The following is a 72089-nucleotide window of genomic DNA, read 5'->3' on the forward strand; positions in this document are numbered from 1 at the left end:
TGAGGTGTGGGTACACCCACAGTGCTGTTAGTGGGGGAATTCCATGATGTTTGACCCAGTGACAATGAAGGAACTGCAATATGTTTCCAAGTCATGATGGTGAGTGACGGAGGGGGATTTCCAAGTGGTGGTGTTCCCAGGTATCTGCTGTTCTCATCCTTCTAGATGGTTGTGGTCGTGGGTCTGGATGGTGCTGCCTTAGGAACTTTGGTGTCTTGTCGCAGTGCATCTTGTAGATAGTACACACTGCTGCAACTGTTCATCGATGGAGGGATTGGATGCTTGTGGATGGGGTACCAATCAAGTGGGCTGCCTTGTACTGGACGGTGTCAAGCTTCTTGAGTGTTGATGGAGCTGCACTCATCCAGGCGAGCGGCAAGTATTCCATTACACTCCTGACCTGAGCCTTGTAGATGGTGGACAGGCTTTGGGGAGTCAGGAGGTGAGTTACATGCCACAGGATTTCAAGCATTTGACCTCTCTGGTAGCCACATAATATGGCTTGACCAGTTCAGTTTGCTGTCAATGGAAACTCCCCAGGCTGTTAGGGGATTCAGTGATGGTGATGCTACTGAATGTTAAGGGACAATGGTTAGAACTTCTCTTGTTGGAGGTGGTCATTGCCTGGCACTTGCATGGTTCGAATGTTACTTGCCATTTGTCAGCCCAAGGCTGGATATTGTCCAGGTCCTGCTGCATTTGGGTATGAACTTCTTCACTATCTGAGGAGTCACGAATGGTGCAGAACATGATGCAACATCTGTGAACATCCCCACTTCTGACCTTATGACGGAAGGAAGGATATTGATAAGCAGCTGAAGATGGTTGGTCCTAGGACACTTCCTTGAGGATGAGATGATTGACCACCAACCAGTGGAGGGTTTTCCCTTTGACCCCATTTTAGCTCGGGCGCCTTGATGCCATACTCGTTCAAATGCTGCCTTGATGTCAAGGGTTATCACTCTCACCTCACCTCTGGTATTTAGCTCTTTGGTCCATGTTTGGACAAAGGAAGTGATATATAAATCAAATTATGCACCAGCCAGTGTGTAATTTTTTTTCCATTTCACCAAACAAATAAATATGCAATATTTCAACTGATGTCTATCTTGTGGTTGGTTGATTGGATCCGACTGAAGAATTTCTTTTGCCATTACTTTCATTACTAAATATCTTTGTTTATGCTTGGTTGCAACTGCAGCAATTTCTGATATTTCTAGGTCAGCTATGCTCCAGTAGAGGTTACACTAAATAAACAGACAAAAAGCAGCCAGGAAGGAGTGGGTTACTGATGCTTAAGGTTTAATTTTCCTTGATTAATCACCATTACAATTCAAAATGACTTCCTGTGTATATATTCAGAGCTCAGGCAGCCCTAAACCTGATTGAACCATGCCAGCCATGACAGGGCCTCTAGCCTTTATGCCACTGCCTCTGACTTTCTGTTTATATTGGGCTTATTAATGCTTGATCTGCTGCCACATTAAGTGTCTCAGATACCTTAATATACGCAAGAATTTTGCTTGTGGTCAAATCAAACCAGTCAAGTGCATAATTCACAGATGCACATCATGCAGCTGTATTTTGGAGGGGTGTGTGTGTGTGTGTGTGTGTGTGTGTGTGTGTGTGTGTGTGTGTGTGTGTGTGTGTGTGTGTGTGTGTGTGTGTGTGTGTGTGTGTGTGTGTGTGTGTGTGTGTGTGTGTGCGTGTGCGTGTGCGTGTGCGTGTGAGAGACAGACCAAGAAAATGAAAAAGTGCAGCAAAAACAATGTTAACCTCTTTCTGGTTGAACTTAACGAATGGCATAGTTATATCATTGAATGTTTTCCAACACACACTCACTGAACAAACAGTCTAAGCTTCTCAGCCCCCCTCATAAAAACAAGCTATCCGAAATGAGGAACGTTTAGAATATCTGGTCACTTTTGAAGGCCCTGTAAGGTATGAAGGTATTTGCCATAAAACAAAGTATATTGTTGCTTTGATCAGTGTATGCTTTTTGCTTATTGTTCAGAAAATTGAATCCTCTACAGTAAACAACAAATGAAATAAAATATGAAAATTTTAAAATACCCTGAGTAATGCAAACATTTGCCTATTACTCGAATTATTTTGGCTAATTTAACATCAGGAATGTTTTAAACAAAAAAAAAATGTAATCCAGACATCTGAAGAGAATGTTATTTTTCCTGCATTTTGGATTGATCTGAGAACTGGAAGGTCACACTGTGTGTTCTGGGATCTTGCCCAGAGCGTCAGGGTCTAAGTCTAAGCAGTTACTGGGCCCTGGGAACTCTTTTCAGGTACACTTTAACTGCATCTTTTCATCTACAAGGCTGCTTGGCTAAATTTCTGCAGTAAATTGCAGAACTGCCAATAGAAATGCATACGCTCATCTGTCTATTACAGTCACAGATATCTGTATCTTGTGTGAATGTCTCATTGGATGGATGAAGTTGTTGTTCACGATTTTTATGACGGTGACCTAGAATGGGTCGGAGGTGGTTGCCACACTGACAGATTGTATCAATGTTAATGAAACACTTCTGTTACCTTGGTAACAGGCATGGCACGTTGTGTAGTAAAGTGACAATGTATAATGTATCACACAAAAAAACCCAGCTAACACTGCAAGATAATGTCCAACACCAATTGCCTGGGGTCACCCTCTTACCCGGCCAAGTAAAAATCTAAAATCCAAATTGCAGTTTCAGCTTGGGTGGGGAATTATTCAGATAATTGGGAGAAGAGCTCAGGAGAAAATCCACGGCTGTGTTACACCCATCTATCTGACTCTGAGGCTTCTGTTGTCATAGAGTGGAACCTGTGAACAATCTGAACTGGACAGATGTGTTTGCTGACTGTGAACCAGATGAAATAAATGTCAAAAGAAGAGGCAAAGTAGCGGCAACCAAAGATCAAGTTCTCTTTCAGGAGCAAGGTTAAAGAAGATTGGTTTGAATCAAAGATTTGTGGGTGCCGCAGAAAGAAGAGTTCAAGATTTAAGGGGGCACTGGATAAATGGGTAAAGAACAAAGAAGCAAAAGGAACCATTGATAACACCTTTCCTTGACAGTCCCTCAGAGAGGATATTTTTTCAAGGAAACATTGACAATATCCTGGAAGCACTTTCTCTGCTCTCCTGGGTATTGCTTGCCATGACTGAATATGAGAGTCAAGTGTCAGCACATGCAGTTTCGTCCACCCACTGATTGAGAAGCTCAGTGTTAAGGTTGGCCTGTGCGCTGACGCAAGCAAGGGTTTGCCTTAACACTGCATCTACAAAATCCTCCTTCCAACAACAGGATGGCAGTACATCTCTGGGGCTTTGATGTGGAAAGGTAGGTTTTCTACATTTCCAACACTTTCAAGAATTTGGCAATGTATGCTGACCATGAGCTTGGTGCTGGGTTTGAAGTCTTGATCTTCAAACGCTCTCTCCCTCTTGTGGCTGAAGGTTGTGAAGTCTCACTGGAGGCTATGGTGAATTCCACCATTGATACCTGCCTTGTCTGGGAAATGGTTAATGAGAAGGAGAAAGGAATCCATTTAGTCCAGAGTCTGGTAACGGATTTTGGTAATCAAAGGTTGGTGCTGAGTGGTACATGTAGGTTTGTGAAGGGTCTTTGTCTTCCAGATTATGTTGTCATGGTTGACGGTACAGAAGCCATCTTTAAGTCAAAGAAAGCAATGCACAGTTGTTGTTACTGCTCCTTGAATTTTGCTGAGGTTTATTGCCCAATGCAGATCATCTCCCTTGTACCTCTTGACTCATGGACGAATCCTTTGGTCACAGGAAAAGTAGAGATGTGAACGATTTTGCAATGACTTTTTTTGAAGCAGACAGCAGGGGAATGATTATGACAATGGAATCTGCAGAAACAAATGGCATGCCATCTCTCTACCCAAATGAAGATGATGAGGTCATAGACATAGATACATCTCAGCAGTACTTCTGTGCCACGTTTTTGAATTTTACTGAAGATTTAATCTGCTCGAGGGGCCTAGTTGCTGAAAAAGTGTTGAAGAGGTTGAAAAAGACATCTAAAACCTGATGCAGTGCAACGATTTATATCAACTAGCTGAGTCAAAAGACTCAACTTTTGTTTCAGTCAGGAGATTGCTAATTTATTCTACTTAAGAAGTACCCAAAGGATTTTATTCTGGTGATTCAACATTTATATTAGATAGTCTTTAACAGGAATACTCAGAGTATGAATGAAATAGGTTGGACTTTAAACTTTTGCTAACCCTGACTTCTAAGTGTGGGGAAAAAAATGTATATTTGATTCAGCTGAATTGTGACTAAAGGTGAAAATATTCCAGCACTTAGGTCTTCCATTCTGATGTTGGCGTTCAAAAATAAACATGTAATATTTACAAATTAAAACTTCGGCTTGTGCGGCAGGAAGAATACACCTTGCTAACGGAACCAACTTGTCCCAATGTACTTTCGTTCTAATTTTACGTTCAGTAATGAAGATATTGGGCTGAATGCCATTAGATGGGTTGCACTGCACAGCATTGAAGCCTGTCGTCTCCTCACAACTAAATGCACCTGCTTCAGAAATAGGGGACCAAAGTCGTTGGCCTAAAGGTCTTGGACTCACTAATGTAGTCTGGGCCATCAAAAGGCCTTCAATGAAAGCCCTGTCCACAGGAATCTCTTGAAAGTGTTAACTGCTGGCAAAGCCCTATCCCATATTTGTCAGCTGCGAAATGTAAAATTGGAATTGTAATAATCTTTAACATTCAGGGATACTTAAATCTTTTAAATAAAGCAATTAAAAATTGCAAAAAATATTAAAAGTATTAATAATAAATAAAATGCCCATAAGCAGTCCTAAATAATTAAAAAAGACATTAAACAGAATTGAACTAAATTTTAAGAAATTGTAATAGCAGCCCGAAAACTCCCATTAAAATCAGTGCAGTTTGAGGTTCCATACAAGATTCAAAGCCATTGTTCCCTGTGTAAATGCTGTGGTGTCTGAGCAAGGTGAAGTTTCTGGCATTTAACTCCGTGGGGCATCCAACAATGGAACCTATTAGCAGGTACAGCATTATCAGTATAATAGCAAGTCCAGGACTCGTGCTTTTCATGACACATGCTTGGAAGTCTTGGACTTACTGCTATTTATTTATTTAAATTTAAATTTTACATACGTCCCACAACTTGAGGGGGTAAAGATCTTTGCGTTATGACTCTGTCGCAATGTACAGACATGTGAATTTAAAAGTCTAATGGCTTGTAGAAAGAAGCTGTCCCTTAGCCTGTTGGTCCATGGCTTTAAAGCTGTGGTACTGTTTGCCGGACAGAAGCAGCTAAAACAGTTTATGGTTGGGACGACTGGTGTCCCCAGTGATCTTACAAGCCGTCTTTACATACCTGCTGCTGTAAATGTCCTCAATGGAGGGAAGTTCACATCCACAGATGTGCTGGGCTGTCCGTACCACTCTCTGCAGTGCCCAACGATCAAGGTTGGTGCAGTTCCCATACCGGGCGGTGATACAGCCAGTCAGGATGCTCTCAATGGCGCTCCTGCAGAAGTTCTGGAGGATTTGGGGACTTGTGCCAAACTTCTTCAGTCACCTGAGGTTTACGAGACTAAATGGCTAACTTCTAGTGGGTTCAGGTTTTAAAATAGAACCTCATATCCCAGTAAAATTCAACCTGTCATTAGACACTGACTCCTAACATGACCAGTGGAACTACTGTCCCAATTTAATTTCAATTGACACACGTATAGGGTCAAATTACCCTATTAACATTTGGATTTTACTTTATTCTGCATCATTCTTTGATAATTTTCATCTGATTAAAAGCAAGATTGTGTTTTCACCAGGATGGAGCTCCTTTAAATAAACCCTGCAAAAATTAACTGGAAAACCTAAGAGATCATTTAGCTGCCAACATCATAAATGGAACAGGATGTGTTGAATCATGATTAACCGAGATGTGGGATTGGTGAGCTCACTGCTCGGGGTCCCCTTGTGCCCACAACCTGCCCTTAGTCCCAGCACAGCAGCCCAGTCAATAATTTATTAATATGTGCTGTACAATTGAACAGGAAGGATAGCTCCTCACATTACAAAAAAAATCAATCCAGAGAAAAATAATTTGCTTAAAGGTGTACACAATACAAAGATAAAAGGCATGAGGTTGATTTTATGGAATAAATGTTTACTGATTCATATTGCATTAGAATAAGCTGACCAATGCAAAATGCAAAATTATTCAGATATTATATTTTAAAAAGATCACATTAATTTACATCTCTTCCAAGCCATAAAAAATTTCCTGCTTCATGCATAAATAACATTTTAATTTGTTTGCTTGTCATTTTAAAATTATATTTTCCTTTATTTTGCCTTCATTTTTTGCTGACAGTAAGGACAATGATTGCAATGAATTAAACCTTCTTGTGAATTCTTCACAGTTTATGTCAATACGTCAGCTTGTGTAGATTTATATTTTTAGTTTGCATAACTTAAATAATGATATCAAATGATCAATAATGTAAGGATGCATTGATATTGGTTTCCAGAATTATATTGTGCATTTTGTTTTTAAAGAAATATGGCTTTGGGCTACCAATAAAACCATTAAACATAAAACTATTGAATTAGGAGTGCTTCATTACCTTTTGCATTACGTGAGAAACTGACTCGGATTATGTTGGCTTTTGAAACTGTGGCTGTTTATTATTGTATGAGATATTGAACTTGGCATTCTGGCAGAAATGCAAACGTTTTGAACTTACTGGCCAGACTTTCCTCTGGATTGTCTCATGTGTTCTCTGCCACTGGTATCGAATATATTCTCTGTGAAAAATTTTCCCATATCTTACTCCAGGGTGGATTTGGCATTGGGTACAAAGTTCAAAGTAAAATTTATTATCAAACTACTTACACGTCCCCATATATAACCATGAGATTTCTTTTTCCTGTGGGCATACTCAGCAAATCTATAGAAAACTATAGTATATTTCTATAGTATATAGAAATCTATAAAACTATAGTATATTATATACTATCATATAGTATATTATACTATATAGAGTATATAGTTTCTATAAAACCATAGTATTATTAGAAAATCTATAGTAACTGTAAACAGGATCAATGAACAAAAAGCTGTCAAAATGCAAATATAAATAAATAGCAATAAATAACAAGAGCATGAAATAACAATATAAGGAGTCCTTAAAGTGAGATCATTGGTTATGGGAACGCCAGAAATAGAATAAGTGTAGTTATCCTCTTTTGTTCAATATTCTGATGGTTGAGGAGTCACAGCTATTCTTGAATTTGGTAATGCGAGCCCTGAGGCACTTGTACCTTCTACCTGATGGCAGCAGTGGTGATGCACCATCAATAACTCCAGGAGACTGGAAGTGAACAATAGGCTTTTATTAGCAGCAAAAAGGGAGCACGACATCTCGGAGACTCAGGGGGGAGCAGTGCCCCAATCGCCTTTATACAGGGGTCTGTGGGAGGAGCCACAGGAGCAGTCAGCAGAGAGGCATGTCCAGACAGGTATGCATAGTTTACCACATTCACCCCCCCCCCCTTTGTTTTAAAAGAGAGTTCCCACAGGGCGAAGTTTCTGACAAGTATATTTACAGGTTAAGTCTATCAGGTGGTCGAGTCCGTTGCCGCGATCTACGTAGCACCGGCTGTGATTGCACAGGTGACTGTGGTTGTGCCGGCTCCGGCCTGACTTGAGGTGCCAGCCCGTTAGGCGTCAGTAATCCCTCATGCTTGTGCGTGGCACCTGGGATGGGAGTGTCGTGAGGAGTCTGTGTAGGGCTTGGCGTGCGCGGTGTCTTGTGGGTATATACATCGGTGGGTACAGGGTTCATAGTCACCATGGAGTGTTCAGGGTAGGGGTCTGGTGCTCCTGCGGGCGTCAGGTCACAGATGGAGACCGTGTCCTCCCGCCCATCAGGTAAAACCACGTAGGCATACTGGGGGTTCGCATAGAAACATAGAAACATAGAAAATAGGTGCAGGAATAGGCCATTCAGTATGATCATGGCTGATCATCCAACTCAGAACTCTGTACCTGCTTTCTCTCCATATCCCCGATCCCTTTAGCCACAAGGGCCATATCTAACTTCCTCTTAAATATAGCCAATGAACTGGCCTCAACTGTTTCCTGTGGCAGAGAATTCCACAGATTCACCACTCTCTGTGTGAAGAGAGTTTTTCCTCACCTCGGTCCTAAAAGGCTTCCCGTTTATCCTTAAACTGTGACTGCTCGTTCTGGATTTCCCCAACATCAGAAACAATCTTCTTGCATCTAGCCTGTCCAATCCCTTTAGAATTTTATACGTTTCAATAAGATACCCCCTCAATCTTCTAAATTCCAGTGAGTATAAGCCTAGTCGATCCAGTCTTTCTTCATATGTAAGTCCTGCCATCCCAGGAATCAATGTGGTGAACCTTTTCTGTACTCCCTCTATGGCAAGAATGTCTTTCCTCAGATTAGGGGACCAAAACTGCACACAGTACTCTAGGTGCGATCTCACCAAGGCCTTGTACAACTGCAGTAGAACCTCCCTGCTCCTGTACTCAAATCCTTTTGCTATGAATGCCAACATACTATTTGCCTTTTTCACCACCTGCTGTACCTGCATGCCCACCTTCAATGACTGGTGTACAATGAAACCCAGGACTCGTTGCATCTCCCTTTTCCTAATTGGCAACCGTTCAGATAATAATCTGTTTCCCCGTTCTTGCAACCAAAGTGGATAACCTCACATTTATCCACATTAAATTGCATCTGCCATGAATTTGCCCACTCACCTAACCTACCCAAGTCACCCTGCATCCTCTTAGCATCCTCCTCACAGCTAACACCGCTGCCCAGCTTCATGTCATCCACAAACTTGGAGATGCTGCATTTAATTCCCTCATCTAAATCATTAATATATATTGTAAACAACTGGGGTCCCAGCAGTGAGCCTTGTGGTACCCCACTAGTCACTGCCTGCCATTCTGAAAAGGTCCCGTTTACTCCCACTCTTTGCTTCCTGTCTGCCAAGCAATTCTCTATCCACATCAATACCATACCCCCAATACCGTGTGCTTTAAGTTTGTATACTAATCTCCTGTGTGGGACCTTGTCAAAAGCCTTTTGAAAATCGAAATATACCACATCCACTGGCTCTCCCCTATCCACTCTACTAGCTACATCTTCAAAAAATTCTATAAGATTCGTCAGACATGATTTTCCTTTCACAAATCCATGCTGACTTTGTCTGATGATTTCACCTCTTTCCAAATGTGCTGTTATCACATCTTTGATAACTGACTCTAGCATTTTCCCCACCACCGACGTCAGACTAACCGGTCTATAATTCCCTGGTTTCTCTCTCCCTCCTTTTTTAAAAAGTGGGGTTACATTAGCCACCCTCCGATCCTCAGGAACTAATCCAGAATCTAAGGAGTTTTGAAAAATTATCACTAATGCATACACTATTTCTTGGGCTACTTCCTTAAGCACTCTGGGATGCAGACCATCTGGTCCTGGGGATTTATCTGCCTTTAATCCCTTCAATTTACCTGACACCACTTCCCTACTAACATGTATTTCCCTCAGTTCCTCCATCTCACTAGACCCTCGGTCTCTTACTATTTCCAGAAGATTATTTATGTCCTCCTTAGTGAAGACAGAACCAAAATAGTTATTCAATTGGTCTGCCATGTCTTTGTTTCCTATGATCAATTCACCTGTTTCTGACTGTAAAGGACCTATCTTGACCAATCTTTTTCTTTTCACGTAAAAAAGCTTTTACAGTCAGTTTTTATGTTCCCTGCCAGCTTTCTCTCATAATCTTTTTTCCCTTTCCTAATTAAGCCCTTTGTCCTCCTCTGCTGGTCTCTGAATTTCTCCCAGTCCTCAGGTGTGCCACTTTTTTTTTGCTAATTTATATGTTTCTTCTTTGGACTTGATACTATCCCTAATTTCCCTTGTCAGCCACGGGTGCACTACCTTCCCTGGTTTATTCTTTTGCCAAACTGGGATGAACAATTGTTTTAGTTCATCCATGCGATCGTTAAGTGCTTGCTATTGCATATCCACCGTCAACCCTTTAAGTATCATTTGCCAGTCTATCTTAGCTAATTCACGTCTCATACCTTCAAAGTTACCCTTCTTTAAGTTCAGAACCTTTGTTTCTGAATTAACTATGTCACTCTCCATCTTAATGAAGAATTCCACCATATTATGGTCACTCTTACCCAAGGGGCCTCGCACGACAAGATTGCTAACTAACCCTTCCTCATTGCTCAATACTCAATCTAGAATGGCCTGCTCTCTAGTTGGTTCCTCAACATGTTGGTTCAGAAAACCATCCCTCATACATTCCAAGAAATCCTCTTCCTCAGCACCCTTACCAATTTGGTTCACCCAATCTATATGTAGATTGAAGTCACCCATTATAACTACTGTTCCTTTATTGCATGCATTTCTAATTTCCTGTTTAATGCCATCCCCAATCTCACTACTACTGTTAGGTGGCCTGTACACAACTCCCACCGGTGTTTTCTGCCCCTTAGTGTTATGCAGCTCTACCCATATCGATTCCACATCCTCCAGGCTAATATCCTTCCTTTCTATTGCGTTAATCTCCTCTCTAACCAGCAATGCTACCCCACCTCCTTTTCTTTCTTGTCTATCCCTCCTGAGTATTGAATATCCCTGGATGTTGAGCTCCCAACTTGGTCACCCTGGAGCCATGTCTCTGTGATCCTAACTATATCATATTCATTAATAACTATCTGCACATTCAATTCATCCACCTGGTTACGAATGTTCCTCGCATTGACACACAAAGCCTTCAGGTTTGTTTTTACAACATTCTTAGCCCTTATACAATTATGTTGAAAAGTGGCCCTTTTTGCTTTTTGCCCTGGATTTGCCTGCCTGCCACTTTTACATTTCACCTTACTACTTTTTGCTTCTTCCCTCATTTTACACCCCTCTGTCTCTCTGCATTTGTTCCCATCCCCCTGCCACATTAGTTTAAAGCCTCCTGAACAGCAGTAGCAAATGCTCCCCCTAGGACATTGGTTCCAGTCCAGCCCAGGTGCAGACTGTCCTGTTTATACCGGTCCCACCTCCCCCAGAACTGGTTCCAATGCCCCAGAAATTTGAATCCCTCCCCCTTGCATCATTTTTCAAGCCACGTATTCATCTGAAATATCCTCCTATTTCTACTCTGACTAGCACGTGGCACTGGTAGTAATCCAGAGATTATTACCTTTGTGGTCCTACTTTTTAGTTTATCTCCTAATTCCCTAAATTCACCTTGTAGGACCTCATCCCATTTTTTACCTATATCATTGGTACCTATGTGCACCACAACCACTGGCTGTTCACCCTCCCATTCCAGAATGTCCTGCAGCCACAGAGACATCCTTGACCCTTGCACCAGGGAGGCAACATACCATCCTGGAGTCTTGTTTGCAGCCGCAGAAACACCTATCTATTCCCCTTACAATGGAATCCCCTATCACTATAGCTCTCCCACTCCTTTCCTTTCCCTCATGTACCGCAAAGCCACCCATGGTGCAATGAACTCAGCTGCTGCTGCCTTCCCCTGATGAGACATCTCCCCCAACAGTATCCAAAACAGTATATCTGTTTAGGAGGGAGATGACCTCAGGGGACTCCTGCACTACCTGCCTACTGCTACGCTGTCTAGTGGCCACCCCTTCCCTTTCTGACTGTGTAGCCTTTACCTGCGGTGTGGCTAACTCACTGAACGTGCTATTCACGACTTTCTCAGCATCGCGGATGCTCCGGTATGAGTCCAATCACAGCTCCAGACGCTCAATGCAGACTGCCAGAAGCTGCAGCTGGACACACTTCCTGCACACATAGTCGTCAGGGACACTGGAAGTATCCCTGATTTCCCACATGCTGCAGGATGAACAAACCACGGGGCCGATCTCAGCTGCCATGACCTACCCAATACTCGCCTCAACTTTTGAAACTTTCTCCTTTGAAAGGAACTTACCCGGCCTTACCTCACTTGGAGTGAAGCTCATCCTCCGCCTCTGCTCGCCGAAGCCTCTCGAGTCAAATCCTCAAAGCTCCACTCCTTCACTGGCCCACTCACTCACTGGCCACTTTCCACAGGCCAGTGTATGAAGTAGGTGAACCCTCTCAACCATCGGGGAGTATTTATTGCTCCGTGCATGTTTCCAGAGCAGCGCTGGCCCTGGGGACGTCAGCCAAGCCGGTAGGGTGGTCCCAGTGGCAGACTTCCTGGGAAAAGGAAAGAGTCGCTCATGAGGGGTGGTAGTAGTGGACGTGCATAACTGGGAGCGGGTGGAGTGGAGTGCCTCGGGGAGGACCTCCTGCCAGCGAGAGACTGGCAGTCCTTTTGACCTAAGGGCTAAGAGAGTGGCCTACCACACTGTGGCATTCTCCCTCTCCACCTGTCCATTCCCCCAGGGATTATAGCTCGTGGTCCTACTAGTAGCAAAGCCCTTAACCAGCAGGTATTTGTGCAGCTCATCACTCATAAACAAGGACCCTCTGTCACTATGGATATAGCAGGGATATCTGAACAGAGTGAAGAGCTGGTGCAGGGCCTTTATGACAGACGTGGCAGTGGTATCGGGGCAGGGAATGGCAAATGGGAACCACGGGTACTCATCGATTATGTTAAGAAGGTACACATTGTGGTCGGTGGAGGGAAGGGGGCCCTTAAAGTCGACACTCAGTCGCTCAAAGGGGCGGGAGGCCTTGATAAGTTGTGCCTTTTCAGGACGGTAGAAGTGAGGTTTGCATTCAGCGCAGACTTGGCAGTCCCTGGTCATCGTCCGGATGTCTTCAAGGGAGTAAGGCAGGTTCCGGGTTTTCATGAAATGGTAAAGCCGGGTGACCCTCGGGTGGCAAAGATCTGCATGGAGGGCATATAGCTGATTGAGCTGCACGCTGGCACATGTTCCCCGGGATAGGGCATCAGGGGGCTCATTGAGCCTTCCAGGCCGGTACAGGGTGTCTTAGTTGTAGGTGGAGAGTTCGATTCTCCACCTCAAAATTTTATCATTTTCGATTTTGCCCCGTTGTTGGTTGCTGAACATGAACACAACTGAGCGCTGGTCGGTCAGCAAGGTGAACCTTTTGCCGGCAAGATAGTGCCTCCAGTGCCTAATAGCTTCCACTATGGCCTGGGCTTCTTTCTCTACCGCAGAGTGCCGAATTTCAGGGCCTTGAAGGGTACGAGAAAAGAATGCTACTGGCCTGCCTGCCTGATTGAGGGTAGCAGCAAGCGCGAAATCAGAGCCGTCACTCTCTACTTGGAAGGGAATGGTCTCATCCACCGCATGCATCGCTGCTTTGGCAATGTCCCCTTTAATGCAGCTGAAGGCCGCACAGGCCTCGGCAGAGAGGGGAAAAGTGGTAGACTTGACCAGGGGGCGGGCCTTGTCTGCGTAGTGAGGGACCCATTGGGCGTAATAGGAAAAGAAGCGCTGACACCGTTTGAGGGCTCTGAGGGTGTTGGGAAGAGGGAGTTCCAACAGGGGGAGCATACAGTCGGGGTCAGGGCCAATGACTCCATTCTCCATGACATACCCAAGGATAGCAAGTCAGGTGGTTCCGAACACACACTTGTCCCTGCTGTAGGTAAGGTTAAAAGCTTTGGCCGCTTGGAAAAATTGATGGAGGTTGGTGTCATGATCCTGCCAGTCGTGACCGCAGATAGTGATGTTATCCAGATATGTGAACGTGGCCTTCAGTTGGCACTGATCCACCATCCGGTCCTTTTCCCTCTGGAAGACAGAGATGTGCCCTGCACCACTAGTGTCGCTACACAACCCCTCCGGATGTCTGTTGTATGCAACCCAGAAGCCATGGCGACCCTCTGGCTTACCGGCCATGTCATGAGTCCGCAGCGTTGCACCGTGTCCAGGTAAATAAAACTCTCAGTGCTGCCCATGTCAAACAGGCAACTAGTCCTGCGCCCCTCCACCAGGATGTCCATCATTGACCTTGCAAGCTGGTGTGGGGCACTTTGGTTGAGGGTCACGGAGGCCAGAGTTGAATCGCTGTCTTGGTCCGGCACGTTGGGGTGCCCAGTACGCACCCGTGGGTCGTAGGTGGTGCGAGGTGGCGTCGACCAAGATGGCTGCCCCCATGCCTTGCACACGGCGGGCAGGCAAGATAGTGGCAACCAAGATGGCAACCCCCATGCCTTGCACGCGGCGCTGCTCGACTCTGTTCGTGGTTTGGACTTACAGGCCTTGGCAAAGTGGCCCTTCTTTCCGCCGCGGGAGCAGGTCGCTTCTCGGGCCGGGCAGTGTTTTCGGGGGTGCTTCTCGAGTCCGCAGAAGTAACACTTGGCGGACTTGCGACAGGCAGCAGCCGAGGTCAATTTGCCGGCGGGTTGCGGAGTCTGCAGTGTCCACAAGGCCAGTGGGAGATGGCACGCCTGCAGAGCGGCCTCCAGTGTGTCGGCCAGCTCGGTCGCCTAATGTAAGGTAAGATCCGCGTGTTCCAGCAGCCGCTGGTGCACGAACACTGACCTGATCCCTGTAACGAAGGCGTCTCGTACCAGGAGCTCTGCATGCTGTTCCGCCGTCAGTCCCCTGCAGTCGCAGGCCCACACAAGTGTCTGTAGGGCCTGGGCAAACTCAGCACTCCACTCTCCTTCCCGCTGCTGCCGTGTCGCTAAGCGATGTCTTGCGTAGACGGTGTTCACTGGCCGCAGGTACTGTCTTATGAGGGCATCCATCGCACCCTGGTAGCTTGGTTGGTCCCTGATCATGGAGTAGACCCGTGGCCTGACCCTGGAGAGGAGAACTCTGCACATCGTGGCAGGCTCGGTCTCATGAATCTCCTCCAGGTATGATTTGAAGCATGCTAGCCAGAGTTCAAAAGCATTGCCGTCTTCCTGGGATTGAGGGTCGAGATCCAATCTGTCAGGTTGTAAAATGCTCTCCATGTTTTAAAATCGCTGCTAATAAAATTGATGCACCATCAATAACTCTAGGAGACTGGAAGTGAACGATAGGCTTTTATTAACAGCGAAAAGGGAGCACGACATGTTGAAGACTGAGGGAGGAGCAGTGCCCCAATTGCCTTTATACAGGGGTCTGTGGGAGGAGCCACAGGAGCAGTCAGCAGAGGGGCGTGTCCAGACAGGTATACATAGTTTACCACAAGTGGGAAAAGAGCATGGCCTGGGTGGTGAGGATATTTGATGAGGGGTGCAGCTTTTCTACAGCAATGTTTCATGTAGATGTGCTCAATGGTCTGGAGGGCTTTGCCCATGATGTACTGGGCCGAATCCACTATGTTTTGTAGGATTTTCTTCTCAAAGGCTTTGGTGTTCACATATCAGGCCGTAATGCATCCAGTCAGCATACTCAGTTTGCAAGTGAGGAAATCCAGAATCCAACTACACAAGGGGTTCTTGAGGCCCAGGTCTCAGAGTTTACTGAAGAGTTTTGAGGGGATGATAATATTGAATGCTGAGCTGAGGTTGACAAATTGGAGTGGATTCAAGTCACCACTCAGACAGGAGCTGATATATCCGAACACTACCATTCAAAACATTTCTTCACTGTGGATGTAAGTGCCACTGGCTGATAGTCATTGAGGCATGCTCTTCTTGGGCACCGGTATGATTGAAGCCTGCTTGAAGCAGGTAGGTACCACACACTGCCGAAGCGAGAGGTTGAAGATGTCAGTGAACACAACAACCAGTTGGTCAGCACAGGTCCCGGTACTTGTCCAGGTACTCCATCTGGACCAGATGCTTTCCTGGGATTCACTCTCTTGAGGGCAGTCCACACATCATCTTCAAGTACCAAAGGATCATCAAGAGACATGGTTCCTCCCTGTTCTGGTGGTCAAAGTGAGATAGAAAGCTTTGAATTCATCTAGAGGCAAAGCTCTGCTGTCCCCAATGACACTAGATTTAACTTTATAGGAAGTTATGGCATCAAACCCTGCCTCAGCTGTCGAGCGTCCCTTGTTGATCACAGTCTAGTCCGGAAATTTCCACTTCGCTTGACAGGCGGTTTTCTGGAGATCATACCCGTACTTTTTGTAGCATTCTTGATCTCCAGACTTGAATGCCTCTGATCTGGCCCTCAGCTAATTCTGGATTTCATGATTCATCCAGAGCTTCTGAATGGGTTAACTCCTGAACAACTTCATGGGGACACATTCATCTACAAATTCATTAATAAGATTTATTAGTTAATTTATTTTACAATGGCATTGAGAATAATGCTCATTACTTCTGGAGATATTTGTAATCGCAGTAACTTTACTCAGTATTATGAGTTTCAGGTGATTTAAAAGAGATGTCATTTTTACATATTTATTAAATCTCAAATGTTCCTGAATGTCAGAGACTTTGAAAAGCATTGTAAACAACTGACAGCTGTAACAGGTCGCAAAACAGGGTGTGAGATTATGATTTCTGTGGACATTTGTCCAGTGTATTATGAGCACGGCAGGTTCTGACCCATTCTCCTATCTCAGCTACATCATATGAAGAGCTGCGGTTATAGACAGCCTAGATGCTCAGTTGCAGGTTGGTTTTGGCTTGTTGAATTACCGGTATGTTTTCCATGTAAGGGCAGGGATATTACATGATAATGAAGTACTTGGGTGATATGTTTAGATAGCAAGTCTTCCACAGCAAAACTGAGACCAAATGTGTACATTTTCTTAATAAATGGAAGTATTATGAGTTATAAAAATCTGGACTGAAATACATCTCACCATGCATTATTTTGTTTTACATTATTAATCTCTCAGACTTTCTATGACTGATAAGAATGTGCTGACCAGCTCACTGCAGAAACTTTGCTGCCACATTCCAGGCTTGCACCTCTACATGCAGGAACCAAGTGGCAATTATATTCACGTCTCTCCTCTATGGCCCATTTTGTCGCTGGCATTTAGTGAAGGTCCTCCATCTCTGCTGGTGCTCAGGCCTTCCTTCCTCAGGTCAGTAGCCCAGTTTCACTACTGTCAGTCACGCAGGTACCGGGCAGAGACTCGGGAGTACAACTGCACTCAGATGTAGAAGGATTCTGTTTCTGTAACAGTTCTGTTTTACCAGTCTGGGTTGTTAGCCCTGAGCTGTCCCCCAAACCTGGAGGACTGGCAGACCACTCTTCGTCTGGCCTCTATTCTGTGACCTGTTTAGCATGGCTGACCCTACTAAGAGCCAAAGCATAAAGCCCTAATTCCAGTCAACACAGCTCCCCATGTCACTGAAGCACATGTCTCCAAAGCATGACAAGGTTGTGGTCCTCTTGGAGGATCATATGCAATTGTTTCTTGTTAACTACTTGGTGTTGAATTCACTGAAGCCAAATTACTGAGGCTAAAGGTCAGATGCACTTTTATCTACCCCCGCAGTTTCATTTGAATGAGGCCTTTGACTAACATCTAACAGGTAACTTTAGGTAGCTTTCTTTGAATTCATTTCACTGTACATTTGTTTTTAGTTAACCCTTGGATGTCTCATATGTCTTTAATTAAACTTACAATTGTTTTTAATTGCTGGAATGTGGCAGGGGAATGAATAACCATTATAGTAAATTGTACTTGTTTCTAACAACTATTCAAGTAAATGAAGGCTTCTTGGATTGAAATGTTGATAACAAATGATTTGACAACTTTTCTCTGGCAGGAAAAGTGTCCGTTTTATCCTTGAGCAGTTGGAGAAAAAAATATTTTGTATGACAAAAGCAATGTGCCTTAAGCACCAGCGAGGCAATGCCAGACTGATAGAATTGTTATGCGTCAGAAGGAAGCCATTCAACCCACGAAATAAATGCTGCCTTTGGCAGAGCAAGCTCATCAGTCCTCAGTCCCAGCAGTTTTCCTCAACATCTTTCTAGTGCCTATCCAATTCCCATTTGATGACATCCAGTACAGACTAAATTCCCAAACCTAGCTACTTGCTTTCTAAAAAATGTTTTTCCATACACATTCCCTCTGCCCCCATACCCCCTAGTCTTTGATTCTTTACCCTCCTTCTGAACTTCTGGCTCCTGAACCTCCCCTAGTTACTTTATCTAAGCCGGTCATAAACCGCAGCAAATTTCCTTTCAATCATTCTTTACTTTGAGAAACACAACCAGAGGTTCAGCTATTAGCTGAAAAGCTCAGATTTTGTTGCGCACCATTCCATTGTGAGTTGAAGCACCAGGAATGCCTTGTTAGTATTGTCAGGGTCACATCATTCTATTTTTCACAGGATCAACTGGGGTAAGATCAGTTTCCTCAGTGAGGTGGGTATAAGATGATAATGTCAGTCAATGAGCCTCACGCCCTTCCTTCCATTAGCCCGTAAAGGAAATGCAGGGCTCTCTTGTTGTGTGGTGAGTGTGGAAAGGTCCAGAATGTGAGTACTAGTTTTGCAAGCAAACAATCACATATCCTTTTCCTGTCTGTCAAGTTCCTTCCTGTATGCTGGGAACAAATATACTGTTCAAGTTTCCTAAGTTATTTAAACATGCTTCTTGAAAATCCTATGGGAGAAAACAAAAAGTTATCTGGTCAAATGAATTCCGACTTTTTAAGTTGTCATCGTAATAACTGGTGAGAATGCAATTGATCTTAATACTCTGATTTCCAGTCTAAATAATGAATATGTTTAAAATTCTTCAAAGCATATATTTCTGTAATGGATATATTTTATTGAATATAAACACAGCAAAACAAATGCTATACATCCAAAAGTTCTTTTATAGATTTTTAAGAGCAGTAATGACACACATTTTAAGAAGCAGCTTGAAAACTATGAATGGCAGTGATCAATTTTTAATTGAGGTTTAACAGAGTCTGATGCATCCAAGCAGAAATGGATTAAATAAAAAGAATCAGCTTTGCTACTTCTGCCATGTTTGTGGATATAAGGAACTGGAGTGCTTATCATTTATCCTGGGAAGACGCCACAGTCATACAGGCAGAATAGGCATGCAGTGAACATGAAATGTGATTGAAGACCCTTGATCAGAAACAGAAGCTGACTCCACCCCAACCTTTTCCCGTTGTGAGTGAGACCAGAGATATCTATCAGATGGGATCAAGAACCCCCACTGGAAGTGGCGGTTGCCAGTGGCAATGCAATCAGAGCCATTCAGTAGCAGTTGGATCAGAGATCCCACCACGAGTGGAAGTTGAACTCCCCCCCCCCCCCAACACGCACAGCGTGTGGTTTCAGAGCTCCAGCAACCGAAGTCTTCTATCAAAGCTCCACTAGCAGAAGGGACTGGTAGAGCCCTGCACTGCGAGTGGGAAGGGAGATGCCTCACTACTAGAATGAACACAGCAGCTGTGAGATGAGTGAGCCCAGCAGCAATGGAAATGTCGTCCTTAGCTAGAAACATAAAGTAGTGAGTATCCAAATTGCAATACTTTCAGATACTAACAGTGCTCAGTCAGGGTTTTGGCCCAAAATGTTGACTGTTCTTCTCCCCCCTCCCCACTGCCCCACCACTAATGCTGTACACACTGCTGAGTTCCTCTAGCATATTTGTTTGTTGCTCCAGATTCCAGCATAGATCTTATGCACTAATCAATGTTCCTTACATTTAGTCATAGACAGAGTGAACCCACTGACGGACTATGGGGTCTATCACCATGATCTGGGAATAATCCTCTCTATGTCCCCAGTAACTTTACTGTAGGGTCATTCATTCTCTCTTTCTCACACACACACCAGCTGTTTTGTTATCATCTGTTACTTGCCTTCACGTGCGTTTTGAAACTCTGGGCACCATATCTATGAAAAGATGGGGTGGAAATGGAGATGGTCCAGAGGATGTTCATAAGAATCATCCTGGGAATGAAAGGGTTAACATATGAGGCACATTTGATGGCTCTGGGCCTGTACTCATGGAGTTTATAAAAATTGGGGGTATCTCACTAAAACCTATTGAATATTGAAAAGCCTTGTTAGAGTGGACATGGGAGAATCTAGGACAAGAGGGCACAGCGTCAGAATACAAATGCGTCTCTTTAGAACAGATCTGAGAAGGAATTTCTTTAGCCAGAGGTGGGGAATCTGTGGAAGTCATTGCCACAGATGGCTGTGGAGGTCAAGTCACTGGGTATATTAAGAGCAGAGCTTGATAGGTTCTTGATAAGTCAGGGTGTCAGATGTTACTGGGAGAAGGCTGAAGAATGGGATTTAGAAGGGATATAGATCAGCCATGACTGAATGGTGGATTAGACTCAATGGGCTGAGTGGCCTAATTCTAGTCCTGTGCCTCATGGTCTTGTGCAAATGCTCAATAAGGATTAGGTGGGATATCTTCCCAGGTGAGCTAGAGTAAAAGTGGAGCTTTGTATGGAAACTTTCAAAAATTACTGCCCATAACAATGAAAAGTTGTCATAATGTTTTAAATAATAGAGGAAAACAACGGTAGGAATCTGCTGGCAGGGTGTGAGCTTGGCCTATTGGCTGAATATTTATGGTATTCAATAACACTCTGCTGGATATCCTCTGTAACGTGCCTGCTGGGAAACGGAGCTTATCACGTTCTTCAAGTGAAAGCTTCTGTTTGCAATCTGAACCCCATTAAGCAATAATAAAAACAGCAAGGTGCCAACCCTCTTGCTTACAAATAGTTGGGGTATTTGCCTCAGCCTATTAGGTTGACTGTTTGATCAATGTCATTTTAATAACATAATAGACTGTTAACTAGATTCCCTTTGAAAATTTCTTGACCAGATTAAGAAGACCGAAACAACAATCCATTCTCGGTAAGTCGTAACACTCTCACCACGCAATACATGATAGATTGCCTGCACCCAGGAAAGCCTAAATCTTGAAAAAAAACATACAAATGAAAAAAAAACATACAAATAATACTGCATAGTTACTGCACAAAGAACTAGTGACTTTATAGTGTAGACCTATTTTTCCCAGTAAAGGGAGAGGAACTACATATTTTTGCCACATTGTATCCAGCCTTCTGTCAGACTTTTCTGTGTTAGTAGGTCATACATTTAGACTGGCTAGTACTGGTTTAGTCAGGAATTATAACTTGAAATGAAATGTTGTTAACTGATCAGGTTCTGTACACTAATGAAGGCTCCTTCTGATCGATAAGGAATTGTAGTTTTGCTAAGTTGAGCTATTATTCTATCAGCAGCCACTCTGCAGCAGCACGGTAACCGTGAACAAACAGAAAATATTGCTGAAGATATATTTTAATAGAGAAGATTTAACAGAGCTGGGTAATCCAGCAAACAATGGCAATAATGAGTTGAAAGATGTGGGTTTTTCAAATGAGTTTTTGCTTGGGAGTTCTAAGATGGACAATTTGACTCTTCCTCCATCTTCTTTATTACTATTATTGCAAGGGGCCGAATGAGTTATTGGAAAATTAGACAATCAAATGACTCAGTAAATATAATTTTATAAGTAGTGTAGGCTCAGTCACCTTGTAACAGATCCCAGCTCTCCTTTCATCAGATCTGTAGTTTTATCTACATAAATAAAGATATGAGGAGTCTGATTTGGTTTCAAGCAGGGGGCCATGAACCTCTGATTCCTTTGTGCTTTGAGATTAATGAGTGAAACAAATAGAATAATGTAATGTATAAATCACACGAACAATGAAGGTATATTACATTGTTAAGTGTTTGTTATAAAACAGTGGCATATTAAGGGGTTGGCTAATACACTTGACCGCTATAGAGAACCTTAATCTGAAAATGTGTAGATTCCAATTGGGTCACTTATCAATTTAGTCTGTGCTTCTGAAATTAAAGTTTTTCAAAATCTCTTTGTTTGACAATTCAATTTCTTGGAATTAAGTTCCTTTTTGGCTGTATTATCTACATTATTTACTTTTGATCATCAGGTAATTATTTTTTATTGGATAAAGCAACATTCACATCAGGAATAGATTATAGCAATATTTTTGATTTATCTGAAGATGCAAATACCTAAAAACAGTAGAGGTGAGATTTTTATCTAGTGAGTAGAAAGGATTAGAAGGTAGTTTCTATTTCAGTGATATTTCATAGTGCCACAGACTAAATTATTAATTAGGTTGTTATTTTATATAAAAATTAATATGCTCAGACACACTGGTCCCTTAAACGACCAAAGATATGAGCATTTTAGCACATTTTAGCTCCCTCATCTGACCAGTGATGTGAACTACAAAAAGAAAGTTGGCACCGGATAATGCAAATCAAATTTTTTTTATTGAAGATAAATAGAGTGAGAATTTGTACATTTCTTTCAGGAAATTGTGCATTTTAGAATTTTGATGTCAATGATTACTCTGACAATATTCTTTAATATGGCAGTTAGAAGTTGGTCAATTTAAAATTTGATGTCCACAGTTTTAAAGTAATTTTATTTATGCATGCCTGTGATGTAAAATAGAAAAGAACACGATGGAAATAATTACATATGCAATCTCGTTCTTCTTTTTTATCATAGAAATAGTGTGAGCTTTGGGAAACAAATGTACTTTTCAGATCCACCCAACATCAGTCTTTAGGTAAAGATAAACTATTTCCAATTAAATATTGGCACTGCTATTTGATCCCTAAGTGGTCTTTCTGGCATCATTCTCGGGGCCAAGCTCAAGAAAAACTCCTATATGCCCCAGCATAAGCAACTTTCCATTTCATTCAATTATACAAGGAAGATTATTTTCATTTCTTTAATATCAGCTTTATGTGTCCCAACATCACCCTCAATCACCAGAAATGCTCCTCATTTGTATCCTTTATGATGTTCCAGGTCCATGTTATTCTAACTGAAAAGAAATACACATTGCTCATCCAGGATTCAGTACTGGATTTAATTGCTTATGTTGTCATATATAAATGGAATGCACTTGGCTATAGAAACTACAACAGTAAAAATTACCAATGGCACTAATTTGAGCAACTGGAGAGCAGAACCACGGTAGATCTCTGGGAGGCATGGACTAGGGGAATAGGTAGATGCCTGGCAGTTGCTGGCTAACACTGTTCAGTATGAAGCAATGCACTTTGTGAAAAGCAGTAGGGAGGAGAAGTGTAAGCTGAATATTTAAAAGATGCAGCTCGTCTTCACAGATAACTTCCAATGCAGAGCTTCTATCATTCTTCAGACACACAATGAATGATACATAGGATAAGAATTTCGAGGTCTGCAGGCAGACTGGGATGACGGGAGTATTATCCCCAGGGTAAAAGCTGTATGTTAGTACATTTTTACAGTTATGAGCGACTTTCAAGAAACAGTGATGGAGAAATCAAAAAGTAGATCCGAAACCAATCTGACATTATTGCAAAAGAGCAAGCTGAGAAAAGAAGAGAAGCTCTTCAACATAAATGGATAAGTATTTATTGAAAAAATGCAGAACCGGACTACATGGACACTGCAAAAGGCAATTAGATATGCACTTGCAAAGAGTTCATTTCTGTAAAGTTGCCCAGTAATTTTAACAGAATCCATATTTCATGCTCTACCTGATGGAAAAAAAATGCTGAAGATCTGTTTTCTTTCTATCCAGATCAATGGACTTGGTCGACTGCTCATTACCAGTGACACAGGAACTCAAGCCCTGGGAAAATCTGATCGGCTTTTTCACTGTCTGGATCAGCAGCAATTGGATATTGGATGGCATTGTGCCAAATGCCAGCTCGCTAAATGTCCCAGACACACTTTGCAGGTGCCTTGTCTTCTGTCACTGGTGTTAATAATTTTTCAAAATATCAGATAGAAATGGCAGATGTTCAACCCAGATAAGTGTGAAGTTGTTCATTTCAGTATGTCAAATTTGAAGACAGAATATAATATTACTTGTAAGACATTTGGCAGTGTGAAGGATCTGAGAGATCTTGGGGTCTGTGTCCACAGGACACACAAAGCTGCTGCGTAGGTTGACAATGTTGTTAAGAAGGAGTATGGTGTGATGGCCTTCATCAGCTATGGGATTGAATTTAAGAGCCACGAGGTAATGTTAAAGCTATATAAGACTTTAGACAGACCGCCCATGTGTTCAGTTCCAATCATCTCACTACAGGAAGGATGTGGGTACTCTAGAAAGAGTGCAGAGGAGATTTACAATGATGTTGCCTGGATTGGAGAGCATGCCTTATGAGAATAGGTTGAGTGAACTCCACCTCTTCTCCTTGGAGTGACGGAAATCAGAGGTGACCTAATAGAAGTGAATAAGATGATGAGGGGCATTGATTGTGTGAATAGCCAGAGGCTTTTTCCCAGGGCTGAAATGGCTAACATGAGGGGGTATAGTTTTAAGGTGCTTAGAAATAGGTATAAGGGGATGTTGGGGTAAGTTTTTCATACAGAGAGTGGTGGGTGCATGGAATGCACTGCCAGCAATGGTGGTAGGGGTGGATAAAATAGGGTCTTTTATGAGACACCTAGATAGGTATGTGAAGCTTAGAAAAATAGAGGGTTCTGCGGTAGGGAAATTCTAGGCAGATTCTAGAGTAGGTTACATGGTCAGCACAACATTGTGGGCCAAAGGGCCTGTAATGTGCTGTAGATGTCTAAGTTCTATCTCTGAAATTCAGAAATGTTTATAAATTGTTAATTCTTGGAAATTTTTTAAATTATTTATGTATTTTTGAACTTCCGGTTAAGATGATACGACTGAATGCGTGTGACAGCTCTTTGGTAGTTAAAAAGTTAAGAAATCAGACTAAAACATCACTAAAAATACTTCTACTGAGGTAAGTTGTGTTAATTTGTTGCCACAAACAGTGAAGGGGCGAGTGATAGTGATAGTGAAGGGGGATGAGCTGAGATGGTATGTTGGAGAATCATTGCAGAAGCAGTTCCGATGCCCAAATAACTGGACTGGGTGCTAGGTTGGATCACTCTGGATGCTGAGGGGAGAAACTGAGCCCAGGCAGAGGAGATTCGATGCCCGTTCAAATGGCCCGAGTATGAGGTTGGATCACTCTGGGTACCAAGCTGATTTGAAGTGACTGAGAGTGGCTTCAGGCTGGGCGGTGAAATCTAGGTCCAGGGTAAGTCACCGAGTGGCATGGCCTAGGCCCGGAGCCTTTTGCTGCAGCCATGTCCTAGTGCGAGGTACAGTCCACTATTAAGACAATTTAAATGCTGGCCAGAACGGAGGTGAGAGCCGAATTCACTCACACTCCACAACGTTCACTGCTCTCTACAGAGTGCTGGAGACTTTTGCTATTCTGTTGTTTGTTGAATTTAAAAACGGTCCAGATAGACTGAAAAGACCTGGTGTCGGGATCCAGGGCAAGAGCTGATTTGGCTCATTCTCTGTGACAGTTGCTCCTCTACTAAGACTACTAAAAATAGCTATCATGACTGCCCCAGCTGCTTGCTTTGATAATAGATGTACCTTGAATCTTTGAATCTTTGAATATTTATGAAATCATATAGAAGAACTGAAAAACAATTAAATACATTAAAACAGAACAAGTGTTAAAATTAGTAATTTTCTATCTCTGTTTCTTCGTAATCTGTCGACCTGGATCTTCTTGGAAAAAACTGGGCTCTCACACACTCCGGTTGGTTTGCCTTGGTGCAGCACCCAAGTGGTAAGGCCCCAGAGTTATGTTGGAACACTAGGCCATTGGACTCCATGCAGAGTGCAGTAGTAGAACAAGCTCACAGATGCAGCCCTCCTTCGAACTCTTCATTGTAGACTGCAAAATTTGGCTTATTGTGATTGAAGCAAAAATATAATAAAGGAAAAGAAATGCATTTTAAACACTTCAGGGATTGAAATATTGAAAAATCAATGGCAGATTAATTACCTATAGTCTTTAATTTTAAAACTATTGTGTCTAAATAAACTAAATGCGAATGTACTCATGGTGAGGAGGGGCAGCAAAATAATAAAATACAAATTCTGGTGAAGGAGTTAAGAGAAAACATGCAATTCTTAGAAAACCTAGCTAATGTTTGCATAGCATTTTGTAATATAATAAAATGCCCAAAGTAAATTTTAAAATTTAACCAGTATAGTTGTAACAGTACACTGGATACAGAAAAAAGAGCTTAATAGAAACGGTTAATTGAAAACATATAGAAATGACAAATATGAAATGATCTTTTGATAGGAAAAACACAAGTTAAGCACTTGTTTGATAACATTTAAAATTCCAGTATATTAAACGTTCTCCATTCATTCATATCCCGTTGATGACCTGTTTCCAACTAAGCAAAATCTCTCTGTAAAAAGGAAGCCTTCTTTATTAATTGTTAACAACCACTTAATTAAAGAATAGAGCCTGCATTATCAGAGGTGAGCTACAAACATCATCTGCAGATGCAGGAAATCCAAGAAACACACACAAAATGCTGGTGGAACTCAGCAGGCCAGCAGCATCTATGGAAAAGAGTAAACAGTCAACATTTTGGATGGAGCCCTTCATCTTTTCCATAGATGCTGCTTGGCTTGCTGAATTCCTCTAGCACTTTGTGTGTGTGTTAGACATCAGGTTTATAATATCATACATTTTGTTAAAAATTGGCTTGGTTATAGTCAGGCAGAATAAATGATTGAATGATAAAATTGGAATGATGAGGAAATATTGAAAGTTATTTCTTGCAACTGGATTCCAAACATTTATATATTGCTTCTACAGTTGTACAGGCACTCATAGTGCTTGCTTGCTCTGTCTAATATTGCTTGCACACTTACTTTCATTGTCGTATTTAGGATTTTAAAGTACTAAAAACTCACCTCTGATCGGCAGATAGAAAATCTGCACTTAAAAAAATGAAGGAATTGAGCTAAGACTACTGTATTGGAGCAAAGAACAATAGTAGTCTCAGATAATAGCACAGATACATAATCTACTTTAAATACATCTGCATTTGATCCATGGCTCTGTTAAATATCTGGCTTTGTGTAACGTTGATGTGATGTCTAGAAACGGAAACCAACCGCATATATGATGAGTAATTTATCCGAGATCATCACTATGCGACAATTCGAGGCCAGCATTTCAGGGAATAAATATGTGCCTGATTATTCTGGAGCCTGGTTCTTATATGGCACCTCCCTTGCAGTGTGTTGAAATTGGCAGCAATAGCTGTGAAGCATCTGTTTTTCAGAATGTGGGAGTAATCGGTTAAGGTAATTAACAAATGTCATGCGAGGTATTAAATCCTGGTTAACGCACACAAACTGCTGGTGGAATGCAGCAGGTCAGGCAGCATGGTCAGAAGGGTCTCGGCCCTATGCATCCATTGCTTATTCTTCTCCATAGATGCTACCTGATCTGCTGAGATGCCCTAGCATTTTGTATGTGTTACTCTGGATTTCCAGCATCTGCAGAATCTTTTGTGCTGATGATTAAACACTGGTTTTAATTGTTGCATCATTCAGTAGTTAAGAAGGAAAACTACACTTTAATATTGTACATAATTCAAACTAAACCTGATTCCAGTTCAAAATCAAAGAATTACACTTTACTTCTTTTCTGCAAAAATTTGGGGCAATTAAATGTTGCTATTCTAATGAATATTTCAACATTCTTTAAGCTGTGATGGATGATTGCAAGCTGATTAAAACATGAAACACTGCCTAGTGCTTTAACCTGCTTCAAGTTCTCTGTTGCCATGTATTGCACACTGGCTTCCTCATTATTACCATTAGTGACAAGCACAAATAATATTTCTTCTAAACGTCTTGCTGAAATTTTTGTAGATCCTCCCTTTAATCACAAACATTCTCCTCATTAAATGCACTGGCAGCATGCTGTCATGGACAGAGGCGACTTCACAAACAGAGTCAAATGCTGTCATCTTGGCCTTATGTGGCCAAGCTACTGTGACACGTTAATGCTAATGCCTCAGGAATTCAGTCAGCATTTTGTTCATTCAGTGTTTTAACTCAGTCCAATCCTTCTTTAACGTGACTTTTTTTGTTGCGTTTGTCTTCCGTCAGTGAATCACTTGATAATATTTGGTTGATTTTTTTTTCTTTGCATTTACCTTTCCACAATGTTATAAAAATACCAGTCTTGCCTTCTAGGCTTTAGAATAAGGTTGTTAAGCTTGATGACTTTATTTATCCATTACTCAACCCTCAGCATATAACCAGCTCAATTTCTGTGTACTGGATAAGTAAATCTTTTGACAGCATGATGATTGCCCATAATGCATTTCTTTGGTTTATATATTCTCCTTCTCATACTTGGTTACAATGTTTTTCGTTCTGAAAGTTTCTAGCTTTCTGTAGATGCTCGCTACAGAATTCCCCCCAACCGCATAACAGCTAATTTGTCCTTCAAAACATCTGAAAGGGGAGTTTATTTTTGTAAGCTGTCCTACTTTGAAATTGACACAGAAGTGTGTAACCACTATCCAGCATCATAAACACATTTTTCTTTGTTAAAATTAAGGTTCTCTCTAAGCCATAAAATAGATTACTTTCCAAACTGCTCAACTCCTTTCATATATAATCCAAGGCAGTAGTGAATTAGATATGGCCAACAATTATAAAGCCTAGGCAGCAATGAACCTTTCTAACTAATTTATGGAAATTTTATGCACACGAGCCACCAGCATGTTAATCTGGTTGAAAGTAAGTGGTGCGGATTTCTAAGGCTGCTATATTGATGTGCCATACATCATGTAGATTACTAAAAACACTTCAAACTTTTACTTTTGAAGTGATGGATTAAATTTCGTAAGATCAGCGTAGATATGGATGGTGTTAGGAGGTTCAACTTATTCATCATCTCAATTATTAAAAGTGGTTTCACTAACATCATATTCCCAGATCATATTTCATAATCACATACCCAACTGGCAAAGAAAGCACAGCCAAGGCAGTGAATACTAAAATGTAGAAAGTGTTTTCTTTGATTTATTACTGGCTAGCGCATGTATTCACTTCAGCTCCTTAATCATTAAAGCTTACTATTTTTAAACCTACTGTCTCTTTGTTTAAATAATTTTATAACCTGCATGTGGTTATTCAGGCATTGTGATTTTGCTTTCTTTAACTCATCTTTCTTTGAAGCAACTCTGGAAATGCAGCTTATTGCCCTAGAACAGGGGTTCCCAACCTTTTTTATGCCATGGACCAATACTGTTAAGCAAACGGACCGTGGACCCCAGGTTGGTAACACCTGCACTAGAGTAATTTCTCAAGTCAAATTATTTGCCGTGGTTTGGATCCATAATTTGCACATTATAATTGACAGTTTTCCTGGATACTTTCTCCATTACAATCGAGTGCTTGAACAGAAATTATGGAGCAAATGATTACAGCCAGAGTGCATATTGTATGCTCTGTTGGCCTCGTATGACATTGCATTAGACAGCATGGATACAACCCTTCAGATCAATTGCACATGCCAAAGAGGTTGCCTACCTGACCTGGTCCCATTTGCTTGTGTTTGACTCATACCTCTCTAACTGTTCCCTTTCGGTATATTTGCCCAATGGTAGGTTGTTCCATGTACCCATCACTTCCTGTGTGAAAATGTTGCCTTGTACATCCCCTTTCAATCTTATCCACACACCATGAATCTATACCCTTTAGTTTTAGACTGAGCTGTCCTGCAAAAAAAGACCGACACCATTCACCTTATTTACCTTATCATAAGGCTTAGGTAAATCTCTTTTGTTGTTCCAATCTTAATTAATTTACAGCTGAAGGCGTAATTGGCCAATTAGCCTGATTTTTGTTCAATTTTCTGGTATCATAATTTGGCAACATTGTGAAGCACTTATGACATCAAGACAAAGGAAATCATGGTTTCTAAGAGCTTGCATTTTTAATGGTTTACATCTTCCAGAAAAATAATCTGAGATCCAGAGGTTGTATAAATTCACATTTTTCATTGTTATTGAAACAAATGGCTCACAGTTTCAACATTGAGCAACATGAGACTCTTTTGTTTATGTGATCATTAGCATTATGATATAAAAATCACTCTCATGTAAACACATATTGTCAGATCTACTGAATACATATCTCCAAATCTGCATCAATGTGCTATTGTTTTCCAAAAAGAGATTATAATTTCGTTTCTTTTTACAAATTGTCTTCAACCAATGTAATGGAGACATTATTGGAAACATGGACATCTCTTCATCGTTTTCAATCACATTAATCTCCATTAACTCTGTAGGATAACAGAAATAAATAATTAATCAAGCAGAAATAAGATACAGTGATTGTTTTTCTTCTGTTCTGTCATAAATAATATGTAAAGATTGTGAAAGTTCTATGTGCAGTAAGTTGCTTTAGAAGGACATACAGCCAGAAGGCATGATTTTGCCAAGGTGAGTGAATGTGAGTGAAGATACTTCTACATAAATCTTAGGGACACCCCAAAGTCTTCATACTCTGTACAAGGCACATATTAGGAATGATAGAATACTCATAATTTTCCTGGATGAGTGCAGATACAACATTCAAGAAGCTCAAAACCATCCAAAAGAAAACCTCTGATTTCAGCAACTCTTCATTCACAACCTCAAACATTCACTCCCATCACCTGCGAAGTGCCTGCATTATCTGCCACCCATACAACCCCATTCATCTGAAAGAATACACCACAGTTGTCACCAACTTCATCAAAACCTGTATGGGTGAGAGAACATAATGACATACAAAAACTAACAGTTGTGGATGAACCAGGAAATTCATAGTCTGCTGAGAGCTAGATCTGTGGCATTCGAGATCAGTGATCCAGAATTACGCAAGAAGTCCAGGTACAATCTACAGAAGACTATTTTAAGAGCGATAGAACAATTCAGATGGAATCAGATATGCTTCATCTCTGGCAGGGTCTGCAGGCCATTCCTTCCTACAAGGCAAAACTTAATATCATGAATGGCCGTGACAGTTCACTCCCAGATGAGCTCAACACTTTTTATGCATGCTTTGAAGTGAAATTTAAACTACACCTGTGTGAGTCCCTGCAGATCTGGTGACCCTGTGACCTCTGTCTTGGAGGCTGACGCCAAAGCATCTTTCAAGCACTTTAACCCTCACAAGGCATCAGGCCCTGATGGTGTACCTGGTAGGGCATTAAAAACCAGTGCCAACCAATTTGCAGAAGTGTTTAATGACATCTTCAGTCTCTCACTGCTGCTGTCAAAGGTTCCTACCTGCTCCAATCATACTAATGCTGAAAAAGAGCAGGGTGACACGCCTCAAAGACTATCACCCAGTAGCACTCACATCTGCTGTGATGATGTGCTTTGAGAGGTTGATCATGGTTGGAATCAACTCTTGCCTGAACAAGAGCCGGGACCCATTGCAATTTACCTATTGCCATAATAAGTCTACAGCTGATGCAATCTCACTGGCTCTTCACTCGGCCTTGGATCAAGTGAACAAGAACAATACCTACGTCAGACTGCTGCTTATTGATTACAGCTCAGCGTTCAACATAATCATACCCTCAGTTCTAATCAACAAGCTCCAAAACCTGGGCCTCTGTACCTCCTTCTGCAACTGGGTCTTTGACTTCCACACTGGGAGACCACAGTCAGTGTGGATTGGAAGTAAAAGTTGCTCCTCACTGACAGTCAACACTGGCTCACCTCAAGGACATGTGCTTTCTTCACCTACAACTGTGTGGCTAGGCACAGCCCAAAATGCTGAAACACTCACTTAGCATCTCTGTGAGAATTCTGTTCCTCACCTGGGCCACAAAGGTTCAAGAAAGAAGCTTAAGAATGTTAGAGGACAACTGAGGCTATGCAATCGATGCTCACCTTGCTGGTGATGGCCACAGATCCTGAATTAAACATGGAGAGAAGAGGAAAGAAGGAAAAATAATAAAGAGAGGAAAGATTTTCATTTTCCTAATGAGCTGAAAAGAAAGGCAATACAAGAACATTTGGGGTTTTGTTAAGCTGCCAGTTGGAGGATTGAGATTAGACTGGATATTTTGTATTTGCTTGATTTTATTTTTGGCCATCTTCCTTTGGGTAGATGTATGTTTACTGAAAGTGTCTAAATGTATTTTTTTCTTTTCTTCCTTAATTACATGAGTCACATGCAACATGGCCAGCTTCAAAACTGCCCTTTTCTGTAAATTGCAAAGAGAAAGCGCTTTTTTAAATATTTAATCTTTAGATCCATAATGTGAATTTCCTACTTTCTTCTCATTACATGTAATTAGAGCATAAGGCCATGATTCTTCATACACTGATGAGTACTGAAATCATGAAACGAAAATCTCACCATTACATTATTTAATTGCATGATGACCAATGAATGTATTTTCAAAATCTGTGCAGAAAATTTATCAGCGTGACAAGTAATTTTCATATTTGTGTGATGTTGCAATCCAAAGCATAATGAAATTGTGAATCTCATTAGAAGAGAAAGTTCAATTAGGATAGATGACTTTAGAACAGATTTAATTCTTGCTCAGCCTTACCAATGATGACTAGTGCCACTGTCCCTCTTCTCCTAATCTTTCCCCGTTCTGTCCTGATGATGTTGTCTTGTCCGATCTACTAACTCAATGTTTATTATTCATATGGAGCTTAGGTGGTAAAGCTCTGAGCTTGATTTGATCTGCTGTGCATAAATGTCGCATGTAAATAAGCTGCAGTGTGCTTCGGCATTTGTTCCTGTCACTAGTTTGAGAGAGGATATAATGTAGTTAGGACTCCACAGTTACATTTAACTAGAACTTGCAGCAGAGATGCCCAGTGCCAGTGTAGGGTAATGAAGTATCGTACATAATTCACATCATTGAGTCGGGGTTCACTTTCACAGGCTGAGCTGACTTGATGACATAATTACGTGCTTTTCTTACCACGCCTTTTGTTCAGTGTCTGGAGTACAATAAATGAGTGGTTACGGTTTTTCTTAAACATAACATGCCTCACACTGTTTTATTTCTGAAAACCTACTCAGGAAACTAGAGACCATTCAGCCCAATTCATGCTGAGCTGAGCTAGTCCCATTTGCTTGCATTTGGCCCATAGCCCTCTAAACCTTTCCTATCCAAATACCTGTTTAAATAGTGTTTTAAAAATCATTCCTGCCTCCCTCACTTCCTCTGGCAGCTCATTCCACATACCACCATCCCCTATGCAAAAAAAAACACTGCGCTTCATTAAGATGAGGTCCCCTCTCATCATGATCCTATGTCTTCTGGACCCCCTACACAGGGAAAAGTCTGTGGCTACTCAGCTTATTGATACTCCCCATCATTTTATCAACCCTTATGAGGTCATACCTCCATCTCTGATTCACCAGGGCAAGACAGTCCTAGCCTATCCGGCCTCTCCTGATAGCTCAAGCCCTCCAGTTAATATTCCATATATATTCTGTGTACCTTTCTTTTTGTTTAGGGGGTAAGCTTCCCACATTCTTGTCAGTGCCCCTCAGATTTGACCACTCACCTACATATACTCATGACAACTTACAGTGGCAAGATAGTCAATCAACCCAGTTGTCTTTGGCATATGGGAAGAAATCAGACTACTTGAGGAAAACCCACAGAGTCAACAGATTGTGCAGATCCCACACTGCTGAAGCTATTGGGGCCTGTTACAATTTCCCTGAACATTCCTTTATCCAAATGAAACAGACAATGGATGGGGTATGAAAGCTAATCAGGCAAGAACAGATATTACAAAGAACTATTGTGCATCTTGAAGTTTCTCCCAACAACCTATTTAGTGTGCAATAATCTGATAGTACCATAAGGCAGAGTTTACTTGGAAAAGCTGCTTTGCTGCTTGTCAGACATGAATCCCCAGCTAAACGTACCATCTCTTCCCCATTCACGTTGGCGATTTGGAAGGATGGTAGGCTGAATTCAAGCTGGACGTACAAAAAAAGCTGGATGAACTTAGCGGGTCGGGCAGCATCCTTTGAAAGGAGCAGTCAACGTTTCAGGTCGAAACCCTTCATCAGGATAAAGAAGGAGGGGGCAGGGGCCCTATAAAGAAGGTGAGGGAAGGGTGGAAAACCAATCAGAGGAAAGATCAAGGGGTGAGGGAGGGGAAGCAGGGAGGGGATAGGCCGGAGAGGTGAAGAAGGAATCTAAAGGGAAAGCATTATGGGTAGTAGAAGAAGGCAGAGTCATAAGAGGTGATAGGCAGCTAGAAGAGGAGACAGAGTGAAGGTGGGATGGGGGAAGAGAGAAGGAGGGAATTACCAGAAGTTGGAGATTTCAAAGTTCATACCAAGGGGCTGGAGACTACCCAGACGGTATATGACAAGTTGTTCCTCCAACCGAAGTTTGGCCTTATCATGGCAGATCTCCCACCTGGCACTTATCCCTGCAAGCATAAGTGCTATACCTGTCCCTACACCTCATCTCTTACCACCATTCAGGGCCCCAAACAGTCCTTCCAGGTGAGTTAACTCTTCACTTGTGAGTCTGTTAGGGTAATCTATTGCATCCGGTGCTCCCGGTGTGGCCTCCTCTACATCAGCGAGACCTGATGCAGATTGGGGACCGCTTCGTCGAGCACCTACACTCCATCCGCCACAACAGACAGGATCTCCCGGTTGCCACTCACTTCAACTCTCCCTCTCATTCCCATTCGGGTATGTCCATACATGGCCTCCTCTACTGCCATGATGAGGCCAAACTTTGGTTGGAGGAACAATATCTCATATACCGTCTGGGTAGTCTCCAGCCCCTTGGTATGAACATCGAATTCTCCAACTTCCGGTAATTCCCTCCCTCTCCCTTCCCCATCCCACCTCTACTCTGTCTCCTCTTCTAGCTGCCTATCACCTCTCATGACTCTGCCTGCTACTACTACCCATAGTGCTTTCCCCTTAGATTCCTTCTTCACCTCTCCTGCCTATCCCCTCCCTGCTTCCCCTCCCCCACCCCTTGATCTTTCCTCTGATTGGTTTTCCACCCTCTCCCCACCTTCCTTATAGGGCCCCTGCCCCCTCCTTCTTTAGTCCTGACGAAGGGTTTCGACCGGAAATGTTGACTGCTCCTTTCAACGGATGCTGCCTGACCTGCTGAGTTCATCCAGCTTTTTTGTACGTCTTGATTTGACCACAGCATCTGCAGTGCACTTTGTGTTTGAATTCAAACTGAGTTTAATTGCACCAATTTTACTAGACAGTTATCAATGTAACATGCTACCATTCTAATAATATGCAAATCATGTCCACAGGACACTGTCCTTAAAGATTCTGCAAGGCATTACTGAGCATATTTTGCTTGTAACATTCCCCTACTAACCCTCTCCGGAATATTGTGAACAAGTATCAGAATACCTCCTGTGTAAATTCTCCACGCCTGACCAGTGCAGGTATATTCATACCCTGAACATCAACAGGATCATACCTACACACATAGCAGGAAGGGTGAGCTAAGAGTTCAGAGGCTTTGACAAATTGGACCGCCACATGTAAAGTGGTCTACAAGGAGATTTATTTAATTCACCCAGTGCTCCATTGGAAACTGGCAGTGAGTTTTAGTAATCGGCACAGGGATTTGTGACGTTTAATAGGGAATACTGAGGTTGTGACTTGGCAGTGGTTTTAAGTTATTTGAACCATCGTAAATCCATTCACAACACAGAAGAGGTTTTCTCAGCATAAAGCCAGGACCAGAACCCCACAGATAGTTGTGGGTATCTCACAGACTCCTTCAAATTACACAATTTGAAGGATCTACTCTATTAATGCTGTAATGGACAATTATGTCTACAATGGAAGTTTGTTGAGTACCAGATGAAGCAGGATTTACCTGGGAGCCTATATTGAAATTAACAAGATTCTTTTTGCTTTTGTTTCAACCTAAGGACATGAACACCGTGCTGCTGGGCATATGTAATAATATGAGATGTATGCAATGCTTGTTTTGATATCAAATGCACAAAATTATGTTATTTTACAAGACCCAAAAGCACCCACCAACAATAGTTCTTGAATAAAGCTTCCAACCACATCAGTGAATCCAAAACTTTCTTCCAGGTGGAAGCCTTCATTGTGATTACTAATTGTCCTCACCACATGGCCTTTGGTTCTGCTTTTCCCATTGGTTGATTGGGCAGACAATAGAATTCCATAAAATTCCATTTCAACTTGCTCAAGGCAAGAGGAATATGCATAAAAAAGTTTATGCTTAGAGTTGTAAAGGAGTAAACAGCTGTTTATCTTAAATATAACATAATAGGTTGAGAGGAGCGTTAAAAAACATTTGCCAAACTTTGTTTAGCCAACAACCTGAATATCAGAGTAGGGAGGTTTGACCAGAACTACAAACAACACAAGTTTGGCAGTGGCAGTGTTTTGGAAACCAAATTATAGGAAAGATTTAACAGTACTGTAGAGAATGATGAGAAGATTAAGAAGCAGGTTGCCTGGACTGGAACTTTAAAGAAAGACAGGATAGCCACGATGGACACAAAAGATGGCAGATGCTAGGATCTGGAGCATAAATGAGCCACAAGAGTGACTCAATGGGTTAGGCAGCATCTGTGGAGTCAACATATGTGTTTGTTTTCTTTATAAATGATGAGGCTAAGCAAGATTAATTCTGAAGTATGTAATTCTGGATTAATTCTGGAGCTGAGAAAACAAATCATATATTCAAAGTTGTTGGGAGAAGTATTTGTGGGGAGGGGGCAATGAATGGTTGGGTCTGGAAATTACTAGTAAAATCAGAAACCCTTATCATAATTTAAAAGTACTTGGATTGTACGTGATACCTGTTTACAATATATGTTAATGATTTAGACGAGGGAATTAAATGCAGCATCTCCAAGTTTGCAGATGACACGAAGCTGGGTGGCGGTGTTAGCTGTGAGGAGGATGCTAAGAGGATGCAGGGTGACTTGGATAGGTTAGGTGAGTGGGCAAATTCATGGCAGATGCAATTTAATGTGGATAAATATGAGGTTATCCACTTTGGTTGCAAGAACAGGAAAACAGATTATTATCTGAACGGTGGCCGATTAGGAAAAGGGGAGGTGCAACGAGACCTGGGTGTCATTGTACACCAGTTATTGAAGGTGGGCATGCAGGTACAGCAGGCGTTGAAAAAGGCAAATGGTATGTTGGCATTCATAGCAAGAGGATTCAAGTATAGGAGCAGGGAGGTTCTACTGCAGTTGTACAAGGCCTTGGTGAGACTGCACCTAGAGTACTGTGTGCACTTTTGGTCCCCTAATCTACAGAAAGACATTCTTGCCATAGAGGGAGTACAAAGAAGGTTCACCAGATTGATTCCTGGGATGGCAGGACCTTCATATGAAGAAAGACTGGATCAACTAGGCTTATACTCACTGGAATTTAGAAGATCTTATTGAACTGTATAAAATTCTAAAGGGATTGGACAGGCTAGATGCAGGAAGATTGTTTCCGATGTTGGGGAAGTCCAGAACGAGGGGTCACAGTTTAAGGATAAAGGGGAAGTCTTTTAGGACCGAGATGAGGAAAAACTTCTTCACACAGAGAGTGGTGAATCTGTGGAATTCTCTGCCACAGGAAACAGCTGAGGCCGGTTCATTGGCTATATTTAAGAGGAAGTTAGATATGGCCTTTGTGGCTAAAGGGATCAGGGGATATGGAGAGAAAGCAGGTACAGGGTTCTGAGTTGGATGATCAGCCATGATCATACTGAATGGCAGTGCAGGCTTGAAGGGCCGAATGGCCTACTCCTGCACCTATTTTCTATGTTTCTATGTTTCTAGTGCCATTGCTGTATTACTGGATGGTGGCATTAGAACAGTTAGCCTTTTTAAAACCAGCATCAAAATAGAAACATAGAAAAAGTACAGCACAATACAGGCCCTTCGACGGACAATGCTGTGCTGAATATGTACTTACTTTTGAAATTATCTAGGGTGACCCATAGCCGTCTATTTTTCTAAGTTCCATGTACCTATCCAGGAGTCTCTTAAAAGACCTTATCATATCCGCCTCCACCACCATCACCACACACTCACTACACTCTGTGTAAAAAAACTTACCCCTGACATTTCCTCTGTACCTACTTCCAAGCACCTTAAAACTATGCCCTCTCGTGCTAGCCATTTCAGACCTGGGAAAAAGCCTCTGACTATCCACACGATCAATGCCCCTCATCATCTTATACACCTCTATCAGGTCACCTCTCATCCTCTGTCGCTCCAAGGAGAAAAGGCCGAGTTCGCTCAATCTATTCTCATCAGACATGCTCCCCAATCCAATCAACATCCTTGTAAGTCTCCTCTGCACCCTTTCTATGGTTTCCACATACTTCCTGTAGTGAAGTGACCAGAACTGAGCACAGTACTCCAACTGGGATCTGACCAGGGTCCTATATAGCTGTAACATTACCTTTCGGCACCTGTACTTAATCCCACGGTTGATGAAGGCCAATACACCATATGCCTTCTTGACCACGCAGTCAACCTACGCAGCAGCTTTGAGTGTCCTATGGACTCAGACCCCAAGATCACACCGATCCTCCACACTGCCAAAAGTCTTACCATTAATACTATATTCTGTTATCATATTTAACCAACCAAACTGAGCCACCTCACACTTATCTGAGTTGAACTCCATCTGCCACATGATGCATCAAATAATAACAATAAGATCAATCTTCAGTGTTGTAGAAACCTACTGCTTATAATGACCCAGTTTTGAATTTTGTACTGCAGTAACTCCACTTGGCATGACAGAGGCTGTCATCACTGTAAAGATGGTATTTGTCTTCATGAGGATTTTCCTTGATGCGTATTCCCTCACCACCATTCACAAGCCAAGGCCGGCATCTGTGTACTTCTGGAATAGCCATTAGTAATGCAATAAACAATAGATGATAGACATTGAAGTGCCTTAGTACTTCTCCCAAGTGATGTTCAACAGGGAGCAATAGAAGGGCAGGTGGGATCAGCAGGAGGTGTTTGATTTGATGTCACGCAGCCATGGAGACCAGACTCAATGCTAGGGACTTCCTCCCAACTTTATAGCAGTATGATGTCATCTCCAGAGACTCTACCCTACTGGGACATATCCAATATTTGTAATGGAAGATTTGGCATATAATCTGAAAATAATTATGTTCAGGCAATTGCTTGAATCTTGCACTTTGGCAGATTCCCCAGATTTTCATGTGAGACATTTTGCAAGTTCAACATTGCTGGATGTGTCTCTGTTGTTTTCAAAACTACTTCTCATCTAACATAAGCTAGTTGGTCAGGTTTTATTCTTGTTACACTTTATTTTTTAAGTCTCCTTAATTGGCCATTTCAGAGGTGATTAAGAGCTATGTGTCTGGAGTTATGGATATAGCAGGGTGGGTCCATTTCCTTCCCTATGGGGGAAATCACTGAAGCAAATAGATTATAAGGGAATGTGCCTCCTCCCTAATGGTAGTAACAAGAAGAGAGCAGATCTAGGTGCCAGGAGTCCTTAATGATGGATGCTGCTTTTTAGTGGCATCGCCTTTTGAAGATGTCCGTAGTGCTAGGGAGGCTAGAGCCTGTAATGGAGCCAGCCGAGTTTGCAACATCCCGCAGCTTTTTCCGATCCTTGCAGTGGCCCCTCTTTACAGATGGTGATGAAACCAGATTAAATGCTCTTCACAGTACATCTGTGGAAGTTTGCTAGAGTCTTTGGTGACATGCCAAGTCTCTTCAAAACCTCAATGAAACTTAGCTACTATCATGCTTTCTTTGTGATTACATGAATATGTTGGACTTCAGGATAGACCTTCAGACATGTTGACCCCAGGAACTTAAGACTTCTGACCCTTTCCTACTGCTGATCCCTTGATGAAGACTGGTGTGTGTTCCCCCAACTTCTCATTCCTGAAGTCCTCAACCAGTTCCTTGGTCTTACTGATGTTAGATGCAAGGTTGTTGTTGTGATATGACCTACTAGCTGATATATCTCATGCCTATATGCCTTCTTGTCACCATTTGTGATGCTCCTGATGAGGAAGTCAAGAATCCAGTTGCATAAGGAGGTATTGACGGCAAGTTTTGAAGCTTGTTGATTAGTACTGAGGGTATGACGGTATTGAATGCAGAGCTGTATTTAATAAACAGCAGCCTGATATTGGTGTTGTTTGTGTCCAGGGTGGTCCAAGCCGAATGGAGAGCCAGTGAGACTGCATCCATTGCAGACCAATTGTGGCGGTAGAATGCTCTGGAATCTTTGGTGCACTTGCAACACTGTGTGTCAGACAGAGTGGTCAGCAGCACTGGGGCTCCACAGGGGACTGTCCTGTCTCCCTTTCTCTTCACCATCTACACCTCCAACTACTGCACAGAGTCTTGCCATCTTCAGAAGTTTTCTGATGACTCTGCCATAGTTGAATGCATCAGCAAGGGAGATGAGGCTGAGTACAGGACTACGGTGGGAAATTTTGTCACATGGTGTGAGCAGAATCATCTGCAGCTTAATGTGAAGAAGACTAAGGAGCTGGTGATGGACCTGAGGAGGGCTAAGGCACCGGTGACCCCTGTTTCCATCCAAGGGGTCAGTGTGGACATGGTGGAGGATTACAAATACCTGGGGATATGAATTGACAATAAACTGGACTGGTCAAAGAACACTGAGGCTGTCTACAAGAAGGATCAGAGCCATCTCTACTTCCTGAGGAGACTGAGATCCTTTAACATCTGCCGGACGATGCTGAGTACGTTCTACTAGTCTGTGGAGGCCAGTGCTATCATGTTTGCTGTTTGCTGTTGTGTTCTGGGGCAGCAGGCTGAGGGTAGCAGACACCAACAGAATCAACAAACTCATTCGTAAGGCCAGTGATGTTGTGGGGGTGGAACTGGACTCTCTGACTGTGGTGTCTGAAAAGAGGATGCTGTCCAAGTTGCATGCCATCTTGGACAATGTCTCCCATCCACTCCATAATGTACTGGTTAGGCACAGGAGTACATTCAGCCAGAGACTCATTCCACCGAGATCACCAATAGTGAGCGTCATAGGAAGTCATTTCTACCTGTGGCCATCAAACTTTACAACTCCTCTCTCGGAGTGTCAAACACCCTGAGTCGATAGGCTGGTCCTGGACTTACTTCCACTTGGCATAATTTACCTATTATTATTTAATTATTTATGGTTTTATATTGCTATATTTCTACACTATTCTTGGTTGGTGTGACTGTAACAAAACCCAGTTTCCCTTGGGATCAATAAAGTATGTCTGCCTGTCTGTCTGTCATAACAAATCTCCTCAATCTCCAAATGAAATATAGCCCCTGGTATGCCTTCTTTATATTTGCACCAAAATGTTGGGCCCAGTATAGATCTTCGGAGATATTGACATTCAGGAACTTGAAGCTGCTCACCCTTTCCACTGCTGCCCCCTTGATGAATATCAGTATGCTTTCTCCTAACTTTGCCTTCTTGACATCCTATAATGAGCATTTAGCAGAGATGCTCAAAATGACAGCAGAGTTTATGAGCGTACATTTTCAGGTTTAATGGCGGGAGTGGAAAGATCAATACATGGCCATCGGACATGATGTTGGAATCATTTCGATCGTGCAGCCAGGAGGCTCAATCACACTTTTCACAAAGGATCTAGATACAAAGGAAATATTTGCATTGACTCCAGGGAAAGGGCAACTTGAAAAGCTGAGTCTGTGCTTAAATAATTATTTAAATCTTGTGAAACTTGGAGGTAAATGAAGTAGGCTCTATCAAATTAGACGTCTTTAAAAGATGCTACAGCTTTTCTGAACAGTTAAAAGATGACTGTGGAATCTTGAAACACGTGATTTTGAATCCCCATTAAATAACTGACTAGCAATTCACTCTCAGCATTTGGGATTCATTTAGTCCATTAAAATTTAGCTTGCCTGCACCCCACCTTGCATTGTCCATTTCAGATAATAGTAATTGCACAATTAAATTTTATTGGATACTATTAGGGGAGTACCACCGTTGGCAGTGGTACAGAAAGAATGGTAACTGCTTGGTACTTTTTCAAATTCTGACTGGTGTGAACCACCGAGGCATACATTTTGCCCCACCACAGGGGGTCAATATCACCTCAAAAATATGATGTATTAACTCCTCTTCTGGGAAGAAATTAGACAGTTGCTTAACAATTAGCATTCTCCTCTTAACAGGATTAACACTATATTAACACCAAACATTATGGAACACACAATGGACTTAAGCAAATGTTATTAACTAATAGGATTAGTAACCCTATCACACAAAGGCATTCAAATGTACCACAATAATTATGGCATCAGCCGAGCTCTACTTATTTCAAAATAAAATTATGCTTGCTGCCCAGATTAACGCTTGTGCTTCGGCCCTCATATAAAGGCATGTGTCATGTCAGTCATGGGAGATTTCAATATGCAGATAGACTGGGAAATCAGATTGGTGCTGAAGCCCAAGACAGGGAATTTGTAGCATGCCTACAAGATGGCTTTTTAGAGCAGCTTGCGGTCGAGGGGCTAGGGGAAAGGCAGTTCTGTATTGGGTGGCTCATATATTAGAAACTATTACAAAGGAGAAGGTGCTTGGGAAACTGAACGGTCTGAAGGTAGATAAGTCACCACGACCAGATGGACTATATCACAGGGTTCTGAAAAAGGTAGCTGAAGAGATTGTGGAGGCATTAGTCGTGATCTTTCAAGAATCACTAGATTCTGGAATGATTTTGAAGGATTGGAAAATTGTAAATGTCACTCCACTCTTTAAGAAGGAAGGGAGGTAAAAGTAAGGAAGTGACCGGCGAGTTAGCTTGACTTCAGCAGTTGGGAAGATGTTGGAGACCATTATTAAAGATGAGGTTTCATGGTGCTTGGAGGCACATGATAAAATAGGCCAAAGTAAGCATGGTTTCCTTAAGGGACAAATCTGTTGAAATTCATTGAGGAAATAACAGGCAGGATTAGACAAAGGAGATTCAATAGCTGTTGCTTATTTGGATTTTCAGAGGCCTTTGACAAGGTGCCACACATGAGGCTGCTAAACTAAATAAGAATCCATGGTATTACAGGAAAGATACTAGCATGGCAAGAAGATTGGCTGATTGGTAGGAGGCAAAGTGTGAGAATAAATGGGATCTATTCAGGTTGGCTGCCACCGACAAGTGGTGTTCCACAGGAGATGGTATTGGGACAATTTAGTTTCATGTTATATGTCAATGATTTGGATGAAGGAATTAATAGCATTGTGACCAAGTCTGCGGATGATACAAAGATAGTCGGAGGGGCAGGAAGTGTTAAGGAAGCAGGGAATGTGCAGAAGGACTTGGACAGATTGGGAAAACAGGCAAAGAAGTAGCAGATGGAAAATAGTGTAGGAAAGTGTATGGTTTTTCACTTTGGTAGAACAATAAAGGCATCTGGGAGAAAATTCAAAAACCTGAAGTGCAAAGGAATCTGGGAGTCCTTGGGCAGAACTCACTAAAGGTTCATTTTGCAGGTTGAGTCAGTGGTAAGGAAGGCAAATCCAATGTTAGGATTCACTTCAAGAGGACTCAAAATATAAAAGAAACAATGCAATGCTGAGGCCTTGTAAGGCACTGGTCAGGCCGCACTGGAGTACATCGAGCGGATTTGGGCATCTTATCTAAGAAAAGATGTGCTGGCATTGGACAGTGTCCAAAGGAGGTTCTCAAAAATGATTCTGGGATTGAAAGATTTAACATATGAGGAGCATTTGATAGCTCTGTGCCTGTACTACTCCCTAGAGTTCAGAAGAATAAGGGGGATCTCATTGAAAACTATCGAATATTGAAAGGCCTAGACAGAGTAGATATGGAAAGGATGTTTCCTTTAGTGGTTAAGTCTAGAGTAGAGGAATGTCCACTTAGAACAGAGATGAGAAGGAATTTCTTTAGCCAAATGGTGGAAAATCTGTGGACAGCTGTAGAGGCCAAGTTGTTTAATATATTTAAAGTGAAGGTTGATAGGTTCTTGGTTAGTCAGGGTGTCAAAGGACATGGCATCAAAGATTACAGGAAAAAAGCTAGGAACTGGGATTGAGGGGGCGATAAAAAAAGGATCAACCATGATTGAATGGCAGAGCAGACTCAAAGGGGCAGATGGCATAATTCTGCTCCTATGTCTTATGATCTTATGGTCTATGGTAACGGGGTAAGGCAGGAGAATAGGGTTGAGAAGGATAATACATAAGCGATGATGGAATAGTGCTGTAGATTCATTGGGCTGAGTGGCCTAATTCTGCTCCTAGTCTTAAAAGTCTTACAGTCTAAAACATGTGGATTTACACTATCATAATCAAGACATTAAAATATCCAAAATAAAGCCATGTTAACTGGAATTTATGGATCTATTTCTTCCAGAGCAATGACCACCGTCCCCAACACTAGATATTGATCTGCTGTCTGTGCATGCGCTGTTGTCTATGCATGTGTATGTTCTCCGTCTCTCTCCCTCGTTGCAATGTAAATACACCAGTACAAGCCATCTCCTACATGCTTTTATTTAACTGATGTGTAGTTGTGCACAGACACAACAAGTTGGCAATGAATGCGAATCTAAATGTCAGAGAATATCAGAATCAGAATCAGACTTTAATCGCCAAGTACCTGTGCACATACAAGGAATTTACTTCCGGCAGATGTTGTCTCTCTGCTCATAACAATAATAATGATAAATATAAATGAAAATATAGATTATATAGATCACCACCTACATCAAAAGTTATGGGATGAAACAGCAAGAGTTAAACAACACAAGAAGGCCATCACAGACACTAACAAACGTGTAATTACAGTGCATTGTAACAGTGGAAGGCCCACTGAATCTAATGTGAAAATAACATGGCAATGACTTCCGTTGGGAAAGTTGACAAATTTGATAGTTCTAATGAAGGCTGGGAGTCATATAGTGAGAGGGTTGACCTGTATTGTAACACAAGCAACTTGGAGGAGCAAAAGACTCCTTAGTTTAATGGGCCCAAGACTGTATAGTCTCCTACACGATTTAGTAACCCTCTGCAAAGCTGCAAGCAAGACATTCAGTGAAATTGTTGCCGTTTTACAAAATCAATTGGATTAGGTTAGATTATGAGGACACTCAGTCCTCATTTATTGTCATTTAGTAATGCATGCATTAAGAAATGATACAATATTCCTCCAGTATGTTATCACAGAAACACAAGATAGACCAAGACTAACTGACAAAAACCAAATTATAACATACAGTTACAACAGTGCAAAACAATACCATAATTTGATAAAGAGCAGACCATGGGCACGGTAAAAAAAAGTCTCAAAATCCCTGATAGCCCATCATCTCACACAGACGGTAGAAGGAAGAAAAACTCTTCCTGTCATGAACCTCAAGCGCCGCAGCTCGCTGATACAGCACCCTGGGAGCTCCGACCACAGCCAACTCCAAGTTCGTCCGAAAACTTCAAGCCTCCGACCAGCCCTCCGACACCGAGCACCGAGCACCATCTCTGCTGAGCGCTTCGACCCCGGCACCAGCCGCCAAGCAACAGGCAAAGCCAAGGATTTGGGGCCTTCCTCCCGGAGATTTTTCCGATCACACAGTAGCAGCGGCAGCGAAACAGGCATGTCAGAAGTTTAACCAGATGTTCCTCCGTGCTGCTCATGTCTGTCTTCATCAAATCAGGATTGTACATGACCCTACTTACAGATAACAGATATTCATCCTGGAGTGGCCGCTGCACGCTGCCATCAAGCCGTCATCTTCTTCACACCCTTGAGCCCTAAACCACTGGTAATAGCTGAGAGCAAACACGAGGCAATCTGCAGATGCTGGAAATTCAAACAACACACACAAAATGCTGGTGGAACACAGCTGGTCCCCTGTGTTCCACCAGCATTTTATGTGGGTAATAGCTGAGAGATATAGATTTTGCAAAAGGAATTAGTCAAAAGATGAAAGCCTTTCTGAACACATTGTAGAACTGTGCAAACTTCCCTAACCTTACCTTAGAATGGACATTGACCATTGCAATATCATTACAGAATACAGCAAAAGATGCAGCAGAACTATAGTTAGAATGTGAAATGCACAAAATGTCCCTGAATGGTGTAAAAAGTCAATGATGTTAGCAATGTGGCAAATCCTCTGATGTTGCAAATGACTGTTGGTTTAAAGAAAAAGTCTGCAGAAAGTGTCACAGACGAGGTCACACAGTGAGAGTGTGCAAGGCAGACAAAAAGCACAGCAGAGTGAAAAATCTCAAACACAAAAATAAGCAAATGCATAAAGTTACTGAATTAAAACAGAATCAGACAACATAGAGTCTGACAAAGGTGAACTGTCATGCCTAGAACCGTATCGTATAACTGAGGTAAATCACAAAATCGTTTGGATCACATTTGATGTGTCTGGTGTCAAACTGTAAATGGAGCTAGATACACGGTCAGTTTTGTCCATAATTCTAGAGACGGACTGATGCAAAAGACTTATTGAGGAAACAAAGTGTCTCCCAAAGGCAAACTGAAAATAAATGTGACATATGGAGGCCAAACACAACAGTTAGAGCTATTGAAAAGTGGAGTACCAGCACTTTTCAGTTGTAAATGTTTAAGAGAAATCTAACTAGACTGGCACTTAGTCAAAGCTCTCAGTGTGACATCAATAGGCAATGGCAGCCTAAGTGATAGTGCTAACCTGAGACTGGCACAGTTGCTTAACGCTAATCAGAAGGTGTTTGAGAAGGGAATAGATAACCAGACAGAAGACTTGGCCAAAAGCTGGTCAGGATGCCAAAAAGTTCAAATTGCACCCATACAGGCTCCATTAGCACCTGTAGAAGTGGCCGTCATCTCTCCGTGGTAAAGAGTACATATTGATTTGCAGAGCCATTCATGGACTCCATGTTCCTGATTGCTGTGGGTGCTTATTCGAAGTGGCTGGAGGTTATACCAATGAAGTCAACTGCCTCAGCAAAGTCTGTGTCCATATTGAGGGCCACCTTCAACAGAAATGGCTTACCAGAACAAATTATGAGTGACAAAGGACCACAATATACCTCAGAAGAATTCTGACTGTTCGTGAAGAAAAATGGCATCAGATGTTTCGTCAGCTTCTCACCACCCAGCGTCAAATGGGTTGGCTGAAAGGTTTATCCAAACCTTTAAGAAGTCCATGAAAGCGATGGACAATGAGGACATTCCTCTTCAGCACAAGGTGAACAACTTCCTTTTTGTATGTCACAACTCTGACGATTTTGATGCCAAATCGAGCACCTGCAATGCTGTTCATGAGCAGGAGTCTAAGATCTTGCATTGACCTCCTGAAACCAGATCTACCGCGGCAAGTGCAGAATAAACAGTTCAGCATGTTGCCAAGTGAAGCAGCAAGGAACTTCGAGGTTAGACAGGAGTCCTAGTGCAGAATTACTGAGAAGACAAGTGGACGCCCAGGATGATAGTTACAGGAACTGGAACTGTCAGTCCCGGGGTCAGACACAGAATGACAACATGTACACAGTGTATGTTGGAGATCAGACATGGAGAATTCATGTGGACCAGATACTGGATGCTGAACCAAACAACACACCTGAGCTGACTGCATCCAACAAGATGGACACATTACAGTTACTGGACTTAACTGCCAGTGATGATGTCACTAACAGCAACACAACACTGGAAACAGAGAACATTGTCTTAGACAAGACTCCTGCCCATCCTGATGCCACTCCACAGGTCCAGAGACCCATTGAGTATGTTATCGTTGACAAGACTCCTGCCCATCCTGATGCCACTCCACAGGTCCAGAGACCCACTGAGTATGTTATCGTTGACAAGACTCCTGCCCATCCTGATGCCACTCCACAGGTACAGAGGAGCTATCCTGAAAGAAACAGAGCGCCACCCAAAAGCTTGAACCTTTAGGGCTGTGAAGTTGTTATGGACTGTTACTGTGAAAGCATGTTTATTTGGAATATGGGTTTATGAAAGGGAAATTGAATGTTTTGTACATATACAGTTGATATTGCATTAATCTAAAGAGGGAGGAAGTGTAATGTATGGATCTATTTCTTTTAGAGCAATGACCCACACCCCTTAGCACTAGGTATTGATCTGCTGTCGGTGTATGTGCTGTTGTCTATGCACGTGCATTGTTTTCTCTCACTCTTTCTGTAATGTGAATGCACCAATTAAAGCCATCTCCGGCGTCTGTGCTGTTATTTAATTTTTACGTAGCTGTGCACAAACCCAACATTAACAAAGGTATTGGAACTGTACAGTAAATATATAGATCACTAAATGCAAAATATTCATAGTTTATACATCAGAATATGTCATGTTTTCTGATTTCCTACCCTTTGTTTCTTTAAATGTTTGCTTTGGTTTGGTGATAACACTGCCTCCACTGAAGCAGACAAACAGCTTCACTTCTCCCTCCATAAATTTGACCACATAATCGCACCTGACTTTCCAGTGTGACTTGGAGCTTGCTTGACTTGCTGTGTTCCAGATGAAGTTTCATTCTGAAGTCCACTGGATGTTCTCAGGTTGATCATGAAACAAAGCACCAGTGCTCTCCTCCTGTTGGGCTGGTCTTAATAACTTCATGCAGTTTTTTTTTTGTTTTTTTTTGTCTGAGCTCAACATATTCAAATTATCTGCCATATTGCAGCTGTGGAAACAGTTTGATTGCATTTCATTGGCTGTGAAACATTTGGCATCTGCAATTGTGGAAGAAACTATATAAATGCAAATTCCATCTTTGATATATCAGTTGTTTACACATAATTTGAGGTTATGCATGATCATGACTGAGCTATAACTTGAGCACAAAATGTTATATTAATGTTTTGCAGCGTAAAAGGTGACTTAAATTTCATATTGAATATTTCCTGTCTGATGAGAACCAGCTTTTCAAGCACCAGCCCAAAGACTAATGTGGATTCACCTCATGACCTTAAAGTGATCCGTCAGTTCTGGGTGAAATCAAGTCTGTAAACTCTAGAAAACAACCAGTTCTAAAGCTGTTCATGATAAAGCAGGAGTGTTGTATTCTGGGTGTACACAAACTTATGATCCAGAAGGACAAAGGAAAAGGAGCCAAAACAGGCCATTGGGCCCTTTGAGACTGTTCTTTCCATCCCTCATCAAGCTCAAGGCTGAATTTCTGCCTCAGTGCCATCTTTCTACACTATCAACATATCACTTCACTCCCTCTCACTGTCCAGACGTTAATCATCTCCTGTTTAAATGCAATCATTTACTGAGTCTCTACAGCCCTCAGGGGTAAAGGATTTCAAAGATTCACCAGCCTATGGATGATCAAGTGTCTTGCCATTCCATATTTTTTTACATAGGAGGAAATTGTTCAGCCCAACACTCAGTGTACACTCAACAGCTCCCTACCCTTATTAACTTGTGACCTATTCCCATTCATCGGCCTGTTGACTCCAACTTGATTCTTCTAACACCCATTTACAGGGAACAATTAACCTAACAAACCCCACACCTTTGGGAAGTCTAGTCACCTGGCTGTACTTCTACTCTATGAATATAGGCACAGACTGAAGACGGAGCACCAGTAGTGAGGATCAAGAGGATATGGACAAGGGAGACACAGGAGTGCTTACAGGACTGTTTTGAATCAATATTCAGGGATTCATTTTCGAGTTTGAATGAGAACGCCACAACTGACACTGACTTCATTAAAACCTGGGTGGATAAGTGTGTGCCTACCAGAACATACTGGACGTATCCAAATCAAAAACCATGGATGGACCCAGAGGTTTGTAGTCTGGTGAGGGCTAGATCTGTGACATTCAAGTCTGGTGACCAGGGCCTTTACAAAAAAACCAGGCATGAAACGTGGAGAAAACAAGAGAATATCTGCAGATGCTGGAAGTCCAAGCAACACGCACAAAACACAAGAGGAATTCAGCAGGGTTGGCAGCATCTATGGAAAAGAGTACAGTTGACATTCGGGCTGAGAAAAGCTGAGGAGTAGATTTAAAATGCGGGAGGAGGGGAGAGAGAAACTCGAGGTGATAGGTGAAACTTGAAGGGGGAGGGATGTGAAGTAAGGAGCTGGGAAGTTGATTGGTGAAAGAGAGACAGGGCTGGAGAAGGGGGAGTCTGATAGAAGAAGACAGAAGGCCATGGAAGAAAGAAAAGCGGGGAGGAGCACCAGAGAGCTTGAGTCCTCTTCTATCAGACTCCCCCTTCTCCAGCCCCGTATCTGTTTCAGGAGTGCTGGAACCAGTAGCCCAAGGTGCTGCCTCAGAATTTACAGCTGTATCTGGATCTGGATCTGGATCTGGATCGAGTTCTTCTGAAGTATCAATAGGTTCTTGGTTCAGTTGTTGGAGATCTCTGGTATGTGCTGCACCATGTGCCCTCCTGTGTTCTGAAATATATTGTTACTGTATTTCCATTCTTCATTCTGCTCTCCTCAGATTCTCCCCACAGACTGATGACTGTCTGTCCACATTCAGACTGACTCTGCCTCATGGCTTCTCCAGCCAAGCTCATCATCACAGTCAAACTACTATCCAATGATAATTTATCACCTCAGTCTGGTGCAGCGAGGGCTGCACAGTTGCTCCTGCGATACCTTCTGTTGAACATTGAGCCAATGATGCACAGTGCACCTTTCAGCCCTTGTCTGCACTTACTTAGCAGAGAACACCAAAGTGTTTCCAAGTTGGGTGACTTTGGGCACTTCTCACTTTGTACCTTAAATGAGGGGTCATCTTTCTTTGGGTTTGAATTGCAAGCAGAGCATAGAAGACTAGGAGGAGGAAGATGGCATCTCATTGGCTTTTCATTCAACCCTGGACCATCTGGACAGCAAAAATGCTTACATCAGGATCCTCTTTATCAACTTGAGCTCAGCATGCAATACCAGTCAAAACTAATCAATAAGCTTCAAAACCTTGGCCACAATATCTCCTTATGCAATAGAATCCTTGATTTCCTTACTTGCAGACCTCAGTCGGTTTACATTGGCAACAATATCTCCTCCACAATCTTCATCAGCAATCTAAGGCTATGTTGCTTAGCCCCTGCTCTACTTGCTTTGCACATATGACTATGAGGCTAAGCACAGCTGCAATGCCACATTCAAACTTGCTGACCACGCCACTGTCGTAGACTGAATCAAAGGTGGTGATGAATCAGCAGAAAGGAGGCAGATTGAAAATCTGGTTCTGTGGTGCCACAACAACAACCTCTCAATGTTACTAAGACCAAAGAGCTGATCATTGACTTCAGAAGGAGGAAACCAGAGGTCCATGAGCCAGTCTTCATTGGGGGATCAGAGCTGGAGAGGGTCAGAGATGAAGTCCAGGAGCCTGAACGTCCACACACAACATTTTAGGAAAAGCTTCTTTCCTCTTGCCATTTGATTTCTCAATGCTCTATGAGCCAATGAACACTACTTCACTATTTCTCTTTCGCACTATATCTGAATGTAGCTGTATATGCACTTCATTATTTATCTATCAACCTGTTGTAAATCATCGTATTTTGTGTCTTGCACTGCACTACTGCCATAAAACAACAAATTTCATGACACATATCAGTGATAATAAATCAGATTCCGGTTATGAGTCATGGGTTAAAGTGGTTTGTGGTCAAGATAGATGGTGTGCAGATTGAATGTCCACAGACTGCTGATACGATCCTATGTCTGAATGCATATATTGTTTTACATGACTGAGCTGATATCCTGTGCTCTTTGACCTCCCTGCCACTGGACAAGGGTTCTGTGTCCACAAGATCATTGGTGTTTAATAATCATCTCAGATGTAAAGCAATTTTGCACTCCAAATGGAGTAGTGATAGTCATCCCATACCCCAAATGGACACATAAGAAGAAGAAAGGAAGCAATTCAGATGTCTATCTTCTTGCGACAGATCCTCTCCATTAAACCATGTAATATGCAATGATGCAATGATAACAAAATGCCGGAGGAACTCAGCACGCCAGATAGCATCTATGGAAAAGAGTACTGTTGACATTTTGGGCCAAGGCCGTTGGACAGGACTGGAGAAAAAAAAAACTGAGCAGTAGAGTTTTATCCCCCCCCCCCCCACCCGACTCCCTTGTCCATTCGCCCACCCACTGATTTTCCTCCTGGCACTCATTCTTGCAAACAGAACAAGTGTAAACCTGCCCTACACCTCCTCCCTCATGAACATTCAGGGCCCCAAACGGTCCTTCCAAGCAAGGCAACACCTCACCTGTGGGTCTGTTGGGGTCAAAGACTGTGTCTGATGCTCATGGTGTGGCCTCCTGTATATCAATGAAATTTGGCGTAGATTGGGAGACCTGCTTCACAGAGCACCTACACTCCTTCTGCCAGAAAAAGTGTGATCTCCCAGTGGCCACTCGTTTTAATTGCACTGCCATTCCCATTCTGATATGTCTATCCATGATCTCCTTCACTGGCGTGATGAAGCCACACTTAGGTTGGAGGAACAAAACCTTATGGAGCTATGATGTTGCAGCTATTTCAGAGACTTGGATGGCTCAGGGGCAGGAATGGCTACTTAGAGTGCCAGGCTTTATATGTTTCAGAAAGGACAGGGAGGGAGGCAAAAGAGGTGGGCGCATGGCACTACTGATCAGAGATGGTGTTACAGCTGCAGAAAAGGAGGAAGCCATGGAGGGACTGCCTACGGAGTCTCTGTGGGTGGAAGTTTGAAACAGGAAGGGGTCAATAACTCTACCGGGTGTTTCTTATAGACCACCCAATAGTAACAGGGGCATCAAGAAGCAGATAGGAAAGGTGTAATAACAACAGGGTAGTCATGGTGAGAGATCTTAATTTCCCAAATATTGATTGGCATCTCCCTAGAGCAAGGGGTTTAGATGGGTGGGAGTTTGTTAGGTATGTTCAAGAAGGTTTCCAGGTACAATATATAGATAAGCCTACAAGAGGAGAAGCCGTGCTTGATCTGGTATTGGGAAATGAACCTGGTCAGGTGTCAGGTCTCTCAGTGGGAGAGCATTTTGGAGATAGTGACCACAATTCTATCTCCTTTACCATAGAATTGGAGAGGGATAGAAACAGATAAGTTAGGAAAGTGGAGTAATGGGGTATATGAAGCTATCAACCAGGTACTTGGAAGCATAAATTGGGAACAGATGTTCTCAGGGAAATGTTCAGGGGATATTTGAGTGGCGTTCTGCATAAGAATGTTCCAATGAGACGGGGAAAGAATGGTAGGGTATAGGAACCGTGGTGTACAAAGTTAGTTGAAAATCTAGTCAAGAAGAAAAGAAAAGCTTATGAAAGGTACGTGGAGCTTAAAAAAATGGAGGGCTATGTGTAACCCGAGGTAATTTCTAAAGTAAGTACATGTTCAGCACAGCATTGTGTGCTGAAGGTCCTGTATTGTGCTGTAGGTTTTCTATGTTCTATATTCTGTCTGGGTAGCCTCCAACCTGATGGCATGAACATCGATTTCTCAAACCTCCGGTAATGCCCCCACCCCTCCACGATTCCCCATCCCCCTTTTTCCTCTCACACCTTATCTCCTAGCCCTCCCATCACCTCCCTCTGGTTTCTTCCCCCCACTTCCTTTCTTCCATAGTCTTCTGTCATCTTCTATCAGAATTTTCCTTCTCCAGCCCTGCATCTCTTTCACCAAACAACTTCCCAGCTCTTTACTTCATCCCTCTCCATCCCAGTTTCTCTCTCCCCTCCTCCCAGCTTTTAAATCTACTCCTCAGACTTTTTTCTCCAGTCCTGCCGAAGGGTCTTGACCCAAAATGTTGACTGTACTCTTTTGTACAGTGCTGCTGCCTGGCCTGCTGAGTTCCTTCAGCATTACGTGTGTGTTGCTCAGATTTCCAGCATCTGCAGACGTTCTCGGGTTTTTAATCCGCAATGATCCTTGTTAATGAGGATTATTGTTCTGCTGGTGCTAGTTACATCCTTGTAGAGATACCTGCATTGGAAATCAAGAAAACTGCAGATACTGGAAGTCTAAAATAACAGAAGGTGCTGCAAATACTCAACAGCTCTGGCTGCATTTGTGATTAAACAAAGTTTTTGTAAAGCTATAGGAAAGTTGCAGAAGGAGGACATCTCTTACGGTGGTTGCTCTGCGTGCATTTGTGATTAGAAAGACAAAGTTTTTGTAAAGTTGTAGGGAAGCTGGGGAAGGAGGACGTCTCTTTAGGGGTGACCATCGTGATCAGCTGTAACACAAGGTTATTTGATCAATGAATGAATCAGGTCAGTAAGAGAGTGAGGGTGTGGAGAACAGACCACAGACAAAAGACTGTGGTAGTGTGAATTGCCCAGCAGGAAGACTTGCCCAACAGGTCAGGGTGGTATATATCCCATTTCCAGAGGAGCGAAAAAACAAGGAGGCAAAATAAACTAACTAAGCCAATTCCTTAGCTGGGCATTTGTTGCAGCTAGAGAAGGCAAGCTATCCAAAATTGTAGAATTCAATATTAAGTCATGAAGGCTGCAAAATGCCCAGAATGTGAGATACTGCGCCTCAATCTTGTGCTGGGCTTCAGAATGTAACAGTGCAGGGCTCTCAGACCAAGAGAGCGAGCAGGGTGGCGAAATAAAACAGCAGGGAACAGGAAGCTCAGGGTTACAATCATAATGCATTCTCTAATGAAATACAGGCTGGTCAGTTGTTTTAATTCAATTCTTCCCCTCTGACCTTAACATTTTAATTCACATGTATGCTAATGTTAATATTTCCAATCTGATTTGTGAGAAGGACAACACAAAGGACTACTGTTGGTACCAGGGATACTGCACCTATTCAAGAACAGTGAATCCCACAGGTTACCTGATGAAATGAAATAATCCCATTGATTTCCGACAAGGCAGTGAAGTGCCATCCTCAATTCAAATGCACTATTATTATTGTTAGTGAGTCTGTGTGTATATATATATATCCTTTTTCCCCACCCCTTATGGGTGGTGTGTATGTGTATTGTTTCCTCAATCTCAGGTCCTGTACCACAGGCCTGGAGCTTGAGGGTTCAGCGCAGTATCCTTGTTGTTCCTAGTAGTGCACTCCTCTGGACCAAGATTTCAGTCCGGGATTTTTTGGAGCCAGTCTCCCAGTCCAGCTTACAGTTACAGCTCCAAGTGTTCCAATCACAACCGGGATTACTCTGGCTTTAACCTTACATATCCTTTCTCTCTGTACTTTCAAGCGCCGGTAGTTTTCCGGCTACTCATATTTTTTCTTCCTGATGTTACTGTCATTCAGGACTGCCACAACTATTACTATTGCTTTCTTCGGTTTGTTGTCCAATACTACTATGTCCGGTTGGTAGTCCAGTACCTGCTTATCAGTCTGTCTTTGGAAGTCCCACAGGATCTCAACTCTGTCATTCTCCACTACCTTTTCAGGTGTTTCCCATTTGGACTTGAAAGTGTCTAATCCATATTCAGTGCCGATGTTCCTGTACACAGTTCCTGCAACTTGGCTGTGCCATTCAGTCTATGCTCTCTGGCTGCATCTTGCACCCTGCTGCTATGTGCTGCATGGTTTCAGTGGATTCCTTGCACAATCTGCATCTTGTGTCTTGTCTGGTGCGATAGACCCTGCTTCTATTGCTCTTGTGCTCAACACCTGTTCTGGTGCAGCCATGAGCAGCGCCTCTGTCTGTCCCTCAGCCCTTGGTAGGACTTTCTGATGTCAGCCACCTCTGATATCTGGGGATGGTATACCCCGTGTAGTGGCTTGCCCTGCCTTGGCCTGCTGACTTAGCAGGTCATCCTCAGGGGCCACCTTCCTGACATACTCATGGCTGTTTCACATTTCTTCCAGGACTGTGGCCTTGACACTTCCAAGTCCCCATCCTCTCTTATTCTGGTGGGTGTACAGTTGCTCGACATTGGACTTTGGATGGAATCCTCCATGTACAGTTAGTAGTTTCCAGGTCTTGATGTCAGAAGTTTCCAGTTTGTTCCTTGGCCAACACATTATTGGGGCTGGGTATCTGATAACTGGTAGGCCGAATGTGTTGATGGTTCTGATCTTGCCAGCTGAATGGGAAGAATAGGATCATATACAATATCTCTTACATAATGTGATTACTCAGAGTAATACTTTCATTTTTGCTCCTAATTTACTAGTGAAATCAATGTCATTAGATTGATCTTGAACAATAGCAAGAGTTGCAAACACAAATCAGAAAATAATCTGGTAGAAACAAAAAGAAAAACAAAGAGAAAGCAAAGGGAAACAAATGAGAGAGATAGTAACTGGGAAATTAAATGTTATAATAGAGCATTCAATGCTTACGTAGCAGGCCATGTCATGTTTAAACCAGTTGTACAGAAGATTCCAGCCCATTACTTAAGTCCAGGATGTTTAGTCTCTTTAAGTTGCAGTAATGACACAAATAGGTTATTTCTGATTGGAGTGATAAACTAAGGATTGGAAGACCTCTTTGCAGCAGTCCCTTCTGGTGTGATGCATTTAATATTGCATCAAAAAATTAACCTTGACATTTGGGTTTTAAATTACTGATGCTGACATGCAACTGACTGAGTATCAGCATATTGGAGCAATGCCCGATCTAAGAATTATGCTGTCAAATTAAAGCATGGTGTCCTTTTTGTTCCACCTGCAGTGCACATCCACTGGGACTGGAATGAAGGATCTGGCACTTGTTCCATAAAACGGACACATTATGTTTAGTCTTCAGTCCTAGCTTGCTGGAAGCTAGCTCTTTGGGATGGAGCACTACCAGATGCAGACATTATTCCAGATGTTAAAAGGAAAGTTCAAGATCGAAAGCAGACTGGTAGCAAAAGGTGAATCAGCCAAGTGCTGGCACACATGACTGTTCCCCTGATGTGTATTTAAATCTGTGCTCTCATTCCATAGTTGGATACTTCAGAAGTACCAAAAGGAAGGTTTAGACCCTAAGGAAACATTCATCCAGACTAACCAAATTCAAATAGTCAACCGTAGAATCCCTTAATGACCATTTCTGGGGACAAGGCATTGCCCTTCACTTTACAATATTGGTTATCATTAACCAGTTTCATGGGGGTACAGCTGTGATCTATTTTCAGGAAATTGATAGAGTGGTTCTCAGAAATGCAGGCAATCCCTATGTTACAGCTGCTTGGGTTAGAGAATTTCACTCTTACAGAATTTACAAATCACAGTCCAAAACTTTGCATTATGGAATAAAATTTGCTCTCAAAGAATTTTAAAAAAATAAATCAATTGTCACATAGTTTTTTCAAATCAAAGCCAAGTGTTCCTTATGCATGATTTTGAGTCCATGTGTGTGTGTGCATGCGTGCACATTCACATTAACGTGCAGACTACTTGGCAAGAGGAGAGAAAGAGGTTATGGTTCTCAGACGCAGGAGGTAATTGACAGAATAAGCACACTTAGTAAACTGCTTCTCTGAGTGAGTACGTTTGTGATCTGGGCACCAGGTCTCTGTATTGGAGACACAGGGGACTGCAGGATCTGGAAAGCGGAACGAAAAAAAAGCTACTGGGGGAACTCATCAGGTCAGGCAGACAGAGTAATAGACAACATTTCAGGTTGACACCATCCACCCACAGACCTGCTGCAGGGTTTTGACCTGAAACTAGCTGTGGAGGCCAGGTCATTGGGTGTATTTAAGGCAGAGGTAGATAGGTTCTTGATTGGCCAGAGCATGAAAAAGAATGGGGTGAAAGCAGGGGAGTGGGGATGACTGGAAGAATTGAATCAGCCCGTGATTGAATGGCAGAGCAGACTAGACGGGCTGAATGGCCTACTTCTGCTCCTATATCTTATGGTCTAAACACCGATTAGATGCTGCCTGGCTGATGCGGCCTGACATACTAAGCTTCCTGGACAGTTTGACTTTTGCCCCTGGACTCCAATATCCACCTCCTTAATTAACTCCAACTGTCCTAATGAGAATTAAAAAGTTTCTCTTTCCTGTTCCTGGGGAAAACTGCATCCTCCTAGTCCTGACAGCACCTAGCAGGAATGCAAGTGAAATGTCATTTGTTCTCGGTACTCAGGTATTTAGTCTAGATTTATTCTACCCGTTATTTATTCTAGACAATTGCAACTTACGTTTGTGAGCCATAGCTAGAGTTTCTGCTAATTGATCCGCTTGGTAAACTTTCAAGGGGGTGTGTGTGTGTGTGTGTGTGTGTGTGTGTGTGTGTGTGTGTGTGTGTGTGTGTGTGTGTGTGTGTGTGTGTGTGTGTGTGTGTGTGTGTGTGTGTGTGTGTGTGTGTGTGTGTTGCTTCCCAGCTTTAGGGATGGCATCTTCAGAATGGTATCAACATTTTGATCTCTGATCCAAGTGAGGGTTTCATTGTAATTTGACTCCCAGGTGTTTGAAAACCAGCATAAACCAACAATTGCTCCTATTAACCACTGTTCAGAATGAGATATGACTTGGTAATGAAGCTCTCACACTTTCTGTGCAAGACAGCGTAATCGGGCAACCAGCCGGAGAATTTAAAACACAGAGCCGGGAAAAAAGGATGCAATTTAAAGAGATTCCAATTTTCCAACCCTCATGTGCACAATTCCCACCCCGGTTAAATATCCCCACCAGCAGCAATTTCCAGTCTATTGCCTTCTTTGACATGACATCTATTATCCTGGTAATTCAGGAACCATTATGTTCCATGCTAGATTTGATTATTTCTAATTGTACTTATCTTTAATCCTGATGCTAATCAAATGTGCATCCAACTGTTCTAAAGCTGTTAATTGGCACAGTATTAACTAGTTTACCTAAGAATCCAATAATCCACCTATCCATCATTTTGTAGGCTCAAAGGAACATTTTCAACTAATCTCATACTTCACTTGAGGCTTGTTAATCTTCTACTTGTAAATTTTAACTGTATGGTCACGGTCCAAATGGTGCACCTTCCAATATTATTGGAAATATAATTCTCTCGTGATTGACGGGTGTACAGAAGATCCATGGACATTATCCAGAGACCAATGATTAACACAAGGCTTTGTCTTCAACTTCTATCACCACAAACTGAACCTTGAGTAAGTTATTTTGTTTGCTGTTTATTGGATCTTACCGTGAACAAAAATACTGATGTTTACACCACAGGAAAGTAGTTTATAAAATGTACAGCTCCTTGAAATCTTTGAGTTATGAGAAGACATTGTGCAAATTACAGTTCTTAAATTATCTATTACTCTACGTTTTCATGTTCTCTCCCTTTGCACGTTTCCCCCCAGTTAAAACAAATTTTGTTCACTGTTCTTTAAGGCTCTTTTCATGGCTTAGAGCTCTGAGAATCAACCTCATGACTCTTTCAGGAGCTCCAGTGCTTTGCTGTTCCAGCCTCTGCAAATTTTTTTATGTTATCCTCACCAATGAAGCAGACAAGGTTAGAGTAATTTTTTGACTGAGACCCATTGCACTCAACAGTTGGATTCTAGCCCACATAACAAAAGTGAAACATGGTTTTTATAATCTATTATGCATCCAGTCACATGGGAGTTCTTAACAACATAAAATAGAATGTGATTTGAAAACCCCAAGCAAATGTTTTGAAATAAAGCAGAATTGGTTTACAATACAAAACTGATTGAATAAGAAGCCAATTTCATATTACATTGTGGGTAAAATAGTCAGAAAGTATTTCTGTAAAATATTATATGCTCATAATATAAACTGAAAGGAAGCAATATTATATTGCTGATAACCAGTCCATGAACCATTTACTGGTTTAATAGCTTATAGACATGTGAATCTAATATTTCTCCAAATTAATCTTCAAAGAATTCTCGGAAATCTAATCAAAATGTTTGACTTTCGGATTTATATTGAGGATTAGCTGGTTGGTCTGCGTATAACCTCTGTTTCAGGCTAAATAAAATGTCACTAGGTCTAGGTTTTGGACCAAGTCCATTATCATTCTTGTCATTTTTATTGCTCATTATTGATGATCATTTTGGCTGTGACTTATTCTGAAAGTATTTCTTAAGCTTTTGAATTCTATTGTGGCATTATTCTGCTTGTAGTTCAATGACTTGATCATTGATAGTGCATTAAAATGAGGGCTATTTAAAATGTGGAATATGAAACATCCCAGGAGGAGAGAAAGCCTCGTAATTCATGAGTGACTAAGGATGAGTGAATTATAAAAGTATTGCAAACAAATGGAATTTCCTTCATATTCATGGTTTTCAACTGAACGTTCTTTTTACTCTGCAGATATGATATATACACAAAAAAGAATTCTGTTCAAGATTATTTTTAAATTCTGGGACAAATGTAACACTTCTATGTAAGTATGCAGAAGAAATGTTACACATAATGATTAAACAGTGATAAATGTGAAGACAGATTCAAGGTGTAAAACATTTATATTCATTTTCAATAAACTCAGAAAGAATTGAGAAGTCAAATATAAAGTATTGGAAACAGCAGGTCAGGCAGCACAGGAACAGAGTTAGTGTCTTAGGTAAAAGACCCATTGTCAGAATCAAGGGAAAAAAAACACAATTTTAATTTGCAGAGCAGGTGGGAGAGGGTTTATCTCTTACAGGGTGAGGCCAGTGATAAGCTAATAATGTACCCACCTGTTTGATGAATTGGTAAAGAAAGTTTAAGAATTAACTTGATATTATTAGTTAACTAGTCTATTTTATAACTTAATAATTAAATGTTTATCAAGGGAAATGAAATGCAAAATAATGGACTAATTTTATGGGCTCTGCATTTTGCTGGATTTGCAAAATGTCTCCAGGCCCCCTCTCTTGCCCCATTACTTAGTTGTTGCATCTATTAATTTTCCTTTCTTTGATTGATAAATGTGACCTACCTATTCAATTACAGTTGATCAGTATTTGATGAGTGTGAGATTTGAGACAAATGTCTTGCAGGAATTTGAAAATGCATGGTTACATCAGATAAAGCAGATTTGAGAAAACAATCTTGAAAAGGAAAGGAAATAATATGTGCTTTACAAAGTCACTGCAAGTTTGCTATATAACATGTACAGCTCAATTTGTTCTTGGTGCCTGATGACTGCTGGAAGTCTGCCTTGCTAGGTCTGGTTTGATAACATCTGGGGACCAAACCCTGTAGCCAAATTTATGTCTTTCTGTTCTTTGAATTCTGCCCCAATCCTGGCTTGAGATCTGCCCAGAAGGATTGAAACAGAGAGAAAGTAAAGAGGAGAACACGAAAAGGAAGTAAGGAAAAAGGCTAAAATGGGAGCCATAGGTTTGAATATGGGATAAGTCTAGCATTGTTAATAATGCTATTTGAGTTTTGTCAGCTGAAAGGTAGAATCAGAGCCTGCATTGCTGCAGTGAAAAGGAAGGGCATTTGGTAAACAGATAGTGTCACACTGTGTGGGCTGTTCTGCTGGAGGTTGCTCCTAAAGAACCCAGACCTGACGGTAAATGTTTGCTTCTCAAGTTACCATTATTGAACCAGAAACTTCCGCACCTGGGTCGGACCCTTTATTTTCATGGCCACACTAAAACATTGTTGCATTTAACACTGAGAGAGATTACGTTTCTGCAGAGAAAGAACATGGATTGGTCAAAAACAAATTTCTGACAATGGTTTAAAAGATTCCAAATCAGTACAGTTATTAATGGTTTCTCTATTTGATTATCTGAAGTTTAAGGCTGGAGACCTGGGTTGTTAAAATACAGCAAAGGACCAAAGCACAGAAACAAAACACCAAATTGAAATGGAACAGCACAGCCACGTTTGTGGAGCAAGAAGAAAAGAGGGAGATGTTAACTGGAATGCTTCATGTGATAATTGAGTTCCAAGGTCTGCCAAGTGTCCTGTGGATGATCAGGTACTCACTTCAGTGTGGGTTTTGATATCTGGCCATGCAAGAAACAGATAGAGTCAGCTATTAAAAGCACACTCCCACATCTGCTGAGTACACTCATTAGCAGTATCCCACTGAAATTACCATGCTCACTTTGATTTCATCAACCTCCCTACTCTACTCTTATGATGGCATGGCCAGATTCTCTTCTAACTCCATCTACAAGTTTGCAGGTGAATTCACCGTGGTGGCTACATATCATATAGCAGTGAGTCAGAGTACAGGAAGGAGACAGAGAGCACAGCGACATGGTGTCATGACAACAACCACTCCCTTACTGTTAACAAAGAGCTAGTCATTGAATTCAGAAAAGGGGTTGTTGCATACGCTCTTGTCTACATCACCGGTGTTGAGGTTGACAAGATTGACAGCTTTAATTTCCGGGGTGTGAACATAATTTAGCATGTCACAAATGCCATGGCTAAGAAAGCTCATCAATGCTTCTACTTCCTCTGCTCTATTCCATGCATGCTATGGTATATTCTTTATGAGACCAATGGCACTTTCTATGGAAAGGTCCAAATTATTTACTGACCCCTTACAAATCGTGGGTGCAGGTTCAATTTTAACATTTAGGAGAAATTTGGATAAGTACATGGATGGGAGGGGTATGGAGGGCTATGGTCTGGGTGCAGATTGATGGGATTAGGCAGATTAATGGTTCAGCATAGACTAGGTAGGCCAAAGGACCTTTTTCTGTGCTGTGGTCTATGACTCTACATACACGGGTGCAGTCGGTGACTGCTTGTGATCGCAAGAAGCCGGCAATCCTGCCAGAACCCAGTGCCCAGGAGAACTAGACGACCTTTTATGTTCTGTTGAGTAGCATACTGAGAGAGCTGCCATTGATCTAACACAGACACCTGGAATAATCCAATCCATGGGATTTATTACCTTAACACTGACTGAGAACACAATCCAGCAAGCTTCCCAATAGATATGATAACTGTCTTAGAAACCTGAGCCTGAAAATACATTACCATGAAGGAAGGCCAGGTAAGATGCAGTATTCTGAAGATGATTTGGGAACAGATTCTCTCAGACGGCATGTCCTTGCTTCCTATCTTGAGGACAACTGGCCATTCCTGACTTTCTCATAGTGAGCAGTAATGAAGTACAGGCTGCAATGTACCTTAGCTACTGATAGACTGCTATGACTGCCTCTTCATCAGCATTTGCATGGGCCCCAGCTATGCCTGCCTTTTTGTCTGCCATGTGAAACAGTCTATGTTTGAAGCCTTCCCCAGTTATACTCACCAATTCTTCCTCCGTTACACTGACAACTGTATTGGTGCTGCTTCATGCACCCATGCTGAGCTTGTCAATTTTATCAACTTTGCCTCTAACTTCCAACCTCCCCTTAAATTCCCGTGGTCCACCTCTGACACCTCCCTCCTCTTTCTTGATCTCTCTTTCTCCGTTTGTGGAGACAAACTATCAAATGACATATTTTATAAACCTACTGATTCCCACAGTTATCTCAACTATACTTCTTCCCACCCTATCTCCTGTGAAAATGATATTCCTTTTTCTTAGTTTCTTGGCATCTGCTGCATCTGTTCCTAGGACATGAACTTCCATTCCAGAACATCAGAGATGTCCTCCTTCTTTAAGTCAAGTCGAGTCGTCACTTTTTATTGTCATTTCAACCATATCTGCTGGTACACTGCACAGTAAAAACGAGACAGCATTTTTCAGGACCATGGTACTACATGAAACAGTAAAAAAACTACACTGAACTATGTGAAAACAACACAGAAAAAAAATACACTAGACTACAGACCTACCCAGGACTGCATAAAGTGCACAAAATAGTGCAGGCATTACAATAAATAATAAACAAGACAGTAGGCACAGTAGAGGGCAGTAAGCTGGTGTCAGTCCAGGCTCTGGGTATTGAGGAGTCTGATAGCTTGGGGGAAGAAACTGTTACATAGTCTGGTCGTGAGAGCCCGAATGCTCCGGTGCCTTTTCCCAGATGGCAGGAGGGAGAAAAGTTTGTATGAGGGGTGCGTGGGGTCCTTCATAATGATGTTTGCCTTGTAGATGCAGCATGTAGTGTAAATGTCAGTAATGGCGGGAAGAGAGACCCTGATGATCTTCTCTGCTGATCTCACTATCCGCTGCAGGGTCTTGCGATCCAAGATGGTGCAATTTCTGAACCAGGCAGTGGTGCAGCTGCTCAGGATGCTCTCAATACAACCCCTGTAGAATATGATGAGGATGGGGGGTGGGAGATGGACTTTCCTCAGCCTTCGCAGAAAGTAGAGATGGTGCTGGGCTTTCTTTGCTATGGAGCTGGTGTTGAGGGACCAGGTGAGATTCTCTGCCAGGTGAACACCAAGAAATTTGGTGCTGTTAACGATCTCTACGGAAGAGCCGACAATGTTCAGCGGGGAGTGATCGCTCCGTGCCCTCCTGAAGTCAACAACCATTTCTTTTGCTTTGTTCACATTCAGAGACAGCTTGTTGGCTCTGCACCAGTCCGATAGCCGCTGCACCTCCTCTCTGTAAGCTGACTCATCATTCTTGCTGGTGAGACCCACCATGGTCATGTCATTGGCGAACTTGATAATGTGGTTTGAGCTGTGTGTTGCAGTACAGTCATGGATCAGCAGAGTGAACAGGAATGGACAGAGCTTACAGCCCTGGGAAGCCCCCGTGCTCAGTGTGATGGTGTTGGAGATGCTGCCTCTGATCCGGACTGACTGAGGTCTCCCAGTCAGGAAGTCTAACCCTCACCCACATCTCCTCCATTTCCCATATGTCCACACTCAGCCCATCTTCTCCCCCACCATAATAAAGATCAAGAACCTCTTGACCTTACCTACACTCCATCATCTTCCACTTCCAACACATTATTCTTCCGCCATCTCCAATGGGATCCTACCACAAAACATACCTTTACCTCCCACCACCTCTGCTTTCCACAGGGATCACTCCCTCCACAATTCCCTTGTCTATTCTCCCCTCTCCACAAGCTCTCTTCAGGTAAGTGGCCTAAGTGCTACACCTGTCCATACACCTCCTCCCTCGCCTCCATTCATGGCCCCAAATAAGTGGGGTACCAGTTCTGTTGCAAATCTGCTGGGGCTGTCTATTGTGTCTGGTGTATCATTTTCAATGGGCACTTGTATCAAGCCATTAGTTTGGGAATTGTCAAGAATTGATCTGATGGACTAATAATTTGCAGTTTTGGAAATTACATGTCATGAGAACCAGTGAAATGATCAAAAATGCCAACTTGAGGGCTGATGTGAAAATTACTTGGAAGCTGTTAACTATTGTAAAGATGGTCTAGTTTTCAATGAAGGGTATCAGTTAACGTGATCGATTTTATTCAGCTGTATTAGTAGTTAGCACCTCTGTGTGTCTCCTTGGTCTTTAACACTGCTATCCATTAAGCTAAGACTTTTGGGAAAACAGTGAAGTCTTTCATCATCATTAGGGTCAGAAGATATTGTAGCAGAATTAGGCCATTTGGCCTATCAAGTCTGCTCTACCATTCAATCATGTATTGTCAATTCCATTCACTCAACTTCTTGCCTATAACTGTTAACCACCTTCCCAATCTCTGCCTTTAATTCACTTGATAGATTGTACTCTACAATTCTCTGTGGCAAAATATTCTACAGATTCACCATCCTCTGGTTGAAGAAGTTCCTCCTCATCTCAGTTTTATACGGTCATCCCTTTAATCTGACGCTATACGTTCCCCTACATGTGGAATCACCCTCTCCATGTCCTCTCTGGCCTGGCCTTTCAATATCCTTATCACATTAATTCATGCTTTGCACTATTGCTCCTATTCTGTCTTTAGTTACCAAGCCCCCACCGGATACCTGTTTTGCTAGAACAACACCCAACCCAAAATTTCTCTCCATTCTCTCGGCTGTCCATTTAACCCTATCCAGCTCAAAGCTGATGTCCCACCCCAAATGCACAAGACCTGCAATGTGATGTCTGTCCAAATTGTTCCAACCCCCCCCCCCCCACTCAACTTTCCAACTTCCACTCCCAAACCAGCCCACCTCGGAACAAAGTGTGTAGGATTTTCCATTCTAAATCACTTCATCTTCCAATTTCCCAGTATTTCTTTGTCAGTCATCCCCCTGACTCTAATCTTTTGATTCCAAGACCTACTGTCTTCGATTTTCCCACACTTCCACAAAAACAACACCACCACCACCACTATCCCATTGTACTAAATCCACAGCATTGCACAGACTAGAATGATAGAATGCTTTAAGCACAGAAGAATATCATTTAAGCCAAAATATCCATACCGGCTTTCTATTGGAGAAGCTCTCTTGTTCTTCCCACCAGCTTCTGCTCTGTAGGCTGATAAATTTGCATGGGGATGAGAATTGGAGTAATAGGGTTGAGAATGGGGTGGTTGGTATACAAATAGATGCAGCATGTAGTGAGACTGTGAGAAAGGACAGGTAGATGTTAGGGCAAAATTGTAGCCAGTGGGATGAGGAAGAGTAACATAACAGGTAGATGATAGAGCAAAATTGAAAAGGGTGATGAATAAAGAACTGAAGGCTTATATTTGTGAAATGCCCTGGTTCACATCATTACTGTTATGTTGTAGGTATTTCATTTAGCAGTTCTGTAAGAGCTGTTTGTTCTGCTTTCAGCACATCTGAGTTATTGTTGAAGATAAAGGGATAATGTGGAATGTGTGCCATCTAATTAGTGGGAGGTTCTTCTTGGTGAGGGGCAATAAGGTTGGGCTTGGGCTTTTGTTCAAAAGGAGATGAAGAGAGAAGACACTGGGGAGAACCAGTCGTAGCATACGATACAGTGGGAAACCCGTTGGTTCAAGATGGATCGCAAACAACGTTTAGAAGGTGGTGTGGGCTTTCACGATAACTGAGGGCCCAGCATGTGAGTGACAGAGAGGTTGAAGATGAGCTCCAACTTGTGCACATTTGACTATTTCATTAGAATGGGCCTTTGTTATTCCTTACTAACCCTTCAGTTAAGATTCATAAATATAATTCCTTTAATCATATGCAGTGTACTGTCTGTTGTTTTGCAGTTGTAACAAGGTAGCAAATTACACAGCATCCACACCACCCAGGGTTTTGGGTAGGATCGAGCGTGTCTCAATATCAGGACTTTGGTGGGGCCGGAGGTTGTCTTCCCTAGACTTACTCAGCCAAGGAAACCAGGGGGTTTCACTTGAATGCAAACAATATATGGAGTGAGGTAGATGATCTTTCAGTGCAGTTAGAGATTGGCAGGTATGGCATGGGCATCACTGAGTCATGATGGAAGAAGATCATGGTAGGGACCTTAACATCCAAGGATACACATTGTATTGAAAGGACAGGCAGATAAGCAGGGGGGATGTGGCTTGGTTGGTAAAAAATTATTCAGATCCATAGAAAGAGGTGACATAGGATTGGAAGAATCCATGTGGGTAGAGTTAAATCCCTGAAGGGGGTTATATGCAAGCCTGGCTGTGGGCTGCAAATTACAATGGGAGAGTTAAAGGGCAACATTATGATAGACTTGGGTGATTTCAATATGCTGGTAAATTGGGAAATTCCAGTTGGTGCTGAATCTCAAGAGAGGGAATTTGTAGAATGCCCTACGAGGTGGCTATTTTAGAGTAACTCATGGTTGAACCCACTGGGGAAAAGACAATTCAGCATTGGATGTTGCATAATAAAACAGATTTCATTAGGGAGCTTAAGGTAAAGGAACTCCTATGTGTCAGTGATCACAATATGATAGAATTCACCCTGCATTTTCCAAGTGACAACCTAAAGTTAGAAGTATCAGTTTTACAGTGGAGTAAAGGGGATTACAGAGGCACGAGAGTGGAGCTGGCCAAAGTTGATTGGAAGGGGTTACTCGCAGGGATGATGGTAGAACAGCAATAGAGTTTTTGGGAGAAATTCTGAAGGCACAGGCACATCCCAAAGAAGGAGAAATATTCCAAAGGGAGGATGATTCAACTGTGGCTGATAAGGGAAGTCAAAGATGGCATAAAAACAAAAGAGAGCATATGATATTGCAAAAGCTACTAGGATGTTTGTGTATTGGGAAGCTTTTAAAAACCAACAGAGGGCAAGTAAAACAGGCAGAAGGAAAGAAAAGATGAAATATGAAGCAACACACACAAAATGCCTAGCATCTGCAGAATCTCTCATGTTTAAGATTTAGTATGAAGGTAAGCAAGCCAATAATATAAAAGAGGATACCCAAAGTTTTTACAGATACATAAAGAGTAAAAGAGAATGAGAGTGTATATCAGAAAGCTGGAAAAAGATGATGAAGAGGTAGTAATATGGAACTTTAAAATGGCAGATGAATTTAATAAGTATTTTGTGTCAATCTTCATTTTGGAAAACACTAGCAGTAGACTGGAAATTTGAGACTGTCCGGAGCAGAGGTGAGTGGAGTTGCTATTCTTAAGAAGAAGGTGCTTGGGAAGTTTAAAAGTCTGAAGGTAAATAAATCACCTGGAACAGATGGAAGATACCCTAAGGTTCCAAAAGAGGTAGCTGAAGAGATTGTGGAGGCATTAGTAATGATTGTTCAAGAATCACTGGATTCTGAAATAGTTCTGGAGTATTAGGAAATTGCAAATGTCACTCCACTCTTTAAGAAGGAATTGAAGCAGAATAAAGAAAATTATGGGCAATTAGCCTGACTTCAGGAAGATGTTGGAATCCGTTATTAAGGATGAGGTTTTGGGGTAATTGGAGGCACATGATAAAACATGCCAAAGTGAGCATGGTGTCCTTAATAGAAAATCTTGCTGGCAAGCCTATTGGAATTATTTTAAGGAAATTAACAAGCAGGATAGAGGAGTGGAAGGGCTCAGAAGCATAGGGAAAGAAAGAAGGCAGCAGTAATAGGGGACTCTATACTTAGAGACAATTCTCTGGATGCAGGAAAGAAACACGGATGGTAGTTTGTCTCCCAGGTGCCAGGGTCAGAGATGTTTCCGATCGCATCCACAATATCCTAAAGTGGGGAGGTGAACAGCCAGAGGTTGCAGTACATATTGGTATCAACAACATAGGAAAAGGGAGGAGGTCCTGAAAACAGACTACAGGAAGGAAGTTGAGAAGCAGGACATCAAAGTTAGTAATCTCGAGATTACTGCCTGTGCCATGCAACAGTAAATATAGGAATAGAGTGAGGTGGAGGATAAATACATGGCTGAGGGATTAGAGTAGCGGGCAGGGATTCAGATTTCTGGATCATTGGGACATCTTTTGGTGCAGGTGTGACTTACACAAAAAGGATGGGTTGCACTTGAATCCGAGGGGGACCAATATCCTGGTGGGGAGGTTTGCTAAGGCTGTTGGCAAGAGTTTAAACTCGGATTGCTGAGGGGTGGGAACCAAAATGAAGAGACGGAGGAAGGGGCGGTTGGCTCACAAATAAAGAAAGCTTGGAGACAGTGTAAGAGGGAGGATAGGCAGGTGATAGAGAAGGCATATGCTCAGACCAGTGGTTTGAGATGTGTCTATATGAATGCAAGAAGCGTCATGAACAAATTGGATGAGCTCAGAGCATGGATCAGTACTTGTAGCTCTGATGTTGTGGCCATTACAGAGACTTGGATGGCTCAGGGGCAGGAATAGCTACTTTCAAGTGCTAGGCTTTAGATGTTTCAGAAAGAGCAAGGAGGGAGGCAAATGAGTTGGGGGTGTGGCACTGCTGATCAGAGATAGTGTCACTGCTGCAGAAAAGGAGGAAGTCGGAGGGATTGTCTGTGGGTGAAAGTTAGAAACAAGGAAGGGTCAATAACTCTACTGGGTGTTTTTGAGTAACAGGGATATTGGGAGCAGATGAGGAGACAGATTCTGGAAAGGTGTAATAATAACAGGGTTGTCATGGTGGGAGATTTTAATTTCCCAGATATTGACTGGCATCTCCCGAGATGGGATGGAGTTTGTTAGGTGTGTTCAGGAACCTTTACTGACACAATATGTAGATAAGTCTACAAGAGGAGAGGCTGTACTTGATCTGGTATTGGGAAATTAGCCTAGTCAGGTGTCGGATCTCTCAGTGGAGATAGAACCATAGAACATTACAGCACAGAAGCAGGTCTTTTGGCCCTTCTTGGCTGTGCCGAACCATTTTTCTGTCTAGTCCCACTGAACTGCACCTGGACCATATCCCTCCATACACCTCTCATCATGTACCTGTCCAAGTTTTTCTTAAATGCTAAAAGTGAGCTTGCATTTACCATTTCATCTGGCAGCTCATTCCATACTCCCACCACTCTCGATAGTGATCACAATTTTATCTCCTTTACCATAACATTGGAGAGGGATAGAAACAGACAAGTTAAAAGCATTTAATTGGAGGAAGGAGAAATATGAAGCTATCAGGCAGGAACTTGAAAGCATAAATTGGAAACAGGTGTTCTCAGGGAAATGTACAGCAGAAATGTGGTAAATGTTCAGGGGATATTTACATGGCAGTCTGCATAGGTACATTCCAATGAGACAGAGAAAGGATGGTAGGGTACAGGAACCGTGATGTACAAAGGCTGTTGAAAATCTAGTCAAGAAGAAAAGAAAAGCTTACAAAAGGTACAACAAACTAGGTAATGATAGAGATCTAGAAGATTATAAGGCTAGCAGGAAGAAGTTTAAGAATGAAATTAGGAGAGCCAGAAGGGGCCATGGGAAGTTTTTGGTGGACAGGATTAAGGAAAGCCCCAAGGCATTCTACAAGTATGTAAAGAGCAAGAGGATAAGACATGAGAGAATAGGACGAAACAAGTGTGATAGTGGAAAAGTGTGTATGGAACCAGAGGAGATAGCACAGGTTCTTAATGAACATTTTGCTTCTGCATTCACTACAGAAGAGGATCTTGGCGATTGTAGGGATGACTTACAGCGGATTGAAAAGCTTGAGCATATAGACATTAAGAAAGAGGATGTGCTGGAGCTTTTGGAAAGCATCAAGTTGGATAAGTCTCTGGGGCTGGACGAGATGTACCCCAGGTGAGGGAGGAGATTGCTGAGTCTCTGGCAATGATCTTCGCATCATTAGTGGGGATGGGAGAGATTCCGGAAGATTGGAGGGTTGCAGATGTTTTTCCCTTATTCTAGGAAGCGGGTAAGGATAGCCCAGGAAATTATAGACCAGTGAGTTTTACTTCAGTGATTTGTAAGTTGATGGAAATAATCCTGAGAGGCAGGATTTATGAACATTTGGAGAGGCATAATATGATTAGGAATAGTCAGGTGTGCCTTAACGGCCTGTTTGATTTTTTTGAGGATGTGACTAAACGCGTTGATGAAGGTAGAGCAGTTGATGTAGTATATATGGATTTCAGCAAGGCATTTGATGATACCCCATGCAAGACTTATTGAGAAAGTAAAGAGATATGGGATCCATGGGGACATTGCTTTGTGGATCCAAAATTGGCTTGCCCACAGAAGGCAAAGAGTGGTTGTAGACGGGTCATGTTCTGCATGGAGGTCGGTGATCAGTGGTGTGCCTCAGGGATCTGTTCTGGGACCCCTTCTCTTGGTGATTTTTATAAATGACCTGGATGAGAAAGTAGAAGGATGGGTTAGTAAATTTGCTGATGACACAAAGTTTGGGGCTGTTGTGGATAGTACAGAGGGCTGTCAGAGGTTACAGCGGGACATTGACAGGATGCAAATCTGGGCTGAGAAGTGGCAGATGGGGTTCAACCCAGATAATGTTGCAGCTATATAGGACCCTGGTCAGACCCCACTTGGAGTATTGTGTTCATTTCTGGTCACCTCACACCAGGAAGAATGTGGAAACTATAGAAAGGGTGTAGAGGAGATTTACAAGGATGTTGCCTGGATTGGGGAGCATGCCTTATGAGAATAGGTTGAGTGAACTCGGCCTTTTCTGCTTGGAGCGATGGAGGATGAGAGGCGACCTGATAGAGGTGTATGAGATGATGAGAAGCATTGATCATGTGGATAATCAGAGGCTTTTTCCCAGGGCTGAAATGGCTAACACGTGAGGGCAGTTTCAAAATGCTTGGAAATAGGTACAGAGGAGATGATAGGAGTACGTTTTTTATGCAGAAAGTGGTGAGTGCATGGAATGGGCAGTCGGTGATGGTGGTGGAGGCAGATATGATAGGGTCTTTTAAGAGACTCCTGGATAGGTACATGGAGCTTAGAAAAATAGAGGGTTATGGGTAACCCTAGGTAATTTCAAAAGTATGTACATGTTTAGCACAGTATTGTGGGCCGACAGGCCTGTATTGTGCCATAGGTTCTCTATGCTTATATGTTTCTATGGTAGAGAAAGGAGAGTCAGTGGATGTTGCTTACTTGGATTTTCAGAAAGCCTTTGACAAGGTGATGCACATAAGATAAGAGCCCATGGTATTACAGGAAAATGTGAGCATGGATAGAGGGCTGGCTGACTGGAAGG

General features: G+C 42.3%; 1 long non-coding RNA gene across 1 annotated transcript; it reads left to right on the top strand.

Annotated features, from left to right (window-relative positions):
• Positions 1-19292: 19292 nt before the first annotated feature.
• Positions 19293-23831, top strand: LOC132405479 (uncharacterized). Its single transcript, XR_009515889.1, has 3 exons — positions 19293-19389; positions 20731-20762; positions 23525-23831. It is a non-coding gene; the product is annotated as an uncharacterized LOC132405479 (long non-coding RNA).
• Positions 23832-72089: the final 48258 nt, after the last annotated feature.

Source organism: Hypanus sabinus, chromosome 2 (genome assembly GCF_030144855.1).
Source record: "Hypanus sabinus isolate sHypSab1 chromosome 2, sHypSab1.hap1, whole genome shotgun sequence".
Taxonomy (NCBI): Eukaryota; Metazoa; Chordata; class Chondrichthyes; order Myliobatiformes; family Dasyatidae; genus Hypanus; species Hypanus sabinus.